The 60,948-nt window shown below is 25.3% G+C and overlaps 1 protein-coding gene across 1 annotated transcript; it reads right to left on the bottom strand.

Annotated features, from left to right (window-relative positions):
- Positions 1-3,316: 3,316 nt before the first annotated feature.
- Positions 3,317-39,539, bottom strand: RhoGAP102A (Rho GTPase activating protein at 102A). The gene is made up of 12 exons (XM_011504732.1): positions 38,691-39,539; positions 37,332-38,636; positions 27,293-27,449; positions 25,721-25,837; positions 19,890-20,071; positions 12,558-12,764; positions 11,285-11,435; positions 10,510-10,700; positions 8,828-9,057; positions 6,047-6,606; positions 4,679-5,018; positions 3,317-3,722 (listed from the first exon to the last, which is right to left on the bottom strand). The coding sequence occupies exons 1-12, from the start codon at positions 39,402-39,404 to the stop codon at positions 3,353-3,355; spliced, it is 4,524 nt and encodes a 1,507-aa protein (XP_011503034.1). The 5' UTR covers positions 39,405-39,539; the 3' UTR covers positions 3,317-3,352.
- Between the last annotated feature and the right edge of the window lie 21,409 nt (positions 39,540-60,948).

Genomic DNA, 60,948 nt, shown 5'->3' with positions numbered 1-60,948 from the left:
TATAATAATAAATGTGAATTAAATATAAATTAAATAAATTAAACTTTTCAAACATATGAATTAATAAATTTTAGAGTTTTGGAATTACATTACTTTTTCAATAATTATTTATTTAAATGCATGTAAAACAAATAGATTATATTTGCGCGCGCAATAAAAGAATTAATATATATTTAAAAGCGCGTATTTAAAAGAACAAGGCAAAGTAAATATCATTGAAATAATAATTTCTGATATTTATGTTTACAAACATAGAAAATAAAGCTCACAGTATATTATAAAATAAATTTTATTAACAATTAATAAACGTCTATAGTTACTTACACATTATAAGTGAGAAACAAAGTGTCATAAATTTATCTGTCTCAGTTGATACGGTCACATACAACATACAAAAAAAAAAAAAACAAAAAAAAAAAACAAAAAAAAAGAGTTATCGACACGTCGACGCATCGAATATGCTTAGATTATATTTCTTTGCTTTTTTATAATAAATCAAGCAAATATTACACGTGTACCTTAAAATCGAATCGTGAATGATTCTCGTCGATTCCTCACCCGGAGGAGCGAGAGAAATAACGCATACAAAGAAATCCCTTACGAAGTATATTTAATATATCAATTCTTATAAGAATAAATTAATTCAAAATTAAGTATTAATAAGTTCCATATGGAGAATCATAAATTTTATCATATTACATAAGTAAAACAATATTCATAATTTATAGACAATATAATATTTATTGATATATTATATAAATATAATTATAAATGAATTATGTGATATTTTTGAAATTTAATATTTTGTTGTGATGTTTCAAATTTAATTAATACGCTATTATAACGAATTAGTAATATTTATTTTTGAATATTGCATTTACTGTTAAATTTTTTCGTAAGGGACAGTAAAAGAGAAAGAGAAATATAAGATAAAAGGAGATAAGTAGAGCGAGAAAGAGAGAGAGAGAGAGAGAGAGAGAGAGAGAGAGAGTGAGAGAGAGAGAGCGTGAGGGGGGGAGCAGGGAGAGAAGTGACGAAAATTCATTTGAGTTATAAATAGCGTTTTGCAAAAATAGACGATGTGAATATATAGGAACCAATGAATCTTCGACTCTCACTAACATTTTCTTCGTTTTTCCTATGTTTTCTTGCCGAAGTACAATTCTTACTACAAATCACAAATAATACGATTGCATTTATTTTGTGTTTTGGTTGTCTTTATTTTTCTCTCTTCATTATGTGTAAAAGGTTTATTTATTACAAACTTGAATGCATCAAAATTTGTAGCATATATTTGAATCTTGTTCCATTGTTTTTCAATTCAAGAGAACATAAGAGAGAAAAATGTACAGACAGGTAAACCTATATACACTTGTATTATTAATAGATCATACTTTCATAAAGTTACGACTTGAGTTCGCAGACGGGCTTCATCGACGATTCACAAATTTTAATGAAGTAAGGAAGGAAGTTATACATCTACTTTAAACCTTTGGTAAATCAAAAAATAATTTTTTTATAAAAACTTTGTTTGTCGTGGATTGTAATAATTTATTTGATCTTGAATTCGGTGTATATCGATGATTTTTTTTTGTTTTGTTTTTTTTTTGTTTTTTGTTTGTTAATACATATTTCAATAAAATCCCATATCGTTTAATCGAGCAATGCAACAGCCATTCAATACAATATATGTCAAAAAAAAGTTTAGAAATAAATTTTCTAACGAACACGTAAAATACGTTCACTATAAAATTATGTAGAAAACCTTGTATAAAAAAGTTGGTAGAAAATGTTAATATCAAGAGCTCTTTACAATACGTTCTTCTATTATTACGAATATTTATAACAATTTATATTTGCTTTTCTACTTTCAATCTTAATTATAAAAATTATAATTTGCATAATTTTAAAATATTTATTAATTCACAATGATTTGATATATAAATATAACTTTTATTGAAAGAACATTTATCACCTTATGTATACTATTTGTTACAAGTAGACATTCAAATAATTATTAAAAAAATACATTCATATATTTTTACTTTATAATGTACCTTCTTTCTTTCTTTCTTTTTTTTTTTCTTATTTCTTTTTTTAGTACTTTTGTACTTTATTTGAGTGATAATTTTAGAGGCTGTTTCTAGTTTTCTTGCTTCGTAGAATTATAATACTTTCAAGTTTAATAATCAAATGACTTTATAATAAATACAAAGACTACTTAAGTAAAAGAAAAAAAAAAAAAAAACAAAAAAACGAATCATAACAATTTTAACATAATATTATAGATATTTATTTAATTGCCGAAACCGTTACGAATGTATTTGCCGAACAATAAATAATTATCATTGACATATTTTGCTTTTAGATTTGTTTATAAACTAACTGAAATTTTATACAATTATTGTTTAAACGAATCCGTAAATTTTGCATGAAATTAAAAATAAAATAAATAATAATATTTTTATCGTTATTAAATTAATTTACGAAATTATATTTATCTGTTAACTTCATATAAATTTAATCTTTCACTCGTGTCACTTTTTTTTTTATAGATTTAATTAAAAACTACGTGGCTCTTAAGATTAAGTATTCACGTTATCGACTTAAATTATACTACAGATATTCGCAGATACTATAAATATGATTCTGTTCATATCTAAAGCATTTTTTTTCTTTTTTTTTTATTATTTTTTTATAATCAATTCTGTATTGGATGTACCATACTTTAATACGAAGAATTTCATAAGTAATGATCATTTTACGGAAGCCTATAACTATACTTATATAAAAATAGGATGCTTAAGCTGATATTTAATTAAGTAAAGAATAAAATGAACAATAGTTAAAATTTTCAACTTCAATAATAAATCTGAGGTCGTAAATTTATCGCCAAACTAATATAATTCGAGCATCAATTCATATCAAATATTATGAAAGAAATTGCCGATTGAAGGAATTTTGAGCCTGAGAATGTATTGGTAACTTTGACTCTAACAAAGCAATAATGTTTCAAATCCATCGTAACGTAGAATATTTGATATTTGAAAGTAGAAATCGACAGTAATTGACAGTTTGGAATAATAATCCTTGACATATCTAATTGCGTCTAAGAATCTTTAAAAAATAAGAAAGAAAAAGAATATTCGTTAAGTTAAACAAAAAGAAAAGAAAAGAAAAGAAAAAAAAAAAAAAAAAAAAAAAAAAAAAAAAAAGAAGAAGAAATTTATATACAGGAACACAAAGCCATTTAAAGAGCGATGGAAAAACGAAGAAGAAAGCCCGAGAACACATCATGTATTCGGAAAGTGAAATCTGATAATTTAAGGCACTATCAAGGACGACATGGTTCTCAAAAGAAGGTTCCTCGTTGCTTAGGTGCACTGGATATGAGCTCACGCCTTTTCCAAACGGGTTGCGCTGCCCCCGTAGAGCTCGAGCTGGTTACCGTGGACGAAGAATGGGGTGCCGCTGGAATCGTCGAAGACTGACACGACGTCGAACTCAGTTTGGACGTCATCGCCTGGCTGCTAAGACTCTCTGCGTCGGGTATATGGCGCGTTTGATGCCTCGAATCCGTGTATCGACGCTTTGTGTACTTTTTAGTATCCGGGGTTGAGCTCGACACGCCACTCGACGTAGTTGGCGTGCTCGAGCGTTGTCGCACGTTTACGTCTGGCCTATTTATGTGTAACATCCTTTCGATATCCGCGGTCTTTGACCTATCAGCAAATCAATGGATGAAGCGTTATGTTTAAGAAAATTTGTTATTTTTTACAGTTTTTTTCTCTTCTTTTGTTCTATAACGATAATTTAACGAAAAATACTGGAAAGTTTTTTTTTGTTTTTTTGTTGTTGTTTTGTTTTTTGTTTATTATTATTATTATTATTATTATTATTATTATTACAGTATCATTTTGTGTATGTTTGAAAATGAAAATAGCCTATTATTTGAAATTATTTGTCTTATTTACTTAATTAATATTTATTCTTTGTTTGTATTCATTATGCAGTATTTGATTTAGAGAAGGATAAAACTTTTTTAAAGAATCTACTGTTTTACGATTTCATTTCCAATTAAATTAATATGAAGAATATCTAATTGGATAGATTTTGCAGCATTATGTATGTAAAGCTTCCATAACTTTATTTGCAATTTAATTGTATATTTAAACAATAAATATATACTGTATTTCAAAGTTCTTTCAATAATTGATTTTAGTGTTCTATTCGATCGTTACTCTGACATTATTTTAACTTTTCAATGCTAAAAATACTTAAAAAAAAAATTATGTTTACAAGCACACACACGCGCACACGTGCATGTTTGAATTTCTTATATTTAATGATAAAAAGTAAAATTGGATATTTATAATAAATAATTATCTAGTTATATAAATAACTAAACTTTAAACGGTAATTTATATATTGCTTAGGTATGTATGCATAAGATTGGAATTTTATATTCATTTTTACAATATTCAATCGCCAACAATAAATTAAAAGAATAATAACACGTTTTTCAATGTGTTGGTTTGTAATATGTTTTAACACCGATGTTTGAGAATGATAATTATTAAATAGAATCGCGTTCACGGTAGAATCGTATTCGACGTTTTTGTAAAGCTCTTTGAACAAGTATCTGCTGTAATTTCAGTGTCCTTGTCGCTAAACTCACCTCATAACAGCACCGCCGATACTTGTGATGCTGGGTGTATAAGGCGGAGCGATGCTGGCTTTCGACGTATCCTGCTGACCATTAGACCTTGAGATTTGTCGGAGTTCACTGGACGTTGTGAACGATACCCTCTGTAGCGTCGGCTGTTTCTGTTGCTGAAGATGTTGTTGCTGTTGGTGCTGCGAGGCCTGATCGGGTACGTAGGATACGGCAGTGACGGCACTATCCGGACTTGCTGGTGGAGTGGAAGCCCACGAAAGCGGAGAACTTGGCGGTTGGTCACCCGAGAACGTTGCCGAGGAACCCACCGCACTGTCGCTCCCTATTACGCCACCCCCACCTGCTCGAGAAGTATCCATACTTTATTCATAATTATTTATTAACGGCAGCTTATTACAACTGTAAAATTGTGTTGGATTTTTTAACGTACGACAGCGCATTTATTAGAATAAAAATATTATCTTTTAGCGGGCAATTGCATTTTTATATATTTCAAGGTAAAATTTTAAAAATACAAAGACTATTGACTATTTTACTTCGGCTGTGACTAATTTATTTATTTTATGAAAAAAAAAAAATAATAATAATAAAATAACTCCGGCTGACTTGAATTTACACAGACTTTCTGCAGTTCTTTCTGCAAAGAATTACTTAAACTTATCTAGGATGCCTCGCGACGTACGCGATCGATATGTCTATGTCGCTCATGATAATCATTATAAATTTCAGGGAAAAATAATATTGGCATTTACCATCGATTTTTATAACATTAATCATTCCATGGTAATTAAAAGGTGAAGCGAAGCGATACCTTTCATTTCAGCACAAGTGTAAAATATCTTAAATAAAGAGTACTCGTAAAAACTACTATGGAACGATTCATCACGATACGACAAATGAAATATAATATTCAACATCGACTTAAATAATAATATAAGGAAACCGAAAGTACTATGAAGCAGTTAGATAAATAATATTTAGTCCGAAATACATAGAATAATTCAATAATTCATTAATTAATATTTTCGTTAAAATAATATAGCTTCTATGTACTAAATGATCGATAAAAATTAATTCAAATTCAAAACTTAATGGAACAGGATATTCGAGATACTAATATAAATATTGTGTACTATCGAAGTAATCGTCATCTTAATTGAATAATAATAATTTACATTGACAGAAGGTAATTTATGCAAAAAGCCAATTATTTATCTTTCATTGTAATTTACGTTTGATTTATAAAATCATAAAGTAGTTTCAATCAATATAATTAGCCATCATAATAATGCGTATGGAAATTTGTAAAAAAATTATTCTCCATCCGATGTACTTATTCTATTAACGACAGATAGACAAATAATTGACCTTCGCTACCAGACGCCGAACACTGTCTTTGTCTTCTAGGTGGCGCACTTGGCTGCTGTTGCTGTTGTTTGCTCTGCGAATTGTTCGAGTCCTCGATGTATGGAATGTCCGAATCGTCGAGGTTCAACGTGAACGCCCCGGACATCGGTATTGTCAGACTCGCCGTTATGACCATTGGCGAGGACTTGCGCCTCGGATCCGTAGGATCTTCGCTCGAACCGCTGTCGACGCTATTGCTACGGGCTGAATCCTCCTTCTTTCGACTTCCAGGTCGTTTCGAACGTCGTGGCCTTGGACCAATGTCACCGCCTACCCCGGCCGTTTGGTGCAGACATTCCTCGCGTGAATAAAGCTTGCGATTTGAAATGGGTGCCGCTGTGGCGGTAGCCGCCGTCGATAGAGTCGTCGACGACGACGTCGTCGAGGTTGTTGCGAATGTCGCCGAGGAGATTGCGCTTGTAGTGGATGCCATTGGAAATGTTGTTGCAGTCGAAGAGAATGCCTCGTCAACGGAGTAATTTTCCGTTTCGCTGTTCAGTTCCAAGTCGTCAGCGCATTGCCTATGATTTTTCGTTTATATTTATTGATATAATTCTCAATTGTCCTTATGATGCATATTTGCAAAGATATTGCAAATGGCTTATATTATTGTTATCTAATTTTTCTTTGTGCAAAACGTAATAAATACGTATTAATAGTATCGAATATGCGATCTGCAATGATATTTTGCATAAATTAATAATAAACTAATAAGATAATTAATTAATTAATTTTCATAGATACAAGATTTAGTATAAGTCCCATGAATTATTAAAAATAAAAATCTAAGATAAAGGTTTAATGAAAGGAAGCGAAACTAAAAAAAAAACAATAAAAAATAATGACACAATGCCTTTAATACGTTAAAACAGCTCGTAAAAGAAGATGCTAATTTTTTAATATGCAATATGAGGATATTATAACAATTTAGTGGTGATAGTAAAATAAAATACGATAACTCTTATAAAATAATGATGTAAATAGTTAAAATTGAAATCATAATTATTTAATGTACTTTTACATTATCCAATTACAGATTATTTTATTTTACAGTCATTTTTATACATTTTCATAGGAAAGCCAGTCATATTGGACAATACGATTACAAAAAACATTAATTATGCAACGAACCAAGAGAACCGATTACTTCTTAATATAATAGCAGTTGGGTATCCAAGAATATATTATCGAAATTGAAAGTAAATCAAAGTACAATACTACTCGGTAAGTTAAAAGCTAAGAATATATAGAAGCGTTAAATAGAACTCAGCCAGTATAAAAAAAGTTTGAAGCACGTTTCCTAAAAAATTCATATTTACAATATCAGTTATCAGACGTAAAATTATCAGACGTAAAATTATCAGACGTGCAGATACAAATAAGTCAATACGCTTATTTATCAAAATACTTATATTTCCTATAATATTAATTAATCTTAATTATTTTTGTAACTTTTTGAATCCTTTTTGTAACTTAAAAACAATTTTTTTTTAGCTTTCTATTTATCGTGTGTTTAAGTAAATTTTTTTAGATATTATTATTGAGTAAAATATTATCATATATAAAGAAATATATATATATATATATATATATATATATATATATATATATATATATATACATATTTAATGTTAAAATTATATTTTAGTCCATTTATCATGAATAAAATTAAAACGAGCGATTATTATTTTAAAATCATTTTAATAATGTAACTCTAATTAATACATTCATTAACGAAAAAATATGTAAAACTGAGAACTATATTTATTTATCGCTAATAGCTAAATGTTTTTGCAATATTCAGAAAATTTTTAAAGTTGATACAAGTTTTTGTTGAAAAGATAGATAGATAGATAGATAAGATAATGAGTTCATAATTTATTTATACATATAATCTTAAACATCACAATAATCTTTGTCATGTTGACATTATTCCAATGTATATAAAAGAATAAAAAAACTATTAGAAATGTGTATTGTGAAGTAAGTAGACAACGGATATGTTTTCTTTAAAAATTTTCATGTAATTCAAGGATCATGTGAAAGATATACTTATTTACAAAAAAAAAAAAATTATTGATTCTTTATTTCCATCAATTCATATTCTAATCTCAGCTATGAGACGCTTCAACAATCAATTAATAATTCCTTTACGTTTAACTAACAGCGAACATATAATAATTGTTTTTGTTTTATTGCAATTATAAGTAGTTAAAAAGTTGAAAATGTTAGAACATACAATGGTTCTCCGTACCTTTTGCTTTTAATTTAATTCAATATTTAATTAATATTTAATTTAATTTTTTTAATTTTTTAAATTTAATTAAAATTAATTAACCTCGTTGGTCAACATTTGTTTAAATAAATTTCGAGAGTAAGAAGATGCCTTTGCATTAGATTTCGATGGACATACAATATTTCTTTTCTGTAATTACCAATAAATATCTCCTGTCTAATTAATTATTCATCATTTAATCGCACCTCAAAGTTTCATTTTCTCATAAAATAATCGTCCACGTTAATTTCGTTCGTACAATAAATCCTCGCAGTATAGACATATGTTAATGTAAGCACAGAAATGTAATAATGAAAGTGCCAACCAAGCCACACGGCCACATTTCATTTATCAATCCAAGCAGGTTAAAAGTAGCTAAAGGATTAATGTTTTGAGGAGCAAAAGATTGTGAGCACAGCCGGCAATAAGGGATGGATCCAGGGATGATGGAAAGAAATAAGACTCACTCGTCGGCCCTGCGGGAGAGGGAGAGGTCGAGTTCGGCTGGATGGCTGTCCATCATATGGAGGTAGAGCTCGTCCAGGAGGGCAGCCGGTACGATGAATAGCGTGCCCACGTGCTCGAGTAGGGCACGCACCACATTTATGACGTCTATTCTCTCCTCGGCCCTCTCGGCCGACACCTCCGAACGTGCTTGACCCGGTTTCACGCAGTGCAGAATGTTTGGCGCGAAGACCTTCGGGCAGCAGCGATCAAGTTTGTTACGACGCGCTCTTTTCTCTCTTATGATAGTCGGAGCTGATATTGACAATTAACAGCTCTCCCACCCCCCTACCCCCTCTCCCCAACCGCCACGGCCCCTTAATCCATCATTGCTCACTTGATAATCCTGCACTCTCACTCTCTCTCTCTCTCTCTTCACGCGCATACGCACTTACGTTCCCACGCGTCTATTATTTTATCTTATTTTTCCTCTTTTTCAGGGACTCTTAGATTTGAATTTAACGCGAATTTGTTAATATGGAAAATCATTTTGAAATTATTCTCATTGTCGAAAATTTCTTCATCGGAGTGGATCTAATGAAAATTCGCTACGATAGAAATATTGGAAGACCTTTAAATAGGAATGCCTGTTACTCTAAGAATAATAATACACGTAACGTAGAATTTGAATAAAATCGCTCTGCCATTGCCAATGTCTTTACAAGACATTTAAAAGTTTTATATGAAAATCGTAGTTCTTTAAAATTTATGGAAAAATAAGGAATTTTATTATAGTTAAAGGAAGAGAATGAAAACTGATAAAAATGAATAAAAAAAAGACGTATCAAAGAATATCTCTGCAAAAGTATCTTTCGGCTCAGATCAGTTCATCATCAGTTTAGATTGGATTTTCATATTTACATAAAATATTTTTAAATCGTACGTCAATCATCTCTATATCAACGAAATCTAAAGAAACGATTTTCATTCTACGATTTAAAAAAGCTTAATTGCACGTTCTACAAATTATTTATAGATCTTTTAAAAATATTATTTTTATTAAGATTTTTTTCTCTTCTACACAATACTTTACATTTTCAAATAGATGGACAAAAATAATGCATTTTTCAAATAATAATAATCACCATGAATTGTGCCGTACGAATAATATTTTAATACAAGTCAGGATCTTGAAGATATAATTGAAAACTAATTTGTCAATTAGTTCGATGCTTTAATTTTGCGAATTAAATATAATAATGACATTGAATAGAAATCGATATTATGACTATGAAATCGTTGTTCAATAATAATTGAAATTCATTTAAGAGACTCGGTGTTTGTTGGTACATGTTTGTTAAAAAATTCCAATAAATTTATCAATTTTAAGCTATTATTCTTTTAAAAATTACACGACAACAGCTTTAATATATGGATAAAAATATTTTAAAATTTTATATATAAAGAATTAAAATATTTTTTCTTATGAAATTAAATTAAAATCTACAATCGAATTAAATTTAAATTAACATATTTTATGAAATTCTTATACGTACTGTTAACGCTACTCTAATACTACGATCTTTATTTTCATTCCTATTTTACGATCTTATATATTTACCTATAAAAATTGATAACTTGATTCTTTTTCTTTACTTTATAGCAATGGATAATTAATATACTAAGTGAACATGCTTATATTTACCGTTGCAAGATTCGTTGTATCCATTTTATTGCCTGACAGTCGCTGACCGTCATCACCCTTACGATCCTCACTGTTAGCTACGACTTCGCTTAGAAAATTTAACAGAACATAAAGAGTTTCACGATTCGGGGTTGGCAGTAACTGTATGAGATGTTGGAGTGCTTCCTGCTGCAATCGTCTATTACGGATTTCTGTAATTATAAAAGTTTTTGCAACTACTTCTCTTAATGCCAATGTCAACCTAAAAATGTCAAAAGATCCTGATTTTTACGTACAACCACAAATTTTCCCCTACATAATTAAAGAGCAAGAAATACTAGCGGTAAAAATTATTATAATAATGAATAATATTTCTTTATTATTTAAAAAAAAATTATATTAATAAAGTAGTAGTGGTAGATGTTTTTATTGGAGTTTATTGTATCTGGGAGTTTAAAAATTATTCTGGAATATTGACGTTTAGTATCCTTAAAACCTTTTAAAAATCTTTTCACAATTCACTCGTGCCAAAAGAAAGATCTATGCATTGATAAGTATTGTAGTGGTAATTAAAATTTGACTTAATCCATTAATAGCAATTGTTACCTTAATGGCTACTTAATATTAAACTTACATTATTTGAACATTTATAATTTTTATTTATTTGTAATTTTTGAAATTAAAAATTCGGATTACTTGATACCCGAATTATTCGTAGATCAATTTTTATGTGCAATTATCAATTGATCTTAATATTAAAATAAGTATTTAATTATTCAATGCCGATGATACCTACTTTGCGTGTGCACGAAGGCCTGATAAAGATCGCGACAAAGAAGGGGATCCGGCAAATCCCGAAAGTACTCCTTGAGTAGAGCGGCAACGTCATGAGGACATTGATCTGGACCAATTTTGGTCTCGCGAGCGCAGTCCCAATCTTCTCTTAACTTGATAGCAGCATCAATAAGAGATTAGAAAAGAGAAAAGTTCCTTTTATTTATAATATTAGTCGCATTAATTACATTAATTAAACAATATTTTTGTATTGTATCATGCATTGTGATAATAAATTTTCGTCTCACTAAAGCTGATAATTATTTAAATTAATGAAAACAACAACAGCAACAAAAATATAAAAATCTATCAATCAAAAGTTACCTAAATTTTATATCTTGTATATTGTTAAAAAATAGTTAATCTATACTCACACACAAACATATATTATTTCATTTTTATTAAAAATAGTTAATCTATACTCACACACAAACATATATTATTTCATAATATATTTCAAATAAATAATTTTCAATAATATTTTCTTTTCTAGTATATTTTACCTATAAAAAAAATCCATTAATATCATCTAATTCTATTTATAAATTTATCTATTATATTTAATTTTTAAACAAAATTTATAAGAATAATGATTATTTGAGTGTTGAATGTGAAAAAATTGAAGTCAGGGAAATAATGTCTTAAAATTCTTTAACGTTAAGTTAATGTATTTCTCATATTTTATTATACAGATGAATCATTCAGTAGAAAAGTAATCAAATAGCTTAAAAAAATATATTTTAATTGGTAAGTAATAAACATTGTGGAACAAAAATATGAATACCAAAAATTCTGAAGCTCATAAGATTAATATGTTGCAAATTTATTTACAAATGCGTGCAATCGTAATTTGTAGAATGTATTTTTACAAATAACCGGGCAATTTCTTGAAAATTAAAAAAGTCGAAGAAACGTTACTTTTATCAATGCAATATTATTATACGTAGATATAAGACAAAATAAGAGAAAATCAGTAGTGAGTACTGAGGTTAGAAAATCTGTTTTGTAATAAATCGTTTCTAATAATTATAAGAGAAACTAATTTAACGCTTATTTGAACATTTGTTTTAAACGTCGATCCATTTATTCATTGTTTAACGCTTACATCATATAATATTATTTATATTTTATAGAATTATTTTGTTTTTTTAATGTTAATTTGAGTCGTCGTTTCTCGATAAAAATATCAGTTACTTGAAAAGAATAATATAACGTAGAATGAGGTGATATATTACCTGTCTAACGCGCTTCTTGGATGGGGAAACACGAAAGATACCAAGGGTATTTAGTCCTGTCATCTCGAGGTGCCTGATACATTGTTTGACAATAGTGGGCACAGCATCCCACTCGTTGGGTGGTCCACCGTCGCTTAGTTCCAAGACGCCAGAATCGCTCCCCGTCAAGGCACCGCCTTTTGATGATAAAGATTCGCACGAACCTCCCTAATTAAATAGTTATGCTTTTATTCACATTAATATAATAAGGGAATTAAACCTATTAAATTAATCGTATGTTCAAATAATTTCATCAAGACTTTTTTGTATTTATATATATATATATATTAAACTTTCGATTTGCATTTAAATGTTTAAGCATATTTTATCTTAAATTGGAACAATGTATATTTACAGTTAATACAATCGGTAAAGTTTTAAAGATAAAAGTCGTCAATAAATATTATTTAAGTTTAAGAAATATTTTAATTATTTGAAAAGATCTTCGTATTTAATACAAATGAGTTCTGATCAAAATCCTCCTTATAGTACAATTTTCTATATAAAAAATATGTCACGGTTAAGGAATTTTGCGAATTTCAAAGCTGTGAAATTACGCAACAAGTAAATCAAGACCCAACGGTATGTTATTATTTACACATCGTTAAAGGAGTGCAGCAATGTTTTGGTTATACATAAAAAAGTTCAGCATAATACACGCGTTTTTATGACATCTTGGAAAACTGATAGATAATATACCATAAAAGTATAACGAGATATATTGGGGATTTGCTCTTCGGCAATAAAATTTCTACAGAACTAAATGTTTCTGTTGATATTTAAAAACAGAGAAATATCTTGGATGTTATTTATAAGTATACAAGTGCCACATAATCAACTATAATAACATTTATTTTATCAATAATATTAACAAATTTTACAAGATAGAAAATTATTATTTGATTTATCAAACGTTGAAAATTTTTTTATCGAATTATTGAAGAATCTTGTACAAATATTAAGGTTTTTCGTTTATATCGATTTCCATTGAAATCATTAGGAAGTAAAATATTAATAAAGAATTTTTATCCCATGACACGTCGATTCTCTTATTCTGCATATAATAATTGAATCAACAAACATGATACAACTTTTAAAGTTTTATTGTACAAAAGATTCTACGCCCTGATTATGTATGAAATTTATAGTGATATCTATATAAAATCATTACCAATTATAGACCAATTGTAGCTAGAAATGTCATTTTAACAAGTTTTATTACAGAACTAGAAGCTTCAAGCGAAAATATACTATAAATATATCAATATGATAATATTTATATTTGAGTTAACCCGATAGTATTCAGTATTATTTACCTCATACTCGATCATTTAAACCAACTAACAATCGTAACATTAAGCACTAACTTAATTATAAGTTTTATTTCTATAAATTGTTATTTTTGTTTTTAATAATTAGATAATTTCTATCGCAGCACTAAAATTCATTTAAAATAAAATATACTTTGATAAACAATATGTATTATTTAATGATTATTTAAAAAGGGCCACGATTTATAAGTAATTTTACCATCTGTGAATTGCTGCGATGTTTTTATCAGCAATCATAAATTATATATATATATATATATATATATATATATTCGTGTGTGTGTGTGCGCGCGCGCGCGTGTGATCGATTATTTTTATCGTAATGATTTTATCATAATATTGTTTACGTTCCACAATTATAATAATAATATACAAGCTTAATATCCCGGATTGCGGGCTTATACGTAATTGTCTTGACTTCACGAATTATATTTATGTATCAATTCATAAAGATGGGAAATCACTTTAATTTTAAGTGCCCAGCTCTCTGTTTGCCAAATGTATATATACGTATGTAGATGTGTTGAACTTTATATTCCAGCTCTTAGTAAATAAAGACTCTTGCAAAATTATGCGATCTCAATTAACCCATCGGACAAAATTAGCACATTACAGCTCCGTCGACCCCGACTTTATTCCCGTCTGGTCTCTGAGAATTCTGCTCTCCCTCATGACGTCGTTACTCCGAATGTGTGACGTAGGGTCTGTTTTTGTATAGAGGACGTCCAGCAGTCTGGAGGGCTATTCCCAACGCAAGGGTAGAGCCGCTCGTGGATCAGAGAACGTATTAAACGTAAATGACTTGGAAGTATTTGCTATATGTAGTTCCCGAAATTGCGAGCTCGAGGCAAAAGCAATAGTATCGAACTAATGTGCGCTAAAACGTTTATAATTCTAATTTACGATTTTCCTATGTGCGTATGGGGATTGTAGCGAAAAGTACTACAGGAAGTTTCGATAATAACTACAACTAGCATAAGCCCTCTTTCAATAATGACGACGTTCAGTTTATTTGAAAACATTATCATAAATGAAGTTTGTATGTAAACTTTTCATGTTTCTTATTTCTGAGAATGTTTCGAAACTAGATCATTAATGCTCGAATAGAATTCTTATTTAGATCAATTTTATCAGTTAATTTTTCATTAAATTTAACACTCGCCCCCCCCCCCTCCTTTTTCCCTTATTGAGTCATTCATTATTCGTAAGTTAAATGTCACTATACTAAAAATTCAAGATCTATACATTAAAAATTAATGTTATATATATATATATATATATACATATATATATATACATATATATATAACCTTTTTATAACATTATTAAAAACATTATGTATGTAAACTAATATTTTATTAAAAATTTGTGTATGAATTTTATTAATTGCGATACATAGCTATTAGAAAGAAATAATATAAATAACTAATCATTTAAATTCTACAAGTCAAATGGTAATAAGATAATATAAAAATATAATATTTTGTGATTATCTATTACAAACATAAAAAGACATTTTATTTGAAATTATATATTTATATTTTAAGATAATAATATCAGTTAAAATTAAATGTATAAAATGTTAATGAACCTGTAGTATTAATGTTTTAAATATTTTGTCTCTCAAATATAATAAATAATATTGAGTAATAATATTTTTAACGAACATAAAAAGGTAACATGCAAACGTGCAATGAACTTGCTATGAATTCTTATTCAATTAATGAAAATAAGAATTTTTTCTATAAGATATTAACTTTCTTTAATATGCATCGATATTAAAATGTTATGTATGCATTTTATTACATTGTTTATATAGAATATTATAAATTCTTATTTTCATAAAATTGTTTGATACAAGAATTTATCATATAATTTATCATGTAATTTATTATATAATTATATTAGTTGATTAATTATTATAAATCCATTATTATAACTCTAGATTGTCTAAATTTTTAAGAAAAAAAAACATTAAATAAAGACTTTGAGATTACGTTTGCAGTATAAAAAGAATTTTATAAGTTAATGTTATACGTTATAACCAAATATTCCACAAATACTCAATAAAATCTTTTTTTAATTTTCAGAATGATCATAATCATTTAATATTTAATTATATATATATGTCTTGTATATACAAGTATGATTAATCAGTAAAATAGCTAAAATAGTATGTCAATAAAATCAAGTTTATAATATATTAATTATATAGAATAATTTGTATTGTTTTTCCGTATAGAAATAAGAACATCTTATTGGTGTAAATTTATATATATGTAACCATTGGCTTGATAAGATTTCTCCATTTATAATTTAAAACAATTTGTAAAAGTAATAATCATACTCATAAAATTCCTCTAACAGATTTTTTCATTTATATATGAGTTATTAAAACTAAACTAACAAATTGTCTATGGCATAAATCAAATAATAGCTAAAAATAAATCTTTAATTTATAAATTCATATTAGATAATAAAAGGCCGACTTAATGTATCTATTTCTACTTATATAAATCTACATGCGCATTTATTCCTGTATGTTAATATTATGAATTAGTGAGACTTGGTAACTATTGATTATTAGAAATTACTTATTTCACATAGTAAATGGAGCCTTAAACAATTTAATATTATACAATACATAAGCAATCTTTTAAGACTTACTTTATATCATTGCTTAATGTGTCTTTCTTTAATACAGGACAACTATTATTTAATATAGGATTTTCTATATTTTAAAGATAATTTCTAAAATATTTATTTCATGACGAATTGGAAAAATATTAATTATTAATTCATTGATAATTAATTAGATATAGAAATAATCCAGTAGGAAAAAAAAAAGAAGAAAGATTTTAATATTCTTGAAAATTGAGGAAATAGGATATCTTAAAGCAAAATGAAAGTCAAGGATATTCATTTTAGTTTGATTTCATACTATTGATTTATTTAGAAAAAAAGTAAAGTTTCTAATATTGAACAATCCATTCATTTTATTTGAAAACTCTAGGTTATGAATATTTATTCATTTTTATTTCAAGTAAATTTTTGTAGATTAAATATATCTGTTCTCTCAATAACAATTAATGTTTATATTGTCTATTGAAAAAAACTATCTTTTTTCAAATACATATTTATATGTATCACTATGAATTTTTATTTTAATAAAATTCACTGCCAATTCATGTATACGAGTAAAGAATCATCTAAATATAAAAACGAATAATTATATTTTAATATAATGTTTATTTCTTATTTATATACTAAATATAACTGTATATAATTTATAATATTACCGAAATACACTATAATGCCAATTATTAATTTAATATTTTTCATTTTTCATTTCATTAACTTTTACTTGAAATGCATTTAAAGAGAGCGTGGAAAATCAAATAAATATGATGGCATTATATTCTTATATCGTAAACATCGCTACAAATATTTATTTCAATTGTAATAACTTCAAGATTTTTGTCAATTGTCTAGCAAATCACGATATAAATTTATGAAATATTAAAATAATTATAGTTTATTATTACAACATCTTAGCTTGTATTCAAGAAATAAAACATGTTTAGAAGACAAAAATAACTACCACGAGAAAATGATGGTTTTTAGGTTTTCTTTTATTCATTACATTACGAATATATTTATATATATATATATAGGGAGAGAGAGAGAGATAGAGAGAGAGAGAGAGAGAGAGAGAGAGACAAAAAGAGGCTAATAGGTTCATCTTTAGTATTAAGTAGTTTATTCCTCTAAATAATATAAAAAACCATAAATACTGATACTCTAATCCATGAAAATATATTTCTTGAAAAATGAAAAATGTGTTTATAACTTTTCAGAGATGCATAGTTTTGTGATTTAAATAAATGTCATAAAATACATATCGCATACAATATCGAACATAAAATTGTTTTCAATTATTTTTAATCCTTTATATTTTGAGTGCACATTTATTATTTTTAATTATTCATTAAATTATCGAACAATCGATTTTTTTTTTCAATACTACGCATATACATTTCAATTATAAGAAATCACTTTCTTTGAATGATTTTACTTGTTCTTCCAAATAATATATTATATTATTCAAATTATTGATAAAACATGCTAGCTTGTAAAAATATATTCAAAAGAAACTATAAAATATTTTATTTCTTGCAAATCACAGCCATCTTATGGTTAACATTTATTTAAAACTTTTTAAAGAAAAGCAAAATATAGATGCAATTCACATTTCACCGCTTCCCTATCATAACGAGATCGTTATCATTCAACCCACATAGCAAAAAAAACGTGGCGGCCGTTCGGTAAAATGGAAATTAATAATGTAATGGCTTAGTAAATATAGTTCAACGCGAAAAAGATTTATTTATAAAATCTCCCAGGAGAGCTGAGCTTGAGCAGGCGCCTCTCGTCATCGATGATAGTTTAGTGACCGCATCGCGTCACAACGTGACGACGTTCACGGCATGACGAGGTTGGCCACAGGATGCTTATGTGACTGATGGCACGCGCCTATGAGTAATAAATTTATTTAAAGTCCTCCGCCAGTACTAGTGTGCAAGGCATTTTAACCTGCGCTCACTTTTTGAAGGCCTGGAAGAGAGGACTTTTAAAGATATTTAAGAAACATCTTCGTAATGCGAGTGAGCGCCTTTCCTATAGAAATATATTTATTAAACATTTATCTACAATAATAAATATATCAGAAATTCATCGATCTTTGCGTAATAATAGCGATTAATCAGTTGATTACCTTGTCACTTGATTACTCGAACAGTAATTGAATTACTGTAATAGATATTAACAGTTTTAGAATGACTAATAGAATTTTATATTAATTTCATTTATATATACGAACGAAATCGTTGTTAAATTCGTAATTTTCAATTTTACAATTAAGTAAATTGTAAGAAAAATATGAGCGATAAAAGAAGCGCAAGATATTTAATAATTCAACTTACTTATATGTATCAAATGTCGCTATAATAATATTGTCAATATATCATAGTCAATATAATAACGATCGACACTCTACTGTTCCATCATATTTAGTAATTAATATTCGGTAATAGAAATCTAAACCAATGGAATTTTTGCATTTTTATATGCTTATGGCAATAATCGATTATCTTATAAGAGAAATTATATAAAAGATTAAATAATGAAGAAATCTAAACCAATGGAATTTTTGCATTTTTATATGCTTATGGCAATAATCGATTATCTTATAAGAGAAATTATATAAAAGATTAAATAATGAGAAAAAAAAGAGGGAAAAAAAAAAAAAAAAAAAAAAAAAAAATTATCGTCTGTTATGCAATAACTAACTCATCATGATCTATGATAGCTCTAATAGAAATTTCTCCAAGAGAAAACTCTATAATACATAATATAGAAATTATCGAACATTTTTTGGTCAATCACATATTTTCCATATGAATTATCAATCGCACGCATATCATTAACATATTATTAATAATAAAACAATCTTTACAAAACATTTGCATAAACTTATACGTAATTTAATAAGACATCCGTATAAGAAGCTGTAAAAACGATATCATTCAAGCTTAAATTAATTTTAAATTTTCAATCCATTATTTTATTACAAAGACTAATCATAAAATCAACAAATCGAAAACAAATCGAAAATAGTGAAAAAGTGTAGATTCATTATAGCTGCTTTTCATGAAATTAAATCACACATAATGACTCCTAGTAAACACATAGTCAAACGATATTGTTTTAAAGAAATTCAATAGACGTCGAATAATAATAATATCGAGAGACACGATTAATACGATTGCGAGTTATCATTCAGATCGCAAGTTGTGAAAAATAATCCCTACTTATAGCATCATCGTCATTTCTTTAATCAAAAATCCGAAAAATCTTTTCAACTTTTGTAATAAAAGACAGAAATTGCAGAATCCTGCCTTACCTCTTCGGCTTTCGCAGCAGTTGTTGTTTCATTTAGACTCGTGAAGCTCGTTCTACTTCCATGTCTGCTACTTCTACTAAGGCAACCGACGTCGTTTATTTCTCCCAGAGCCAGACGCGCCAACCTGTCATTCTCCAAACACTGAAGCAAAGAGATCCCAAATACAAGGCCTCCGCTCGGTTCTACACACAATACATTGCAACAATTGGTTCATTAGCAATTAATTATAAAAAAAAAATAAAAATAAATAAATAAATAATATAGACCGCTGAAAAAGTATTAGCCTAGTCTATAATATGCATGTTAAATAATCCTTATTCCAAACAACTTATTTTATTTTTAAATATTCTCTCAATAGTTGGTCCATTAATTTAAATTTATAAGATTCTTCACAATTGTCGTAATTTTTTCGTTAAATAACTTAATTTATCCTGTTTTTACTATTTAATGTATTATTATATGATTAAATTATATGCTCTTATCAATGCATGCAGAATAGATTATGTTTTACAAGTTAATTCAATATAGTTATAAATAGATAAAATTTTTATTGTTATTACTTAGTAATATATATGGTCATTCATAAATAGTGCAATATAATAATTGTTTTATTGTCAGCGATAAAAATAAATATTAAATTTATTAAAAAAATTTAATTTAATCGCACGCTTTCTTTAGAAATGTATTGAATGAATATAGTGTTTAACAAACTTATATCTCTACTTTTAATCATTAAAATTTATTTTAGAATTTCTAACAATGTAATCGATTACTTATCCAATTGTTTTTCAAAAGTACTATAAATTCTATTTAATGCTTTTATTGAACATATTGTATTTTAACAAAATCTAGTCGAGAGTAATATTTTTATGTTTTAAATAGAAAGGAATGAGGTAAAATGAAATTTGTCCTAAATACTGAACTAAACAATGTTCTTCTTTTTAAACATAGATGAATCTATCTTTTATGCTAACATTAAAAGATTTAAAAAGTATTCAAAAAATGAATATACTCTATAATATACAAATTACAAATATTTATCATATATACACGTGTTTGCACATGTACGTTCATGAATATGTTGATTGTGTTTCTCTGCGTGCGTTTATGCGTGCTTGTATGGTAGTATGGGAGAATTAGCGGGGATAGATACATCTATCTAGATATTTGTTAAAAATATGAAATAAAATTGAATTTATTTGGTGCAATATACAAATTTTCTATACTATTTATGAATTATTTTTTTAGATGAAAATAATTTTTTTCGGTTCACACACACACATATATATATATATATCTTTTTCTTTTTTCAATATATTTTGTTACATATAATATATCGTAATAACAAATTTAAAATAAAAATATTTTTTAAAAGAAATTTGTCAAAAAAAAAAAAAAAAAAAAAAAAAAAAAAAAAAAAAAAACACAGGTTAGCATTATATTTATAAGAATTATTATGATTAAAAAATTACATTATCGTAAATATAAATGAACATACAAATGATTAGTAAATAATAATAATATTATAAATATGCATTCAGTGTTGTAAGTATTTAGAAAATACCGCATTATTTTCAATGTAATTTCTAATATTAACTTTTAACGATATAGAAGAATCATGTATTATAACGGTATGTAAAATTTATAAAAGCTAAGCAAAAGTTGTTTTAGAACGTTTTTCGAGCATATGATCATCCGTCGGAAGTGCTTTTCGAATGTCCCAGATCTTACGATCTATAATCAGAAATTTTAAGATACATACACAGTTCAACTATATTTCACTTCGCATTGTCAAATATTTTATATTTGACTAGACCTAAGAACCAAATATTTTTAAACCTCGAATTACGTCTTGTGCAAGCGAATATCGAATTCACTTCAAATTTATATAATGCAATTAATCAAACAAAAGTTTGACTCTCCTTATCCTTTATATTTCTAAATTCTGATAACCAGTTTTGTATAATTCATTTAAGTAGTATTTTTTTTTTACTTTAATTAGTTCAAATCTATTTTCCTATGATCTTTTTTTTTTTGTTTTTTTTTTTGTTTGTTTTTTGTTTTAACTAAATAAGGATTTTATAAAACTATCTTGTAAAAATATTTTTTTATCTAAATTTCGATATTTTTAATTCATAAGACAATCGTGATTTAAGTGCAAGAAAACCATTTAAAATATGTTTTGATTAAAAGTAATTATTTAAAAAAAAAAAAAAAAATTTCGTTTTTCTCTAATATACATTTCGTATAAAATTCGAATAATCTTATTAGGAATTGTTATTATTAAAGTTGATAACAGACAAAGCGCTTTTAAAATTAAGCGAGAACCGAAAATTTTATAATATTCAAAGAAACATATATAATAAAACACTAATCAAGCTTGATATAAAATTTTATTCCCGTGCATAAATTAGAAAAATTATTTAAATTAGTGAAATTTTAATGAATAGTGAATGTATCAATAAAAAAAAAAAACACAAGAATAACGCTAAAACTTGGCAATTTTCAGATTAGAAAGTAAAAATATTTCTATGATATATGATTGTCTAAGTTTACAGGCCTATTTAATTTACAAAAAAAAGAAGAAGAAAAAAAAGTTTCAAATAAGGTTTTAACACGTATGAACATTTTAACTTACTTCTTTACTTACAATAAATTTTTCACATTTATAAAAATATTTTGAATTTTAATTTCAAATTCGTTGTACTTGTACAAATTTACATGATTTTTCTAGTAAATTCGTTTTGCATTTAGCGGCAACTTATATTTATCCTATTATTTTAACAAAAGTGATAAATCTTTTAAAGTAAACATAATAAATTTAACGCGGTGCCGTTATAAATATATTATAAATATATTATTTTCTATAAAATTGTATCATTAACAATAACATTTTATTTTACTGTTTTGGATTATGCATTATTTTCCAACTTATACTAGAAATAATTTTTTTTTAATTTTCTGTAAAATTTAAAAATCAATTATAAATTATCAGTAGGTTATAATAGATTTAAGAATTAGTAATATCTTTATATTCGTATCAATGAAAAATGAAAATATTTATCACTGTTATTTTAAATAGACGATCGATGCTTATTCAATAATCTCAATAATTCATAAAACGAGCAATTATTAAGTTCTATTTACAGTCGATTCAACTGAAAATTCAATATCCAATTGATAAGCCAACTATCAATTAAAACGAGTATGAATATCGATATCTGAAAATCAATTTGAGTAGTGCACGTGTGTATTTTACCCTTAGGCTATTATGACGTAACGATAACGAAGCTTTCGTAATTATATTCGTAAACGATTTGGAAGATGGAAGCTTCAGATTGTCTCGCAAAGCTCATCTCTTGAATTTACTCTAATTTACTCTATATTTATTTTTGTTGGATATATATAATTTTCATAAAAGGATAAAAAGAATGTTCAAGCAATAACTGTTTTACTTAATTTATTTAAATGATTAAAAAGAAATATAATAATAATAGTATTAATTGTTAATAATTTGTTGGATTATAAAATTTTACAATTCTTTATATTAAATCCAAAATATTATTGCGGTTATAACTTGATGTGTTTAAATGTAATTAAGTATTTTCAATTAATTAAATTATATCATTATGAATTCTATATATGTATATATATATATATATATATATATATATATATATATATCATTATAAAATACGTTATAAAATTGTCATTTCAATGCAAAAAGTATGGATATTTAACATATTTGTGTCATTGAAAAGTTGAAACTATACGTCACCATAAAAAAAATTAGTACTCATAATATAAGTAACTCAGTCAGTTACAATAATCCAATGATATTCAATTTATCTATAAGAAAATTAATTCCTACTCTTCAAATACATTATAAAAATTCATAAAATCCTTTTAAATTATTGAATTTATATATAATATTTCACATTGTGTCAATAGATTTTTTTTTAAAAAGATAAAATTTTTTAAGACATAGAGTTAGATTGAGTTTAGACGTTAGAGTTTAGATGATTAGAGTTAGATGACTTATGTAATATGTAATTATGAATTTCATTATGTCGTCGATACAATAATATTAATTTTTTAATAATATAAATTCAACTATTTCGTTTGGCAATATTCTTTATAACAATGATAATAAAATATTTCATAATTACTATTTTTCAGATTTATATTTTCATTTAATGCTAGAAGACTCATTGATAAATTATTATTATTATAAATAATTTTAATGCGATGACTTATATGCGCAAAATTAATCGTAGGTAAAATGTATGAATTATTGATAATAAAATATGATTGATAAATTTAATTTTGTTCGAAAACTGTGGCACCTTTGAGAGAAAAATGACATTACTCGTGATTTAAGATAATTTCTCCTCTTCTGCAACAAAATTTATAATAAAATAATGACTCTTTAATCTCCTCCATCTTTAGGATCACCAATCACCCTAAATTCTTTTAAATAATTCATTCTATTTTTGATATATCCTATACATACACAATTTTTAATAGAAACTTAAAAACTGTGAGCAAGAATAATATTCACTGTAATTCTTTCCATTAAAATTCTAAAGTTTCGAGTACTGACATAATTAGAACGAATGTTGCTTCAATCTGATTCGAAGGCTTGTTTTTGTTTTTGAAAACTATTCTCGCATCGAAGTATATTTATTTCAATTAGAGCAATAATAAGAAAGTATTATATTTGTAGATAGTTTAATTGAACGCAGCATATTAAAAAAAATATAATATATTACAAAAAAAATCATTTCAAATTGATTATATTATAGCGATAAATATTTTATAACGATATTAAAATTTATCTATTTATTATTTAAATGAATTGAATTAACAAATTTTTATCGAAAAATTTACGCATACTTACATATAAACAAAGTATCATTTGAATGAAAATTATTGAATCGTTTATTTGAATAAATAGCTCAAACGTATGCCATTACATTTATTTATTCATAATTCGTATTTCGACAGAATGCTAATTTATTAATCGTTATTCTATTATAAAATGACTCCAACGAATGATGAAATATGATGCGATAACGAGGCATTAAGTATCAGTGAATTGGGTGATAGGAGTCTCTAGTGCTTACCCATATTTTGATTGGATAGCTTATGTGCGAAAGTGTCTAGTTGCAATTTTCCACTCGCAATTCAAAAAGAATTCCTAAATGTAATGGAAGCATTAATATTATTAGATTGAAATATTTTGCAATGCCCTTCATCCCACCACAATATTATTGTTCGAATTGTAAATTCAATCAATGTATTGAATGCCTGGGATTACGTCTAGTCTGCTTTTACATTCACATTTCTAATTAATTCAATGCATTTAAACTGATCTATTGTTTTAAAATTAATTAAAATAATACAATATGTTATATCTGACTTCTAAATTATTTCTATTCTCTCGATTATTATAAATACTTTCTAATTTTTTTTTCTTTTTCAGTAGAGTAAAGCTTTATATTTATTTCTAAAAATAATACTTTCGCACAAAATAATCTTGATCATTTGAATAATTTTTAGGTTAATAAGTTAATTCCAGAATAAAATCTCGAGACTGCATATTAAAGCGGTAAAATTAACTTTCAAAAACTTTATTATTGTAAAGTTTTAATAATAATATCTATTTGATTTGTAATAACTTGTTTTATTTATTACAAAATTTAATCGAATATTCATCTACGTTTATTAATATTTAAAATATATGTTTATATATATATATATATATATATATATATATATATATATATATATATATATTTTTTTTTTATTATAAAATAAAATTCACTAACCTTTCTCCTTGTCGTCTTTTCCTTTACTATCAAAAAATCCAGTGGTCAGAGCCTTTCTCTTCAACAAGTATGCGCGCCTTTTAGGCTTAGCCGAAACTGAATTGCTACTTAAAGATTCTGTAAGTCAAATAATATACCCAATTTTAGTAAAACTATGCAATCATTATTCTTCTAACTAATATAATAATAAATATCATATATAATATCATAATAAAGCTAATATGATAATAGAGTAAAATTGGCTTTTTAACTAGATGATAAGATAAAACCTAGATTTTCTGAAGATATTCGTTCTCATACATATTTATACTATTTGATTTATTGACGATTAGCGCTGATTTTTCAATTGCGTAGATCAAAAGTGATAAATTGTTATACAAACATTCAGGTTGATTGCAATGGATAAAAGGTATGTTCAAATTATGAAAAAGTGTATCAATATTTTTTTATATAAAATTCATGTAAAATTTGAACCACATCTCTTTCTTCTCTCTTTTCGATTTTTCAATTATCTATTAAAAAAATTCAAATTGGAAGTAGAAATGGATATACAAATGAAGGATTCAAATTGTTAGATTTAGTTGAAGAATAATGATAATATGAAAAAGTTTTATATTATTTTTACATCCACGTGATAAATTCTCGGGGCATAATTTTCCAAGCATGTAAAAATAGAATGATTATTTATTTATTTTCTTCAGTAATTTAATTTAATTCTTTAGGTAGATTTTTATAGAATATAAATTTAATTTGAGTCTATGTGTAGCAACTACTTATTTATTGAATTTATTTATTAACTATGACAATGATGTGCTTGTTAATTACTTGTTATTATACTAAATAAATGTACAGATTAATTAAAATGCAATCATTCAACTGGAAATAGATTACATTTCAATCTTAGTATAAATATTTAAAACGTAATACATAATCGAAACGTTATTTCATACGCTGACAATTAATTATAACGTAAAAAATATTGAATATTGATATATTATGCGGAATGAAAATTATTGATTTACTATAAAATTTGTAAAAAAAAGTATCTTTCATTTCATATAATTATTGATCAAAATTTTAAGGAAATTATAAACATTACAATACACACATATATATATATATATATATATATATATATATATATATATATATATTTAATACATCAATTTATTAATGTCGAATACTTTTAATCATCATTTTAATTATATGGATAAAATTATAAAATTATATAGATAACGTTATTCGTTAAGAAATCTATTCTTATATATAAAATTTATTGGATTTGATTATACTGATAAAAAATTATGCTAACTTTTTTTTTGTTTATTTATACAATCCAAAATTTTATATGAATTCTGATATGAATGTGGATAATTCACAATAATAATATTGTCCTTTTACGTTCCTCGGCTTAATCATAAATATACACCAAAGGAATACATTAGTGATTATCATTGTCGTCGAAAAGAATTATTGTTACAAATACTAAGTTCTCTAACATTATATATACACATTCACCCTTTCAATTAAGAAAGGTAATTGTTTTTCTGAAACAATGTGCAGACGACTTACCACTTGGAGGTCTGATGTGTACGCCGAGGTTGAGCGCTTGAAGCTTGGCAACAGCAACCCGACAGAGGACCTTCCTTTCAATTTCTAATAATGAGCGCAATGGCGTATCCTGTAAGGTTACTCGTCTTCCATTTGTGCCAGCCCACGTGCATTTACCCTGCAGAATAACAAAAATTTAAATTATATCTCAACTGATTCTGAGAATATTTATCTATCTTAAATAAAAAGAATATGTAAAAAGTCAATTTTACGTGATGTTACGAGCAGTATAAAGTTATAACAATTTTTTGTATGTGACTTAACATAGCAATGGTATTATATAATTATTGTATCTACATGTATCTACATCTATCAATATTTCATACTTGTACAATCATATTTGTAAAAATGATTTTCAAATGAGGACGCAACTACGTTACATGATTGGTAAATAAATATATGCGTTTACTTTGTTTCAAATGATTCAAAATACCGAATAAAATCTGATTTATCATATCATTTATACTACAAACAATAAGCATTATTTATTTTTACTTGTAAGTATAAAGTTTTTATATAAAAAGGTAAATTAATTTTCTGTGCAATATATTGATACTCAGTACGCCACTAAATTCTCAGACACTAAATTTATAATTATATTTATAATTATATATTGATAAATTTGAATAATATTATATAGATAATAATATTTAAAATTATATATAAAATGAACATATATATTTCTTCTAAATAAATAAGGATTCATTATTATACCTCAATTATTTAATAAATAAGAAAATAAACAATATATCTTGAATGATATGAATTTTTATAATTATTTTAATATGCCAGATAATTGATAAAACAGAGATATAATTAAAAAATAAATTATCTATATATAAAGCTCAAATAAATTTTTTTTTTTTTAATGTATATTGATATATATTAAAAAATGGCATCCATTTATGTTTGAATTTATAAAAATTAATATTAAAGCTATTAACATTTTATGTACGTATAATATAAAAATATTAATATTATGGTTATTTAATAATTAAGATTATAAAGATTAAACTTTTAAAAAAATTTTTCTCAGAAATACTTATAACAATATTCATTATGAATGTTTAATGGTTTAACGTAAAGTTTGTTAAGAAAAATATAATGAAATGTTTAATTGAATTTAATGAAAGTGCACTGACTTTAAATAAATTTTATTGACTAATAATTGTTCCCGATAATGCAATTAACTTTATTCTTAAAAAAAAAAAACATAAGCACGTAAATATAATACTTTTTAATTCTAAACAGACAAATACTATTCTAATGTACCACTATTTATGTAAATAAATAAATAAATATATATATATATATATATTCATTCAAATTATCCACAAGAATGTATAAGTCAAAATAAATTGAATTTAAGTTTTTATATAAATTTCTTAATAATTATCTGAAATATATTAACATTTTGTTTTATCTTATCAAATGAATCAATAATTCTTATATAAAATAACGAATGGCCAACTTTTGCTTTAACACCAATTCAATTTACGCTTCAATATTACATATTCCTGAAAATGTAATTCTATGAAATACAATTATTATTTCTCTACTTATTATATTATTACATTAGTCTTACTATTATTATTACATTAGTCTGAATTGCTTTAGATTCAAAATAATTAATAACTAATTAATTTAATTTTTTTGATTCTGAAATTATTTTATGTTTATAATAACTATCTTCATTTTGTATATTGGAATAATTAATATTTTTAATGAGTCTTTTAAGTTATATTAAATTGTATTACTTTACAATTATTTACATTAATAGTTTTATATTTTATAATATTAATATATAGTTAACATATTAATGTATTTCATAATGTAATATTTATTGCATTTTAATTCAATGATTTTTATAAAATTTATCTTATAAAGCTTAGCGTAAAGTCGTGAATAAATTGAGATAAAGAAAAAGGGCGTTTGTTGAAAATTTTTTTATAAAATTAATAAAAGATGATACGGTAGCTTAAAATTGAAAATAATAAATAGAAATAAGGAAAAATTGAATTTATTTGAGTTTTTGTATTAAGTATTATTACACGATCGCCTAAAGACCAAAATGACCAAATTATTTTTCGATAATATGCTTAAATATTATTTCATTGTTTGAAAACCGTTGTCATATAAATATGATTAGCATAATTGAATTTTATATTGTTAATGATGAATTTTTAACTAGCCAAGGAAGGAGAATATTAAAATAATAATTATTTATAAACGTTTTATAAAAAAAAAAAGAAAAAAAAAAGAAGAAGAAAATACGGCGCCATCAGTGACAGATTTAAAAATCACTTCTATTATTATTTTTTATCTCTTCTGTTTCAATTCTTTCGAGCCAAATCGTATATTTATTTATCTATTCATACTAAAAATAGATCGATAAATATACCGTTTAGCTTTTATAAATCAAGATAAAGTAATTTTCTTAACTTTTAAAATTCCATATCCAACAAATAATAAATTAAACTTATTATTAAACTTATATAATTTTTATTCGTTATTTTACCTCAGTTATATATACATGTAGAGATAACACATTTAATAAATATTGTGAGGACTTGTAAGTGTATAAAAGTTTCCGACACAATTACATTCATAATACGACTTGTGATGATACTTTAATTCACACATAATTAATAATGTCACCATTACAGACACAATATGAATGAATTTTTTATTAACTTTAATGTAAATGATATTTAGTTTTTCAATTATATATTTAACCTTGTTTCAGAATAATACTTAATTTCTATAAATTACTTTCTAATATAATAACACATTTTCCAAAAGTGACATTACTTTAGAATTTACAGCAATTATAGATAGCTAATGTTGATAGGGCAAGTGTTTAAATTAAGATAGTTTAAGATAATAGATATAATATATATATAGATATAATAATAATAGTTTAAGATTAAGATAATAGATTTTTCAAATGTATAACAACAAATATGATTCAATGTTACGTTATAAGTAATAATTGAAAAAATAATGACGTAATAATAATAAAATGTGTTTTATAAAAGAAATTTTTAACACTTTAAATTGAAAGTTAAACTTTTATTATTTTCCTATTTTTACTTAGGAGAGTTAATTATAAGTAAGATTGAGCTAAAGATATAATAATATATAATATATAATATTCTCAGCAATATAATATAATAAATAACGAAATAGTAACAGTTTTATAAATAAATTTTCATAGGGCATCTAAATAGAAAGAAAAACTCTAAATCTAATAATATTTGCAAAGAAAAGTATCTAAATCAGAATAATTAAAACAATAATTTATATAGATTGAAGACATTATAAATTGAACATTATATATATATATATATAAGAAATAAGCGGGAATTTTTTGTTTGAAATTGTTAGTAATCTTTGATAATAGATTTTCAAATATTATGCAAAACTAAAATTAACTATTTACTTATTTATTTATTTAAATTATCTCTGAAAAATAATTAATTATAGTGAAATATATAACATTAGTTAATTATTCATTATATACGCCATGAAATACTGAATTTTAGCTTACAAGACTATTAAAAATAAATATCCAATTTTTGTATTTAATTGACAATGGTATTTTTGAGAAATTATTTTTTGTTGTAAGCAGATTTTACGTGACAAGATAGATATACTTACAACTTTCTCTAACTGTACAGCATCAAGTTTAAATTTAATTTAATTTAATTTAATTACTGTTAATTAATCATTTTGTACAATTAAACGTATTAAAAATATGTATTGAAAAAGGTGTATTTTTAGTTAGGATTTAATATTAATGAATATTTATACAAAATATTAGTGGCTTCATTATGTATTATAAATGAATTATTAAGGTTTTAATTATAAGCATTATATTGTTTGGAAAACATTTGAAATAATCGTTTATTTTTAATTAATAGCTTTGTACTTATGAAAAATTGTTTTTTAACTTATCATTGTTTCAACAAATCATATAACTTATATGCTATGCAAAGTATTTTCATCAAAATAATTATGATTTCTAGCCTTAGATCTGATAAACATATGATAAAGTTGCATGCGTAAGTTTGTGACTTCCAGACATATTTATATTTTAATTAATTCTAGATATTGTTTGGTAATAAAATTGTAAATATTAATTATTAGTTAAATTAAAAACATGAACTTTAAAACAATATGAATTTCATTTACACTATCTAATTTCGTTAATTTAATATATATGTAAATTTAAAGAATTTTTTTATTTTAATTTGGTATTAAGAAATTGATTAAAAATTGAAAATGAATGTATATATATATATATATATATATATATATATATATATTTATATTTATCAACGATAATAACAAAATTAATTGTACATTTTATAAAGCCTGTAAAAAGAAATAAAGTACTTTTATTGATATAAAATTGAAATTTGAGAGTCTGATAAATTTTAGTTAATGCGTGCAAAGTTTGCATGTAGAGAAAAAAGTTTAAACGGCGCGTGTCACTATACAAGCGTCTAAGCTCTCTTTCGTTCCCTTCTCTCTCTCTCTCTCTCTCTCTCTCTCTCTCTCTCTCTCTCATCTCTTTTCCTCTTACACTTTATTTTTCCCTTTCTATCTAACTTTTCTTCTCTTTCCGTATTTTTGTCTCCTCTGCTCCGCGTGTGTGCTCTCTCTCGTGCCCCTCTCTCTCTCTCTCTCTCTCTCTCTCTCTCTCTCTCTCTCTCTCTCTCTCTCATCTCTTTTCCTCTTACACTTTATTTTTCCCTTTCTATCTAACTTTTCTTCTCTTTCCGTATTTTTGTCTCCTCTGCTCATTCCTTCCCTCCCTTCCGTCATCACTCCCTCGTACTCTCTCTCTCTCTCTCTCTCTCTCTCTCTCTCTCTCTCTCTCTCAGTGTGTTGAGTGCCTATTTCTGTCGGCAGCGGTGAAATTCCGAGGCCCTAAATTGGTTATCGTGCGTCCCGCTTTAACGGGCTTTTTCAGCCTGTACCACCACCTCCAACACCCAAGGTCGCCCTTCCTCGAGTTTCCTCAATTATTTCCGTTTCTTTACATGAACTCAGCGCACTGACCCTCAGCTCTTAGAAATCATGCTCTTCTTTCTCTTTATCTCTGTCTATTTTTTTGTTATGCAATTTGCAACCATGTTACACGTGCCGACTAATTATTTCCATAAATTCGGTATAGACGATTGCAATTATGTACATGACCGGATTTCTATTACTGAACAATATATTTGATTAAGAATAACAAATTTACAATTTAATTTTATACGTAACCATATTAAATAAAATATTTTAAAAATAAATATTTTAAAGTATTTAAAGTAGAAATTTACAGTTTTGATAGAATTTAATCGAACTAATGCTAATTTTAGCCTAAATAATACTACCATAAATTAATATTTTAATTAATTCATTGATAATAACAATCTTAATAATAATTCACATACTTCGTTAGCGTTCTATTTTAATGTACTTATTATTGTTGATTTAATCTAAATTCTTTTTATAATTTTACTCAGATTAAATTTAACAATCAAATAATAGTAATTTAGTTTATAAATAAACTGTGTATTTATGTAACAAAAAATTTTCACTCGACATACAATGCTACTTACGTCTGTAAGCAAACTTTGGATTATTTCCAATTGCAGACAAAATAATAAGATAATTACTTAAATACATCTAATATTAAAATACTGATTTTTTTTTTTTTTTTTTTTTTAATACAAAATCAGCCACAGAAAATTAATAATAGAGATGAAAAAAGCTTTGATTATAAAACTAAAAAAAAAAAAAAAAAAAAAAAAAAAAAAACAAACAAATATAATTGTGAATATTAAGAAGGTTACAATTTAAATATTTGTTCAATATTTCACACAGACTTCATTAATTAAAAATATTTTACTAATTTACAGTATTTTAAATAATATTAAATTAGAAGAATTAACGAAGGATTTTAGACGAAAGTACATTTTTAATTTTTTGTTGTCCTATTCTCATTAGTATTAAGACACATTTTTTAAAATGTGAAAATAAAATGGGCAGACTGATATTGTCTTATTAATATTTTGTCATTTTTCGATTAAATCATTTATAATTATATCTATTGCTTTGCTTTAAATATAATTAAGAATTATTTTTAATCAATAGAATAATTAAGTTTGCAGAAATATATCAAATTAAAAATAACTTGATAACTGAAGAACACGCACGCACGCACGCGTGCACAGACACACACACTCACAAAAATATAATAATGTTTTCTTTTCTATAAAATGATAATTTATCGATTCTATTTTAATAAAATTAACTGATTTGTGCTGAAAATTTAGATTTTTTTTCTAAAAAAAAAAAGAAAAAAATCATTTTGCTTTTTTGTAAATTAATATTATTCTAATACATATTTCATATATAAAATACGTATTCTATATAAAATACACTAAAATAATTGTTTCAATAATATTTTACGACAAAAAAAAAGTAATATTATAAAATATACAAGGGATTATTAACATAATATAAAATTTTCCTTTCTTTAATATTAATGATGGTCAGCTACAATATAACCAAAAATTCTATTAAACTATCTAATTATAAAATACAAATCTTCTTTTAAATCTATAGTTTAATATTCAAACAATAAAATATTAATTGCAATGAGTTTCATTACATACTAATGTTGTATTCACTGGAGATTTTATAAATCTTATACTTTCATCACAATGATTTGTAATACAATGACTATATATTGTTTTATTATTATATTTTTATCATTATTATATTATTAATAATTAAATTAAATAAAAAATTATTTATTAAATTAAAAATTAAATTAAAAATAGTTAAGACTGTATTTAAGCAATGATAATTAATATATATTTTCAGTTTAAAAAAAATTATGCAAATTATGCATAAAAATGTTCAAACATGTAAAACTTAAAAATATATATGTTTATTTTATTATTAGGCAATTGGAAAAAGATTTTACATAATATTAAAAAAGTGGAATATAAAACATCGACTTGGTTAAACTTTACTTTAAGTAAAATTGGCAAAATATCGTAACCAAAATACAAGAAAATTATTAGCGCATAGCTTCGTAATTCTTATCGGTATTAACAAATCTTGTAAATTATTTGTTTTTAAGAAAAGCAAGTCTCCTTCTGTTTTTCAACATAAATTTCAGAATCTTTTTCGCATAGGTAATATAAATGCCGGCTTATGATTACTATTAGTTGCCTGAAAGCCGACGCTACTTCTACTGCCGTCGCGCACTTTTGGACATGCGTGGGCAGAGAAAAGAGTACCGCTCTTTCCTAAATATAAGCGACCCAGTGACACATGAACATGTCCAACATGCGCACATATATACACTCACACCTACGCGTGTCGCGCGTACACAGTCGCCCGCGCACGTACACACACACGCGCGCACACACACACACGCACACAGACAAATAAACGCACGCACATATGTACATAGAAATATCTACATATATATATATATATATATATATATATATAGAGAGAGAGAGAGAGAGAGAGAGAGAGAGCGAGAGAAAGAGACGCGTAAGCAACATCTCTCTTTAACGTTTAACTACTTACTTATCTACCGATTGATTCATTTTTTAGGTACAATGATAAATGTATACGGAACTTCTATTTATTTAATATCTTACGTAGAACTTAAAAATATAGGAAGCAAAAAAATTTTGCAATTTCGTGTAATTTTATTATAAAAACAATTTAAATAAACAATTTAATATAAAAACAATAAAAGCAACAAAAAAAAAATAAAAACAAAATTTCTCTTACTATTTAGCTCATATTTTAATTGATTGCTAATAATCGATATTGATTATTGATAACATTCTCTTATAAAAAATTTGTATTATGAGAGTTCTTTGGTACCCTTGTTGCGCAGATTTTGAATTATTTCTTTGAAATTTTGATTTTGGTTTCTTGAAAATTTGATTTCGAATATTTAAAAAAGAATATTAAACCCTTCTATGCATATTAGAAAATTTCCATTACATTTTGTACTATTTTATTAATTGGCAGTTCATTATTGTAAATTAGTTTTTTTTTCTTCAGAATTATAGCTTATAAATTTAACAGTAAAATTTAAATAATTTTTTATTATTTAAATTATATAAATTATATAAATTATACATATTATAAATTATTATAATTAAATTATATACATAAATATAATAAATATAAATTATAATTATATACATATTATATAATTATATAATTATATAAATTTTTATTATTATTACATTTTATTATATGTTTTCTTTTAGAGAAAATATTATAGAAAACTTACTTTTCAGTTACATATATGTATTCAACTAAAAAATTACTTATTAAATAAAATTTTATATTCTATTATTTGTTCGTAGTTGAAACTCCTTATTTTTATTTCTTTCTATAAATGTTCTTATTGAGTAAAATGGGAATCGAATTTTTTGTGTTTTTTTTTCTTTTTCTAATTTCAAGTTAATCTAATTTTATAAAAGTTTACTTTTGTAATTATCGAGAAACTATATATATATATATATATATATATAGTTTCTCGATAATTACAAAAGTAAAATATATATACTTAATTGTTAATTAATTAATTTTGGGTAATTACATTAAATAGAAAAAAAACATTTTCAAAATTGAATCATTTGATTATTTCTTAATTCTTTATTTTATAATATTTATCGTTTAATGACATATTAATATCATAATAAAGAATTTTTTCAACTCGCGAACACTCGTTTTTTAAAAATAATTTTCTTTTTCAATTAAAGAAGGGTAGTTTTATTTTTACTTAAATCATTACGATATTTTTATGTTTTATAATGATTGATTAATATATCTTTACAATTTTTGACACTTTTTTCTATGTACACGTTAAGCAATTACAAAGTGCTCTCTCTCTCTCTCTCTCTCTCTCTTCAAAGCCTTCCAAATCAATTATCACGTAGCATATTATGTTAAAATATTCAATTAAAATATAAACTTTTAATTGATTATCTGTTGGTATGTTATTAATAATCTAATAACTTTTAAGCAATTTCGCGTAAAATCAGACATGGAATTGTTAAATGAAATATGTAATTAATTCATTAGTATGAATAGGGTTTGTTTCGCCAAATGAAATTTAACTTTAAGGAAATATTTAGATTATATTAGGCTCGATTAAAAGATATTATACCTAATTTAAAGAAAATTATATAACCTTTTTTTCTTTAGATTATTAAAATATTAATTATTGTATTTAGTAGTAACAGACTATATTTTATTAGAAAATTCAGTCCACGGATTTATTTTAAAAAATGATAAAGGAACTTTAAAATGATAAAGTGAACATTAAATTTTATTTTATTTTATTTTATGTGATAAAGGATTTTTTAATATTAATATTTCTTGAACTATTGAAAACTATGACTATGGTTAACTGAATAATGAACTAATTGAATGATAAATAATGGTTTATTATTATTATTTTTTTTTTTTTAATTTTGGTATCTATTAAATGTTTAATTTATTTATCAATGAAACACATTATAATCTCTTATTATATTATAAATCACTATAAAATGTATAAAAAAATTTTAACGTTAATCATAATTTGTATGTGAACTCTTATATTTATATTATAAGTGCAAGTTTGAAATTGACTATTAAGGATAAGTAATTTAGAGAGAGCGCGATGGAAATGACAAACAGTGATCGAGATAAATCGAATGAATATATGCTATTTCGGATTAATATTTCGTAGTTGTATAATCTGTCAATCAAGATCCAATTATAGCTTTTAATAATGTATATATCATGACATAAGAATTGGTTGTTACTTTTTAGCTAAAGGAAATAAAATAAGATGAGACATAAAGTGAATGAGAAAAATGTTAAGCCTCTATTGTTTTTCCTTTGTAGTATTAAGACCATTAAAAGAGGATTGGATCGCGATTGATCGAACTCGTAAATACATTGGACATACCTGTGGCGTCCACGCGGACACTATATTAATTGCCCGGGATGAGCTTTTACTCCTGGACTTCCAGATCTTCTTGGCCACGAGTCTGCTACCGTGATGTACGACGCTACTCGAAGATTTGCTCTTCTGCATCGCGCTGCCACCTGGCGGATTCGTAGAAGAGGTTAATGCTGGCGAACCTGGCGCGGAGTGCGGCTTTTCTTTATGGGTACTATGGGAACCGTGCAGAAGATGGGATAGGAAGGACTGATGATGCTTGGGAGTGGATGGTGCTGTTTCTTCACTGCCAAGGCCTGCATCGATGCTGCTTCTGGAGCTGGCGTTTCTGCTGGCTGGCGACGCGGTCGTTTCCGCGTCGGAGATTGCCTCACCGGGTTCCAAAGAACTCATCTCACGATAACCGAGTATCCAATTATCATCGGTTTGGCAGCCCTTATTGTTGCCCTCGTCATCGCTTGGTCTCTCTCCTTTGCCCTTGATATTTCGTAAATTTCTGTCGTAGTTAACGCGCTTAAAGCGATCGATTTTATCAGCATCCATAGACTTTTTCCTAGCCATTCTTAGGTATCTTTTAATGGTGTCGCTCACGGAAGGTGATACGTCGTCATTGTCGACGCTGCTTCTTCTCCTAGCAGATTTATGAAGTTCCTTGGCAGATAGCGGAGGCGACGATTGCTCTTCCTTTTCCCGTTCGATGAGAAGATTTTCTAAAGTTTCTCTCGATACTGAATCTGTTTGTGCGTGAGAATCGACGGGACCGCGCTCGGTACTCGGGCCTTGAATGGCAATCAATGGCGGCGGAGAGGCTAGATTCCTTCTCCCGGCGGAATAATGACGATTTCCGTCATCGTTAGACGAAAACCTATTAGTTCGTGATGCTGTCGTTGTAGGTTCTTGGTTCCACCATCTAGCAGTTGGTGAAGTATAAGCGCCTGTCGCACGCGGTCCTCGAAATCGCCTTGTACACCGGAGATCGAAATAAAGTTTTTCAAGAAGTTTCCGGTCCGTCAGAATATCTGAAATAACGTGCTGCCTGTTGGGCGATTTGCTGTAATATCGGCTCAGCGTATCCAGCAGCGACTTATGTATATGATCGCTCTGATATGGAATCGTAACCTTAGGAATCGCGCCACTTATGCCAATCCCGGAACTGCCGCCACCGCTAAATGCGACATTTCTAGATTTTGTTGATGTAAAAGCCATTCTAGTCGCCTCGTCGCGCCTCCCCTCCATCATAATCTTATTAAGATGTTGCTCTAACTTTTCTATAAGTTTTTGATAATCGAAGCTATTTGTCGTTGTAGGCTCCTTGGCGAGCCCACTGCCCGTAGACAGATCCGTGGAAATAGACCTCGTAGTGACGGAGGCCTTGGAGCTGCTGTTACCACTGTCACCGGTCGTCGTTGTCGACGGCGTAGACTTAGGTATCCCACCAATATCACTTTGTATGTTCAGGTACTTCTGAAGCATGTCGGCTAAAGCTTTCGTCTCGCTATCCTCCAATGGAGGATCCTTGTGCTTCGTTTGCCTCGCCGGCGAAGCAATGCTCAATTCTCTTCCCGGCTCCTTAGATGACAGCAACCATTCTCGCTTAACCTGAGCGAGGTCTAATTTACCGGAGACGATTGGAGTGGATGATACACCGATACTGGAGCTCGAACCTCTCGAGTCGTCGGCTTCGTCGGCCGAGCTGGGCTTCGTTCGACAACTGCCGCCTGCTTTATGACGTCGCTTTCGCGCCGCTCGAAAAGCCAAGCTGCCAGGATACGATGTCTTTCGCCAAAGTAGAAACCTCGGCTCCCTGGTGCAAACGTCTTGAAAGTATTGCTCGATTTTCGGTATGTCTTCGTGTCTATTGTGGTTAGCGTCCGGTATCAGTCGGCGACCCGCGTCCGCCATATACCGCCAGGTTTTGCGCGTCAAGAGCCATCGCTCTTTAATCGGTTTGCCGGCGGTCTTGCGACTGGTCCTACGATCTTTGGAGCCGGGAGGAGTGCGCGATGAATTGCCGGCGACGCTCTGAGGAGCTTCCAGACTGTCGCGACGTGATCTCCGCCGGCCAGGACGCTCCGCCATAGCCTCCCAATCCTTCCTTGCCACGCGCACCACTTTCGTCCTATTAAATGGGACTTTAGGTCAAAATAATGGTGACGTAGACAATGGAGAAGTCGCTGCTGATCCTGCTGATTAGCACTGTCGAGCATTCCAGGGTTCAAGTTCCGCCGATCTGCTCGAAAGTCATGTAGAAATTCTAGACTTTTGTAATGGATGTGTAATCAAGGCGAAGAGCGATAGTATGAGAGGTCGTGAAAGTCGAGAGATTCTAAACCTTAGGTATGAAATTTTTAGTTTGACCACATTTGCGTGAAAATATTGCTTGCAATACTGTGGATTTACGAGCAATGTGTGTCTGTGGGTCTCTACTGGGTAGGAGTCGCCAAGGAGCCTTACGTACTACTGGTCCCTAAGTACTTCTGATTCTAATTCCTAAACGTAAAACAGCCAGCATAGTTGATTTGCGATTATTATTATGTCGATTAAACTCACGGCTATAGAAAAAAAATTGTCACTTTTTAACTCGCACTTTACAGCTTATCTCCAAATTACGGAGAAAAGAAACACTAGCAGCATTCTTCTCCGCGATCACTTATATAATTTGAACCTGGAGATTATCACTTAGCACACGCGTGTAATGCTGTTAATATCGTCGAGCACTTTCGCGGCGTGACGGTCAGGAGATGCGCGTTCGCGAATCGCCGGCGAGCGCAAGGTGGAAGCTGTCTAAGGTACGCGACTAACTACTTTGGGGTACTCACGACGTGGTTGTCGTCGTGGACCCCTCACTTGCAAGGCGTCTAAAAGCGTCTCTCCCTCGTCTCTCTTCTCCTCACGCATCTCACTCACTCTCTCTCTCTCTCTCTCTCTCTCTCTCTCTATCCGATGACTTGTTTTCTCGCCTAACTCTAATGCTTCTTGCTCCGTCGCTCTCGCTCCTTCCTCGACTTTCGCTCTCGTTCTCCTCTTCTGTTCTCGAAGCCAGTGTAAGCCAGCGCCGCCGACTAACTGAAGAGGAGGAAAAGAGAAACGAGCGCGAGCCTTGACGGCGTGACGTGGAATCGCGCGAGACGGCTGCCACTAAGAGAGAAGATACACCAAAGAGCCGATGGGCCGAAAAGAGGAACATGTACTAACTCGCACGTCTTCTTCTCGCGATGCCAAAATACTAAATAGCGTTAGAGGCCAGATGCTGCTGTGGTCCGCTTGAGGGAGTGACTTTTGAGGAAAACTAGAGCTTTATCGGACATATAAGTAACGTTGTCTCTTTCAAGTGCTTGGAGCATTTTTTGCAAAATTTCAACGCTCATTGGTATGCCTACAGTAGTCCTTTTTAATATCACAAACTCCTTGCATTTAGCATTTTTTACGAATAAATAAGCCTCAATCATTATATCATTATTAAATCAGTCCATTATTGTAGAATAAAGACAATAAATACTATCTTAGTGACATCAAATATGCGCATATGTGTGCTTATTAGAAAAAAAAAAATAGGATTTTCATGGCAAGATATTGAATTATTGTTGAATCAACTAGTTTGCGATATGTTAAAATATGTAAATTACCTGTTAAGCTACTATGCACAGGTCGACATTTGATTATTTACACATGCTCATAGTAATTATTTATAAGCGCTTTTAATATTTATTGTGTTAATTGAAATACTATGATAATAACAATGTTTCTCCAATACTATTTTTATAAGGTAAGTACATTGTAAATTTTAGAATTACGAGCTCACTTCAATTCAAAATGACTATAGACGAATGATATTATAAAATTTCATTCTCATTGCGATATAATGAATAAATATAGATAATAAATATAGAAATATTTTCATTTATATGACTAATGATCGGTCAATATTATGATTAAACTCGCTTAAAAACGTTATTTCTTTTTTGCGAGAAGAATTTTTCAACTAAAAGTACACGCTCTTTTATGTTTTTGATTAAATATAGATTATAAAAATATACTAACGCAAAAATATCATATTAAATAATATGAATAATTTTTCATTTGTATTAATTTTTTAAACTAACGAATTACTTTAATGGATAATATATTATTAGTTTTAGCGGCTATCACGAATATTAATTTATTCTAAGTCAAATATAATTGACATATCATCATACTTTTAATTTAATTCAATTTCTTTCAACTTAATAAACATATATTCATTGATTATTAGTTGTATACGGCCAATTTGCATTATTTATATATTTATATTTGAATATCATAATATGCAAATGTTAAATTGAATTTAATGAAACAGCCTTATACGATATTTAGCCACGTACCTTCATTTTTCTAAGGTAAAAATTCATTTTATCATGGATTTAGCAACAGACGCAGAAAATTGAAAACATATAAATAATGGAAACAGAGGGACAACGATGCTTTGTTTTAATAAAATTTTCAACAATTATTTTATTTCTATTCAAATTTCTAATTGTCTAAAACCAACGGAATTCTTATAACTAATAATCGGTAAAATAAATGATAACATAATGAATGGTATAATTCATGAAAAATAGTTTATATTTGTCATAATTAAAAAAAAAAATATGTGGAATAATTTATATGTATATGTAATATGTAATTTTTATTAAATGCAATGATAATAACACTTATTATTCATTAATCATCATAATCATTGTATTTATTTATTCTACTCTGTTGAACTATAATATTATTATAAATTATCAAATGAACTGTTAAATAATATGTATTTTCATTATAAATGAAACATTTCATATAAAATAAATTTTTTTGTAATAAAATGTTTATTAAAGATATTTTACCAAAAATATATTAAATAAATAAAATAATAATTAAGTTGCAAATATTCCAGCAATTATCTTTTTTTTCTTAGTAGATATTAATTTATTATTATTACTTTTAATTAATTTTAAGTTATTTCTTTTTAACTTTACGTTAAATATATTCAGCATTAATAACAATAATAATATACATGAAAATCAATATTATTATTATTATTATTATTTAATAATTTATTATGTAAAAATAATTGATTATTAATTTTATAGATACTAAGTACAATGAGATTGAATAATAATAATTTATTTGAAAATTAATCTTTACATATATTTTGTCCAAATGAAAAATCATTACTATCTCTGTTAAATAACTCAATAACTATAATGATAATGTCGATGATGTTACGTGCAAATCATTATACTATTTAAAATTTCTATATTAAAATGTAAATTAATTTATATAACTGTAATAAAATGCATTTTTTTTTTTTTATTAAAATTTCAATATCTCTTTTGTAGAATTGGAAACTTCAAAGCAATTATAGATCTAAAATTTAAAAATAATTCCTCTTAAAATAGGATAAATGAATATTAAGCCAAAATTGTATTTGCAAGTGCTGAATAAAAGGCGAACCATAAAGAGCTAAAGATTATAATGAAAGAAAAAATATTAAAAGAAGAAAACCAACGGAAATATCCAGAGTCGGGTAAGAGATAGATGGATAGACAGAAAGAGAGAGAGTGAGAGAGAGAGAGTGAGAGTGAGAGAGAAAGAGAGAAAGAGAGAATGAGAGCGAGTGTGAAAGGGGGCGGGGAGAAAATAGACGGAAAAGCCATTAGAAAGAGACCGAATATCACTAGAATCGTCCATTTGAATTTTTGGATTGCTCAATATCCCCAGGGATATTTCCTTCATCCGCAGTTACTATTTCGAGATTCATTCCTCGGTATTCGTTTTCTTCCCCCTCTCTTGCTCCCCCCCCCTTCTATCATTCTCTTCTCGATTTCTACTAACCCTTGTTTTTTCTCTTTCACTAACATTGAATTGCCTGCGTTATTGAATTACTACAAGGATATGATATTAATTAATAAGCAGTGTACTTCATCTTGGCTTTATGAGGGTGATTGTGTAATTGAACAATGGCATTGAAAAATAAATTTAATAATAAATTATAAACATTTCATTAAATTTATAATTATTTAAATGAAAAGTATTTCACAGACTTCTCTTTACTTAATAATCGGAAAATTCATCTTTTTAAAGCACAATTTGCTATGTTCAATCTTTTACACTAGAGTTTGTATTCATTTATATGTTAATAACATACAATTTTCTTAGAAATGGAATTAAAAAATACTTTTACACTTGATAGTGAATTGTTAGCAATAAAGGAACTCGTACTTGGATACTTTAATATTCGCAATATATCAATCTCCCTCTATAAATGCGTAGAAGAGAATATGGATAAACATATTGATAATATGTTGATAGATTACGAATAGTCAAGAGAAGTTTGAGTTTCGTTATTATTTTCTTCGAAGCTATAGAGAAGTTCACTCTGTTCATGGATGATGACTGATTAATTGATATGATAAATAAAAAGCTTTCATGTTTTCATTTATAATACAGTTCCTCATCATCTGTATATATTTTTACATGTACGCATATGTTTTGTTTATTTTATTTCCATTTGCTATTATAGAATATCATATTTAATGATTAAATGATAAAATTTGATTATTTTAATAATTCTAGATAAGAAATTTGTCAACATATGTGAATTTACTTAACGTTAAAACTTTTATTAATATTTCATAATACAAAAAGAAGGAGCATAAAGGATAAATGAAAATGAAGAAACTCGTGCTTTATAAATAAAAATATACATAAATAAAAATAAATGCATAATCAAAGCCCAACCATTGTGGTAAAATGTGTGCAATGCATAAAAATCTGTGCACTCTATAAAACTCTAAAATCTAATCTATGATTTTTATATTTAATATTGAATCCAATTTTTAAAAAGTCTATTAAATCAATAAATTATTTAACAAAATATTAAAATTCTTATTAAAAAGATATAAAAACATTATTGTTAATTCTTCATTATTGATATATTTCAATAATATGATTAAATAAATATTTGGAAAAATATGTTTGAATATCCAATTTAAAATTAATTTCATTCTGTTTTATTTTCTTCAAACTACTTATAAGAACACATGTGTATGTTCCGAAAACCACTTACCTGATTTATGTACTCAAAACAATGTAATATTTATCTTGTACTCTATGTCATTTTAATTATTTTTTTATTTATTTATTTTAACCTCGAAATACTAGAAATCACATGTTTCATTATACATTTTATTATATTTTTATTAATATTAAATTTGATTAAGTTATGATTAAGTTATTATTTAATTATAATATTTTGAATAATGTAATATTTTATGTGAAATATTTATAAAGGGCAATTAATAATATAGAAATAAGATATTGAAAATCATCCGTGCAAATTAATTACACGTATAATGAGTTTGTAGTAAGAAAACTAATTTATTTCAATCGACTTGTATAGAAATAATTAAGAAAATTATTTTCAAAATTAAATTTTTTACATCCGAGTTAGGCATACTGTTTAGCTTTAAAAATCACATATGAAATTATGTATTCAAATAATATATTCTTTGATAAATCTATTATAATTCTGAAGGAAAATTGAATGACTTTTTATATTCAATTCCGATCTATAGAATAAATTGGTTCAATTACTAAATTTTCTTATAAAATTCTTCAAATCTATAAAGCTATAATAAACACAAACTTTCTATATATTTCAATATTTTTAGTTCTTTCATATGCAATCTATAATAAAAAAAAAATTAACTCTCAGTAAATTTACAATTGTTTATTTAATAGTAACTCAATACACTATTGTATTATTGAAAAAAAAAAAACAAAAAAAAACAAAAACAAAAACAAAAAACAAAAAACAAAAAAAAAACAAATATTTGCGTATAAAAATCTAAAATTACATACAAAAAATAGTGTTAGTGAACACTATGTTAAAGAACATAAATTCTAAAGAGGCATGTATAATATAGAAATAGAATTTGAAGTGAAGAAAAACTGCGTATACAATCATTGGAAGGTTTATAATTAGATCGCAAGAATGCTACTTTCGTAGTTTCAAGTAAGAGCCTGACTGTTGTGTATATAATGTAAAATATAAACATAATTAAATTAAAATAAATGGAAATAAAAAAAAAAAAAAAAAGTAATTGTAATAAGAGATAAATATATATACTTTCGGACTTAATTTTGAAATGTAGAGGGTAATGCTGATTTCCTTCAGGAAAGATAATTTAATGACAATCAAGTAAAGATTACATTATTTAATATATTGAAAATCTAATGTAGCTTTATAATCTTTGTAATCCAAATAATTCTAATCTAGATGAAATTATTTTACACATTTATCTTATATTTCATAATGCGATTAATATATGAAAATAGTATAAAATTTTTTCATAAGATGAAGCTCTCTTGTGTAAAGTACATATTACTAATATGTCTAATGAAATATTAGATTTAAACGGCTGGTTTTAACAAAAACAATATTAGAAAATAACTCAAATAAAAACCCTTAAGTTCGTTATAAATAAATTTTTAATTTAGTATTAATGCGATATTCATTACATCATTCAAATTTTTTTCCCTATTTCTCATTAACAAAACACTTACACAGCCACACGCGCTCATGCATAAGCTATAATGGAATACATGTACTACATGTTTAGTAGAATAGTTAATAGTCGAGAAAAATAAATTTCAAAAATATATAAGAAATTAGAGATCTGTTGAAAAAACTGTAGACAAATAAATTTTTTAAATTAATTTTCATATTAATACAATTTTATAATATCCTTGAAATATTGAATATTCAAATTAGAATTAATTTAAAAATTAAGTACTAGAGCTGCTCAGATCAAATAGATCAATTAAATATAAAATTCAAATTTAATATATATAATGATAATGCTAGATTTCAGCATAAGCAGATTTTAAATAAACTAAATAAATATTTAAATAAATTATAATTTTATTTCGACATTTTCACAACTTAATTCTTTTCAAGCAACCTTAAATTATTTAATATTTAGTATGTATAATCTAATTTCTTCAACATTTTGAACTTTAATCTGTGGAAAACTTACAAAAGTAGAATATTTGTGACACCCTTTTTGATTATCAAATAAACTTAAAAATGGAAGAACAAATTAATGAAAATCTTTTAAATTAATAGATATTGATGTCGCCTAACTGTTTGAAATTAAGAAAAAGATTTTCAAGAAATTTATAAGATACTATGATACAATTTAAAATTTTATTTTGAATTGCCAATTGCCATTAAAAAATGAAAAATAAATTGAATAAGCTTCACGATTAAATTTTTATTTTTCCGATCAGAATAATGCATAGAATATTTATAAATTAAAAAAAAAATTTGCAATTAAATTTATTATAAGATATTGTAAATTTAATAGACATCTCTTGAAGAAATAATAAATATACTTGGAAGTAATCGTCTACATGATAAACTATGTCATTACATTAGGAAAATTCCAATTGATTATTATATTTAGATTTTCTATATATATTAAGTAAAATAATACCCACTTAATGTGATTAATTTTTTAAACAACTTTTTTACGTGAAAACATTTCGAATTTAATGCATTGAAATTAATATTTAATAAATTAAATTTTCAAATTAGCTGATGCAAAATTGTATCTATTGTATGTCTAATTAAATTCAAACAGTCAATGTAACCGAAAGAGTAAATATTATAAGAAAATAATTGTTGCACCAAATTATACGATAAAATATAACCAAATTTTTGAAATTTTTTTAAATATATTGTGTCAATAAAGGATTTATAAGTCGTGAAAGATTATATATACATATATATATATATATATATATATTATGTTTTTAATAGAACTAATTAATAAATATTTAAATTTCAATTTAAAAATAAAATACCATAAGATTAATGTGAAATAGACACAAAATTTGAAGATAATTCTCAAAAAATTTATTAATAAGTAATAAGAGTATATTAATAATATGAATAAGGTATCTATCGTTAATTGAAAAACACTATACTTATATACCAACTGATAATAAAACACTTTGCAATAAAAAAATTGTAGCAAAAACAAAAGGAAATTTGAAATAAAATATCAAAGTATAATAATTCCAAAAAACAAGAATATTTGAAGAAACCAATATTTTAAGTACGATTCTGTGAATAGGAATAAAACAGATTTACAACAAATATATAAGAAATTTTCTTTAAATTACTAAATATACATTAATTATTCCTCTGTAAAATATATTTGTTAAGTATAAGTATGATTTTATATGATAAGTTTTTATTCTTACAAAATATGACTTTTAATTTATGTAGCTTATGGTGTTATTAACTACATTTAATAAACTATAATACTATTAACAATTTCAAAAATTCTTTATATTATTAATTGAATGCGTAGTAAGTTAAATTAATAATTAAAAATATTTTCTCAGGTAGAAATATTACTCAACACGTAATGATTTAAATTAAAAAACTATTCGTTCTTCCTAATCTGAAAAGAATAAATATAATTCTACCATATTAGTAGTATAAGTTGGTAATGTTTTATTTATTATTTATATCTTGACGTATATACTCTTAAACTTAATGTTTATATAATTTTGATTAACAAAAGTTTTGTTAAATATAAAGTAATGCATAATTTATGTTTTATTTTCGAGTAATTCATATGGATTAATGATTCAAATATACAAACATTCAATAAAAGATATGACAGTAAATATTTATAAAAAAAAATATTTATAATATCATAATATCATAATGCAGCGAGATTGAAAAAAATATCTTTTTATTTAATTTAATTAAATAACATTTTGTATTTATGTCTAATATTATATTACATACAACATTATACATTATTATTTTACAGTTACATTGATTTCCAGTAGGTTACAAGTAAGTATGTTTATAAATATTATTTTTTTAATTTTAAAAATACTTCATGAATATTGGAACTACAATAGATTATTGTTAAATGTAATAATTCAGATTAATATAATATAAAATCACTAATGTAATATATTTAAAAGCAACAATAGGTTTATTGCTATATCTATGAATAAGTTTTATTATTAACATTTTGTAACCAGGCTTATTCTGATTTCGCTTAACTACGTAAATTGCTCCGTGAATGTTAAAGGAGTGGGATTGTATAAATACCTTTTAATGTATATAATATTTTTTATATATTTTTATACATTTGACTAAATATCAAAAAGAACCGTAATTAAAAATAAACATATTATTTTAAATCGTCGTCAGGATATACAAGTGAGACATATTAATGTATTGACTGTATCTATTACAATTTCATTTACCTAAAGGTATCTCTCTTCCTTTCATCCCGTGTTCCATTTTTTAAAATTTTTAGTATAAGATTAATAATAAGAATCCTTTACTTTCATGTGAATACAAAGTATAGAATTGAAAGTTTATGAGTAAGTATATTAATATAATATTAATTAATATAATTTATAATATAATATAATATAATATAATAATATAATATAATAAATGCAATAATATAATTAATATAAATATAAATATGATATGTATAATAATCTAAATTCGAATAAATAATAAATTTATAAAATATTATTAGCATATATTATATGAACAATACTTAAGAACTAACAATTTAAAAAGAATATATACATATATATATATATATATATATATACTAAATAATAATAAAAAATTAAATTATAAAATACGTATTGTAAATTTTATCTTAATAAAAAATATCATCTAATTTGGCTATGCTGCAGAACAAAATACTTGTATTTATTGTACGAATTAATAATTTTATCATGTAATTGTAAACACTAAAATTATTTTATTTTAATATAAAATATATATATATGTATTTAGTTATATGAAAAACAATTTCAAAAACATGTAAAAAATGAAACTTGTTAGATTATTTATTCATTTATTCATTTATATGAAATACATAAAATAAATGATTATATTTCTCGTAACAGAGAAAAAGATTTATTATGTCATATTTTGAAATAAGAAATTTAACTAATTTTACACAAATGACAGACGAATTTATTTATTTTAAATTGAATGGAATTTTAAAGAGCAAAACGATAATGAAGATTAATGCCATCCTGCACCTAATTACCTAGTAACTTAATGTAATACATTTGTGTGTGTTTATGCACAAATGTGTTGCTATAGAAAATACATAATTATTTTAATTAGTATTAGTTTTAAAATTCCTTCTTCATACGTATTATCATTTATGTGAATTTTGAATTGTTTTGGTATCGTTATATATCTTGCCGTAAGCTTTATTTATATTAGGTATTTTATAATAAAATTTTATGATAGTTTGTTAATTGAATTATGTTATATTTGGCTAAAATTATATAGCCTAAAATACTATAGAGCTGTCATGCGTACAGAAAATATTTGGCAATTATAATTTTTATAATATTCAATATATTTACGACTATTTCTATTAGTCAAATAGTAATTTTTCATTATAATAATTGTAATTGCATTAAATATAATTATGTTATAGGTAATAAGAATGTTATACTTTCAATAAAAATTTTAATCTTGTCTCGAAATTTAACTAAAAATTATTAATAATTTCAGATTAATCTACATTTTTTCAATTTAATATTAAAATGGTATATTAATAAATAAATTTGTTAGTATTTGACACTTTTATTTATAAAGTAGTATGTATTTGCACTTGTAAACAATAATCTTATTGATTATATTACTGTCGATTAATTTTTTTAAATAATATAGAAATAAAATATTTTCTAGAAATGAGAATCTTACAGTTATCATTATTTAGAATACAATCTAATCAAACTGTTCTATAGATTTATAATTTTTGTAATTATATTATGCACTGTTTGATACAAAGTTTCTAAATTTCTAAATTCTTTTCTTAAACTCTCTTCATTCAACTGATATAAATTTGATAATTTGCTGCATTAAAAAAAAAAAATACCTATGATAATACAAGAAATTTCACAATAAAGGAAAAGTTTTAATTTCATAGGTTTAAAAAATCTTCATTTAAATTTAATTTTTTTCATAATAGTATGAAAAAAAATTTGTTCACTTCCAAGGAAATTGTTTGCCTTGAATTACATAATATTTCCATTCCCACTTAATAAGATATTTTAATATGATGGATCAATTTTTCCGTAACGATAGGATTATTTTTCTTTTATAATTTTTTCATCATTTTATCCTCAATTTGATAGTAATTAATATGATAAATTATATAATTATTATAATTGAAAACTATTGCTATATTAAGCTCAATGTTATTGTATATTGTTTGGACTCTCGATATCTCTCACCTTATCAAGTGAAATTAAAAAAAAAAAAAAATAAAACAAAACAATATTCCAATATGAAAATCAATTTTGGATTTACGTGAATTTTTGGTTATTTTGGTTGTTAAAATTTTAGTATTAATCGTAATGATCATAGTAATAATAAATCGGAGTTATAATCATAGTTGTACGGGACGTAATGAATTATGAAATAGCGAAACAAAGAAAACGGAAAAGTATGCGAGGGCGAGTAGTACAACGTCAGCTTTTCTGATCCACATTGCTGAATGTATCTATTTTTCACCGGACAATCGCGCCAAAAATACCGCACCATTAATTTCGATCTTCCTTCTCCCAATCGCGTCATCCATCGTCTGTCTCGCATGATCGTAATCACAACTGTAAGCAATCTTACACTTGGAATGCAAGAAATTTGAATTGCGATTAAAATTATTTGCAATACAAAGACGGCCAGAGAAAGGGATTACAAGTGCAGAAGGTGATCTGATCATTTGAATCAGAAATCCCGAGTGGGCGAAGGGCATTGGGAGAAATCAAAATTGTTTATAAAGCAATGTTTTGCGCAAAGTTCCAAATTTTTAGAAGAAGCCTAGAATCGGGTATTGCACATGATTTTATTAAAATAAGGAGTTCGCTTGCATTGACAGAAAGGCAAAATAATCTTACTTATATTAATAATCATAATAGTGGTCAATGAGTTTCTTTAAAATAAAATTGAATGAAATTTATAGTTTGTTAATTATGAGAATTTTCATTTGATATCAATATTAGTTGTAATATATGCAAATATCTTCTTTTCATTTATTAAAGAAGACTAATTATTTTTTATTTTCAATTGCATTTATGATTATAATAATACAACGAGTAAACTGAAAATAAGAGAAGTTTATTTTTGTGACAGACAAATAATAATATGCTATATTATATAATGCGATAATAATTATATATAATTACACTTAAAAATTTATTGATAAAACGACTATTTCTTAATGTATTAATTAAAAATTAATGCAAGAATATACAGGCGACAACGGTTATTTTTTTTTTTTTTTTATTTTATTTTGAAGTTAATTAAGCAAAAGTATCTCTTTTATTGAAGTTCGCCACATAAAGTACAATCGACCGCGAAATTTCAATAGTCTAATCAATCTAATTTAATAATCTAATCAATCTATACAAATGGCTGAGCTCAAGATTTTCTTGCATTTTTCATTGTTCTTCCTTCCTTTCATCTCTTACTCTCTTATCCTATATAATCCTTTGACTTTTCTTTTCTTTTCTCTCCCTCTCTCGCGCCTGCGCACGCACATATGCTATTCGCTTTTATGTATGTCTTTTCCTACTTCTCTTTCTATCTTTTCGTCCGTTATAAAATTCGCGAATTATTATTAGGCGCGTTTAAAAATACATTACAAGGTCGGGGCGTCGCGTGTGCTTTTCTCTCTTTCTCTTTCTATCTTGTCTGAAAAAGCTCTATTTGTGATTTCCCAATGTGCACATTTGCCTCAGCTTACACTGGCTACACTTCTTTATTTCCAAGCAAATGAAAGCAGTAAATGAACGGAGAAGTTCAGTTAAGCTCTCGTGGTGTCACTACTGTACGGGCAAGACCGAAAGCTCTGAAAATAAAGAAGGCAGCAATTTTAACATCAGAGTGGTTGATTTCGATAATTTACCATCAGAAAAACTGCCCATTTTCATTGCCTCATAAGATAATACGATTAATCATTAATTTTACAGAAATTTTTATTAACTTACACTAATATTCTATAAGGTAATGATTAACAAATTCGATTTTTTTTTCTTTTTCATTTTAATATACAATTGAATCGATGAATTTTGCGGCACAAATATATTTTTTCATCAAAACACTTTCAATATGAATTATATCATCATAGGTTACATAAATTATTTTGTAATTGTAAATCATTTATGTCAAACGTTAAAATGTTTTAGTTAAAAGAAAATAATAATTATTTTTGTAATGAAGCGTTTTATATTTTATAATAACTTAAAATCCATATTAAACATCATTATTAAATATCATTTTTCTGAACTAATTCATAAATATTATCATTTATATTTCTTAGTAAAAAATTAATCTACATTCCTTTATGAGTGTTATCTATTAATTCTATAGACATTATTTATCTTTACGGAATAGCTAATAATTGCATTAAACTTTTCTTGATTATTTACTTGTTATATTTATTCGAATATTAATTCAAAATGCTCTAATTAAAACTCTTATTGTTACATTTAATTTTTGCAATAGATATAATTATGTAATAGGCATAATTGATATTTATTAAAAAGTCATTATTTCTTAATAACAAATATTCTTGTTATTTAGTTTGGCATGCATCTCCGCAAGATGAAGAATAGTCTTAGCATTAGTAAATAATTTATATTATTATGAATTCAATAATTTCATTTCTTATAAATATTAAACAATAATGAACAGATATTTGTTACTTTAAATAATCCAGATATATAAACGGATTTTACACTATTAATATATAATATAAGTAATAATAGAAATTCGAAAATATGTATTACTGTATATAAGACAAAATTAATACATACATTTATAAACAAAAATTTTATATGATACTTTTTACATGCCTGCTTAGAAAATCCTGTAACGATTATAAAAATCTAATATACATTTGATTAATACAATAATGTACTACAGTATATATTTAAATATATACTGCATACTTTAGGTAAATAAAAAAAATTCTTGAGCATAAAATATAATCGGTATGTTTTCGACGACGTCAAATATTTAATTTTTTTTAAAATATAAAAGTACAATAAAAAAAATTCTTATTTGTATTGTTGTTCTATTCTATATTCTCTCAAAATCCACAATGATAGAAATGCTTTATTGCAAATATACAGAGGATTATATTTTTAATTAATTAAATAATGACTTATATATAAGTCAATTGTTAATATATATTACATCCATCTATTCTGATAAAAGATATTAAACGATAAATATTATGTTAATACTTCAATTGTTATTTTTATGATTATAATAACAATAATTTCTATAAATTTATCCAATCACTTTTGAAGTTAAATACCGATGATAATTCATGAAATAATGTTTATTATATTTAATATTTATAAATTTCAATTAAGTTATGGTAGATTAAGTAATCCAAGCAATATTTTGTAAAATAGATTATGATATATTACAATTGTTTGTCAGATTCATTTAAATATGTTTTTGATTTCTGTTCTAATCAAAGGCTTTATATAATAACTTTGTGTTTAAATATTAAACCCATCGTTATATAGAAAAGATTATTGAAGAGATTACAAATTTAATAAAAAAAAAAAAAAAAAGAAATCGATTTAAGTAACAATAATTTATGCATAAATATTTAAACATCGAAAAAAAAATTGTATTAAACTTTTTAATATATGAAATTTTCAAATTATTATTGATATTATATAGATATTAATAATATTATTTACTATACATACAATGATATTTGTTTTATTTAACTTTTAAAATACATTTCCATTGTTTTAACCACAAAATTAAACACCATAAAAATTTTTAATACCGTCATAGCAATAATAATAATGAATTTAAATTACATTTTTTAAACATAAAATTGCAATACCTTTGCTTTTTTGTATTAATTGAATAATATCTGTCTTTTTTAAAAAGAACATTGAATAAAACAGTTAAATATATTCTTCTATTATATTGACACAATTTTGTGCATTATATAATCAATAAATCAAATTTCTTTACTCATTAGTTTAATAAAATCGATGATTACGAAGAGCAAGTTTTAAAACATAATTATTTTTATATTAAATTTATCAATTTAATTATGTTTAATTATGTTGTCACTTCATCTATCTATTATATGTCAGTCGACTATTTATTGATACTTCAAAACCTAAAGGTTGATGAATTTTCACTAATTTTAATGACTTTTAACCAGTAGAATAAGGATTATAAGGATGGCGATGCAATTATAGGATAAATATATGAGGCAACGATGAGAGAGGAGCGGGGGGATCTAGAGTATTAACATATGTGCGACTCTGTTATTTATGGATTATGTGACCGTGGGTTATGCCAACCGCAAACGAAACTACGGCAAATTTTCACTGCTACCACCACTCACTGTTGCATTATCTCTGCCAAACTTGAGTCAAACTTTTATTAAGCATTAATATATTCTCTCCCTTTAAAAGTGACTTATATAGACTAACTATAACTTAGTCAATTTACGTGCCTTGGAACGCGAATATTATAGAATCTTTCATTATGTTAATAATATTAAGAATTGATATCCTTAAAATCTGTCGTGTCTCAATGTTTCATTTCATAAGCATGTTATTTACATAACTTATTATTCCATAATAATCAACATTGATATTAATGAATTTAAGTAAATTAAAATAATAATAAATATTGTACTTACGCGTATTGATATTTAGGTAAGATCAATGTCCACACAAGTATATATATATATATATATATATATATATATATATGTACAGAAGGTCAAGGTAGGATTAAATATAGAAAATAATTGGTTATTTATAAATGTACATTCAACAAAGTCAAATGATACATGTTGATAATATTTTACTAATACAGCAAAATTATGTTAACAATTTTTTTAATTAAATTATTAACAGTTTTGCTCAAATCAAGACATTGCAAATAATAAAGAATAAACTAAAGTCAGTTTAATATCATTAATTTTCTATAAGAGTATTAATTAATTATTTACTGTCAGCTTTGAATTCCAAAAAAAAAAAAAAAATAAATAAATAAATAAACAATTAGTTTTAATAAGCTTTAAATGAAGTAAATTATAAATTGAAAATTTTATTGATATATGAAAGTTACATACACTGAACTGTCTTTCGTTATAAATTAAAATGCACTGTTCGTATGTTTTGGTTCAATTCAAAATAATATAATAATTGGAATATTCAATTTTTAGATTAGAAAATAACTAAGATAAATGAAAGATTATATATCTTGAAAATTTATAAACAATAGAATAATCTATTAAAACGTGTTATCTACTAATTGCTAATATGTGTCTACATATTCATTGATGTATCAATGTAAATGTTCATTGTAACTCTTTATACTAACTTTATACTAAGCAATTTCTATTTCATAAACCTTCCGGAAAAACTTGAGATAACAGACATTTACCATAAGACCTTTTTATTTTGAAACAAATTAATCGTATTTTAAGAGCAGAATTGACTAGACAACATTTTTACTAAATGAAGTTTGATTTAATTTCATATACTTACTTCATCAATATTTTTTGCATCGTGTAATAAAAGAACTTTAATAAACAATTTCATAATGACTCAAGGACAACAATTAAAACTTAAAATAATACATATTTTAATTATTATTACATTATGAATAGAAATTTATTATTTATGGAGAGGTGCTGGTGTATAAAATAAACAAAATATATGAAAATATGGATATAGATTATAATAATAAATATATTGGTGCCATAAACATTAATTGTTGCAAGTTAATAATAAGAGTATATAAGTATTTTATGTGTACTTTTAAAATATACATTAAAATTCGAGAAATAAAACAATAAGTTCATTATCAATTGACAATATATTTAAAAATCATAGATAAATAATTAAACAATTACTGTTAACTCAAATGTTATGACACTCAAATGTTGATCAAATATATTAACATTTTGTATATCATACTCATTGAGGTCATTGTAACCTATAAAATTTTATTACTTTAGAAATTTTATTTATTTATATATATATATATATATATATATATTAGTACAATTAATACAATTTTAGTTATGTATAAAAAATAAAATAAATATTCAAATTATTCTAAAATTATATACGGTTAAAAATAATCAAATTTTTCATTAGAATGTAATCAAAGATATTTTACAATCTTCCAGCATAAATGTTAAATCTTTGATTTACAAATTATTTGATTTTAAAGTTACTACTAGTACCAAAGTAACTAAAGTTAATCTATCCTATAATATAATATAATAAGACATAAATAATTTTTAGTCATACAAAATACAAAATATAGTCAGAAGCACAGAAGTAGTATTCAAATAATTTTCAATTAATATGTAAATATTATTATTAAATTATTACAGATGTTGTATTAAAATTATGAGATGTTTGTAGTTTGACATGTACAAAAATTTGAAAGTATGAACTATTTTAAATTCTTTATTTGAGAGACATAACTGGTTATTTATTGTGTATATAGTTATAATAAGATAAGGCTTGGTTGGTAAAACAATAAAGTATGTCACATACAAGTTATTATAATATATGGTAAGCAATGTAATCAATAAAGAAAATGAACTCATGCTATATAAATTCTTTATAAAAACTATTTATATATAATATCAAAATGTGATATATAATAAATATAAAAGTTTAAAATTGTTTCGAAGAAATTTTTAATGTTTAAAAGTATCAACAAGTTTACGAAAAGTTTGAAATATGTACATAAATTGTTATAAGTTTATTAATTTATAAATAAATAAATAAATAATAATAATAGTATGAATATTAAATATAGATATATTTTCAAGTATGTTTGATATTTGTAATTATTTATATGAAAGAAGTCTCAAGAAAAAATATTTGATAAAAAAGTATGTTATAAATTCGAATCATTTTTTGTATAAACTTATGATTTTAATAATAAATTGACATTATTTTTGAGCATCAGTAATTATAATAATTTTCAAAAATCTAATTATGTATTTATTTAAATTGATGTACTGTGCATCAGTATATGATTCTCAAAATAAATACATAAAATTTATAAATATAAATGTTCTTTTTAATGAATTCATTTTGAACTTTTGCGATAAAAATTTACAACGCAAAACTCGGAACTCGTGTTCAAATTTTTATGCAAAGAGTAAATTTGGCGATGGTGATTGTATCGTTAATTACGTTTTCAACGAATATTCCGGACGCGGACGTATTCATACGTCATTCTCAATAGTCTAGGAACTTTCCTTGACGTACAAACATCCGCGTGAGTTTGTGATCTTAAATTCAAAACCACTTTGTTTGTATTCTATATGATAGTTGCATATAAATTGATCATTTTTAGTGGTCTATTATAATATTTTGCGACATGTTGTTTCAAAATATCTTGTATTATTCGCTATAACTATATGTGTAAATTATAAAGTATATATATATATATATATATTTTTTTTTTTTTTTTTTTTTTTTTTTTTTTTTTTAAAAACATGGACACTTATTGACTATCAACATTGAAGAATTTCATAAAAAATGTAAAAATATTTAGTGGTTATTATGTGTCGGTTTCTTCAATAACATTATATACAAATATATATAATCAATAAATATATAAATAAAAATTATAATAAATAATTAAAAATTGCAACTATATTAATGAATGAAGAAATATGAAATATATATAATGTAGAAAAATAGGTAACGTTATCATTGATATTAATAAATAACAATATTTTTCTATTTCTTACCAATAAAATAGAGCTTGCTAAATTATAAATTATAAAAGTTATAACAAAGTTTCATAATAGTGCTAATTTATAATATATTATCTTAGGTGGGATTTGTAATTATTTTAATGCAAATCACTTTCTTATGAAAAGAGATCTTATATTACATTTGGCCAGTTAAAGCTTACAATTCTATAGATATTTTTGTATAATAAATTTGTTGTGTTATTTATTTTGAATTAAAAACTTAGTTAGATTTTTTTTTTAAATACGTTTAATAATACACTGTTTCTACAGGAGATAAATTTTTCAAATATACTCTAAGAAATTTATAAATTCAATTACAAATTCAGAAATAATTATATTTATTAAACATAGTATATAAAATATCTTGGATTTGAAACATTTGAAATCTGCAATTAATGATTAATAAATTATCATTAAAATTATTTATATGTACATTATCATTTATCGATACGACACGTTTTCAGAAAAAAAGGCTAAACGATAATTCTAATATTTTACAAAAATGACTGTAAAAACTTGTAAGAAATTAATTATATTAAATCGATAAACAGGTAGTAATAAATTCTTACAATATTTAATAAATTAATTGTTCAATATGGTTATACATATATTTGCGTCAAAAATATTTTATATTATTAATTTTAAATATCGAACTTTTTCGTATGATAATTAAACAATAAATGCAGTTTCATGACAAAAAATGATGAATGTTGCAATTATATTTAATGATATTAATAAATTTTAAGGATAACTCATAGCATTGAAGTTTATGCATAATAATCTTTCTGAAATCTTAAATATACTAGTCTTAAATTATTTTATTTTAAAAATTAAAGATTTTATTTTGTAGTTTAATATATTAAGTCATGTAATAAAATTATTACATAAATTTGTAATGATACATTATTATTCAAGTCTATTGTTTGTACAAAGTTTGAGATACAAATGAGACAACTAATAAGAATGAACATTCTTGCTCACTTTTGTATATATGTACACGTGTAAATAGACAGCGCATTTCCAAAATTCAACTCATTAATTCGTAAATATGCATACTTTTACCCATATTTGTTCAATTCAGTCACTCACATGCCTTTATATATGCACATATACGTATATAAAACTATTGTACATTTGCAATTACTCCATATACTTATACATTTTGTGTACAAATGAATATATTATTTATTTTAAAGTTGAACTAATGAATTATTGTTTTCAAAGTTTAAAAAACGATTCTTTTATATTAAAAAAAAAAAAAAAAAACAGTTTATCGTAAAATTTTAATTCTAAAACTCCATCGTTATATAATTTATTATTAAATAATTTAGATAAAGTATTAGGTAAAAATTTAATTGAACGCATTAATGACGAAAAAAAAAGTTATTAGTATAATTTAACTAGACTGACACATACCCATTTATATATGTATATATATATTTCACTAGTGTATTTATTATAAAATAATTTGTGCACACTTAAATATTTGTATTATTATGAAATAAATTTTAATAGTTACCATATAATGAATATAAAAAGCCACTTAAACAGATTAAAATCCTTAAAATATAGATTAAATGTGCTTTAATTTTCATATTATGTAAAGTAATGTTTTAAAAAAATGAGTTATTTACATAAAGTATTAATTATTAATGAGAAAAATGAGTCTAGTGAACAGATTTAACGTTATTTAATTTCATTACTACATTTAAATTTTAAAAATACATTAACATTTATCTTTCAAATGATATTTCAATGTATGGTTATATGATCGTTCTCTAAACGAAGATGCTAGATACACACACACACACACACACACACACACACACACACATATATATATATAGGTAGATGGATAGATATAGATAGATAGATAAAATATTGTTATATATAAGTTAAGGAATTATTAAGTAAAGTTAAAGGAGTGAATAATTTTAGGACTGCACGTAAGAAACTTCGTAAAAATCGTTCTTTATTATTCCATAGTAATTTCATATATAAAATTATAAAATATATTAACAAAGGTATAATACTACTATGAGTGTCATACATCATTGGAAATGATTGGCGAACGAGCTCTTTAATCTGGCTGCTTAAAATTAAATATAACACTGTTCTAAATAAGTATTCTTACCAAGAATCATTAAGATAATTATTGCTGCTGTATGTATCTATATATCAAGATTCGTCTCGTAATTTACTTAGAATATTTATTTTTCAATTGAAGTATTTATATTTAAACAATCGAATCGACAGTGCGATTAAAAAAAAAAAAATGTGCAGTTTTCAAAAAATATATTTAAATATCGGCATTCTAATAAGGCATTATAATTATCGCTTAAGTAATATATCAGTGAATTATTATGATTATATTTTATAATTTACTAATTTATAATATCCATAATTAAAAATACAGTGTTGCCAGCCAATTAGCCAAATTATTCTGAAATTTAAATGTGTTCAAATTGCCGTCAGTTAAAATTATTATTAATTGTCATAAAATTTAATAATATTATTCAATATCTCGTCTACGCTAAAGAGATTAACATCACTATCATTCGCATTCAATCGAATTGTTAATTGAAGAGTGGAGAAATGCTCGTAGAAAATCGAGGGCATGCCGCCGCCTTATAAAAGTTTTGCCTTTTGCCGCAGCTTATCGTTATGTCTAGTAATGTATTATTTATTATTCACTATTTATTCATGAATACTCGAACCACACGTTAGATGTT

Source organism: Ceratosolen solmsi, unplaced genomic scaffold, assembly GCF_000503995.2.
Source record: "Ceratosolen solmsi marchali unplaced genomic scaffold, CerSol_1.0 scaffold70, whole genome shotgun sequence".
Classification (NCBI taxonomy): Eukaryota; Metazoa; Arthropoda; class Insecta; order Hymenoptera; family Agaonidae; genus Ceratosolen; species Ceratosolen solmsi.
Note: the sequence above shows the minus strand (reverse complement) of the source record. Positions and strands in the feature narration are given on the sequence as shown.

Coding starts and splice junctions, on each gene's coding strand:
- RhoGAP102A (XM_011504732.1), bottom strand. CDS start 39,404: ATGGCGGAGCGTCCTGGCCGGCGGAGATCACGTCGCGACAGTCTGGAA. Junction 20,072..25,720: donor AAAAGACGACAAGGAGAAAG/GTTAGTGAATTT, acceptor TATTGTGTGTAG/AACCGAGCGGAGGCCTTGTA. Junction 12,765..19,889: donor CTGCTGCGAAAGCCGAAGAG/GTAAGGCAGGAT, acceptor CTATTTAATTAG/GGAGGTTCGTGCGAATCTTT.